Source organism: Bufo gargarizans, chromosome 3, assembly GCF_014858855.1.
Source record: "Bufo gargarizans isolate SCDJY-AF-19 chromosome 3, ASM1485885v1, whole genome shotgun sequence".
NCBI lineage: Eukaryota > Metazoa > Chordata > Amphibia > Anura > Bufonidae > Bufo > Bufo gargarizans.
In genome coordinates this window covers 61561020-61633108 of record NC_058082.1, presented here as the reverse complement: position 1 = coordinate 61633108, position 72089 = coordinate 61561020, and the positions used below count along the sequence as shown (strand labels likewise).

At 43.8% G+C, this 72089-nt stretch overlaps 1 protein-coding gene across 1 annotated transcript; it reads right to left on the bottom strand.

Moving 5' to 3' along the window:
* Positions 1–32337: 32337 nt before the first annotated feature.
* On the bottom strand, positions 32338–47913 carry LOC122931372 (glycoprotein-N-acetylgalactosamine 3-beta-galactosyltransferase 1-like). The gene is made up of 2 exons (XM_044285443.1): positions 47263–47913; positions 32338–32547 (listed from the first exon to the last, which is right to left on the bottom strand). Exons 1-2 carry the CDS (start codon positions 47908–47910, stop codon positions 32338–32340), a joined length of 858 nt encoding a protein of 285 aa, XP_044141378.1. The 5' UTR covers positions 47911–47913.
* Positions 47914–72089: the final 24176 nt, after the last annotated feature.

Here is a 72089-nt window from a genome sequence, read left to right as displayed (position 1 = left end):
AACAGCGAACGTCACCAGCACAGATGTGAACAAGTAATACACACCTCAGCTGCTGCAGAACATTATAATAGTGACAAGGGAACTACAAGTCTCATCATCACCAGATTATTATTGGAAATTAGGGAGCAACACAGGGAGAGGTGAAAGTGGAGAGAACTACAATTTCCAGCATGTCCAGGCTGTTATGATCAGATACAAGCAGACATTACACAGAGTATTAGGCCGGGTTCACATCACCGTTTAGTTTTCAGTTCTTCTGATCCGTCAGATAAACAGAGAAATAAAGAAAAAAATATTATCCTGTATTTCAAGCATCAGTTCTGCACATTTGGCATCCGTTTATGCCATATCTGTCGGAGATCCGTTATTTTAGACAGAAAAAAGTCCTGCATGCAAAACGGAAAACTAAACTGTGATGAGAATCCAGCCTAAGAAAAGAGAACTACAACTCTCAGCATGTCCAGATTATAGGACATCATCTAGTTGTACCAGGTAAGAGCTTTAAAAAGAAATAACTATAACCCCCAGTATGGCCAGACTTATTATGGGGCATCAGTATACATTTAAAAGAGGGGGTATAGGAGGAGAGAACTACAACTCCCAGCATTACCAGCCTGTACTAGGGCATACGTTTAAATTACATTGAGAAACATATAATACGACAAAACTACAACTCCCAGCTTTTCTAGGATGTTATGGGTTATCCCAGAACACCACTAACCTCTCCTCCAGGCACCACACAGAAGCTCCGCCCCCTCACAGTGATATGCCACAGGTCTTTCACCAGTCCTCTGCACTGGTCACATGATGATGACATCACCAAAGGTCCTTTAGACTTCTGCTGCTCTGCTATTTATTGGCTTCCTGCACTGGTCACATGGTTGATGACATCACCATAGGTCCTTTAGATTTCTGCTGCTCTGCTATTCATTGGCTTCCTGCACTGGTCACATGGTTGATGACATCACCAAAGGTCCTTCTCCACCTCTTACTTTCTCAGGTAGCCATACAAGTGTATTTAGTGGGCGGGGCCTATCCTCCACTGCGAGCCCCCTTCCCCCAGGGGCCCCATAGCAGCTGCGTGGTCTGCCTCTATTGGAGGTACGCCACTGGGGATCTGTGAATGACACTGGTATGGGGGATCTGTGGATGACACTGGTATGGGGGATCTGTGGATGACACTGGTATGGGGGATCTGTGGATGACACTGGTATGGGGGATCTGTGGATGACACTGGTATGGGGGATCTGTGGATGACACTGCTATGGGGGATCTGTGGATGACACTGCTATGGGGGATCTGTGGATGACACTGCTATGGGGGATCTGTGGATGACACTGCTATGGGGGATCTGTGGATGACACTGCTATGGGGATCTGTGGATGATACTGGAATGGGGGATCTGTGGATGACACTTATTGGGGATCTGTGGATGACACTGTTATGGGGATCTGTGGATGACACTGTTATGGGGATCTGTGGATGACACTTATGGGGGATCTGTGGATGACACTTATGGGGGATCTGTGGATGACACTTATGGGGGATCTGTGGATGACACTTATGGGGGATCTGTGGATCACACTGTTATGGGAGATCTGTGAATGATTCACTGTTATGGGTGGATATGTGGTGACACTGTTAAGGGGGATCTGTGGATGACACACTGTTATGGGGGACCTGTATATGACACACTGTTATGGGGTAGTGATGGACGAACATCGTCCGCGACGATTCGCGAACGCAATCAAATGTTCGCGAACCGCCAGTTTGCGGCGGGCCCTATTCACTTTAATGGCAGGCTAACCTGAAATACCTTCAGGTCATATTTGCAGCCACCAAATACTTACTAGAAGTGCACAAATTGTCCCACAACATGGACAGTGACATACCAGAGGGGGATCAATGGCAAAAAATATGTATTTTAAATCAGGGGCCATTTTTATGCGCCTTAAAGGTAAACTCTCAAAAATGTGCCCTGCTGGAGTCTAGAAATTTTTTATTTTAGGCCACGGGAGTACAGGCCCCAAAAATTATTAATTCACCGAACAGAAAACATCAAGCGATTATGTGGCTGGAGGTATATTAGGCGGTCATTGGATATCAATTTTACTGCAGGCCAGTAGAAATACATGTCAAATACATATGTTTAAAAGAACTAGAAATATTAAATTGGATTAAAAACATGGCTAACGAAATCCCCCCTCTTGAATTAACCCCAAATGATAATAGGTGAAATTCGATAACACGTGATTGTCACAGGCGTTGAATTCCTCTGAAGCCCCAACAATTAGGCATTCACCGTACAGAAAAGATCAAGTGATTATGCGGCTGGAGGTATATTAGATGGTCAATGAATATCAAAAACTCACTGAAAAAAATGGCCTAAACGGGTGGAAATGCTCCAAACCCAGACACTGTAGCGTGTCTATAACCGGGGAGCAATTACTCCGCATGCGGTCTGCAGATAACGGCAATCCCCAGCAAAAAATACGTACAACGGAGGATGCCGGGGCGGACCACATACACCACAAGGACATCTTACAGAAAATGATACATTGTGCAGATTAAAAAATATACATACACACAAATCACTGCAAAAAATGCACTAAAATGATACGCAACTAACAATACTAGCTAAGCCAATGTTAAAAGCTGAGAACTTTTGCCAATATCTTCCAGTCAGGAACTTATCGGAGCCCCTCATGCACCACGTTCCGGTGTCTCAGCAAGCATGGGGCCTACCACTAAACTACCAGTGGTGTGTGAACAGGGTCTGAACAGTGCTAGAAACAAACTCACAGCCAGGCTCTCACATGCCTCCATAGTGGTATCACCAATGCATTGTGAGGTAGGATAAAGCTGTGAGCCGCAACCACAACAGACCATGTGACACAGAAGCTACCAGGTGCAAAAGAACGTTACCAACAAAATAAAGTGGCACAAAAAAGATAATGCTTGGACTGGGAGAAAACGTCTGTATGTGGGTAAGTAACTGGCTGAGTAATAGAAAACAGAGGGTGGTTATTAATGGTACACACTTAGATTGGGTCACTGTCACTAGTGGGGTACCTCAGGGGTCAGTATTGGGCCCTATTCTCTTCAATATATTTATTAATGCTCTTGTAGAAGGCTTGCATAGTAAAAGATCAATTTTCGCAGATGGCACTAAACTGTGTAAAGTAATTAACACTGAAGAGGACAGTATACTGCTACAGAGGGATCTGGATAGATTGGAGGCTTGGGCAGAGAAGCTGCAGATAAGGTTTAGCACTGACAAATGTAAGGTTATGCACATGGGAAGGAATAATGCAAGTCACCCATACATACTAAATGGTAAAACACTCGGTTACACTGACATGGAAAAGGACCTAGGAATTTTAGTGAACAGCAAACTAAGCTGTAAGGCCCCTTTCACACGGGCGAGTATTCCACGCGGATGCGATGCGTGAGTTGAACGCATTGCACCCGCACTGAATACCGACCCATTCATTTCTATGGGGCTGTTCACATGAGCGGTGATTTTCACGCATCACTTATGCGTTGCATGAAAATCGCAGCATGTTCTATATTCTGCGTTTTTCACGTAACGCAGGCCCCATAGAAATGAATGGGGTTGCGTGAAAATCTCAAGCATCCGCAAGCAAGTGCGGATGCGGTGCGATTTTCACGCACGGTTGCTAGGAGACGATTGGGATGGAGACCCGATCATTATTATTTTCCCTTATAACCCATGGTAAAAGATCATGTGACGTACCATGTGATGACCGGAGTGACGTCATCAAAGGTCCTTTACCTGAATTTAATGCTCACCACAGGCCCTATTCAACAAAGGAGACAGAAGGAGATGCCGGGCTTCGCGATCGAGTGGACTAAGGTTGGAGGGGTTAGATTATTTTTTATTTTTTTTTTACCCCTCCAGCGCTGTTTTACTATGCATTCTGTATTCAGAATGCTATTATTTTCCCTTATAACCATGTTATAAGGGAAAATTATACAATCTACAGAACACTGATCCCAAACCCAAACTTCTGTGAAGAAGTTCGGGTTTGGGTACCAAACATGCGCAATGTTTGGTACCCAAACCCGAATGTTTTGCACTCGCGCAGAAAAATCGCGGGTGTTCCCGTAACGCACCCGCACATTTTCCTGCAACGCCCGTGTGAAAGAGGCCTAAAAACCAGTGTGGGGCAACTGCTGCCAAGGCCAATAAGATAATGGGTTGCATCAAAAGGGGCATAGATGCCCGTGATGAGACCATAATCCTACCACTTTACAAATCACTAGTCAGACCACACATGGAGTACTGTGTACATTTCTGGGCTCCTGTGAACAAGGCAGACATAGCAGAGCTGGAGAAGGTTCAGAGGAGGGCAACTAAAGTAATAACTGGAATGGGGGGACTACAGTACCCTAAAAAATTATCAACATTAGGGTTATTCACTTTATAAAAAAGATGACTGAGGGGAGATCTAATTACTATGTATAAATATATCAGGGGTCAGTACAGAGATCTCTCCCATCATCTATTTATCCCTAGGACTGTGGCGAGGGGACATCCTCTACGTCTGGAAGAAAGAAGTTTTGTACACAAACATAGAAAAGGATTCTTTACGGTAAGAGCAGTGAGACTATGGAACACCTCCTCGTCTCATTCCCTCTCTGTTGGTGTCCCGCAAGGCTCTGTCCTAGGACCCCTGCTCTTCTCTATCTACACTTTTGGCCTGGGACAGCTCATAAAGTCCCATGGCTTTCAGTATCACTCCTACTCTGATGACACACAAATCTACCTCTCTGGTCCAGACATCACCACCTTACTATCAAGGATCCCACAATGTCTATCTTCTATATCATCCTTCTTCGCCTCTCGCTTTCCTAAACTTAACATGGATAAGACCGAATTCATAATCTTTCCCCCATCTTGGTCAACCCCCCCCAACAGACCTATTTATCATGATCAATGGCTGCACACTCTCCCCAGTCAACAAAGCCCGCTGCCTTGGAGTGACCTTGGATTCTGCCCTTTCCTTCCGACCCCACATCCAAGCCCTTTCCACCACCTGCCGCCTCCAACTCAAAAACATCTCCTGCATCCGTGCTTTCCTTAACTTTGAATATGTGAAAATACTTGTACATGCCCTCATTATCTCCTGCCTAGAGTACTGCAACATTTTCCTCTGTGGCCTTCCATCTAGCACTCTCGCACCCCTCCAATATATCCTCAACTTTGCTGCCCGACTAATCCACCTCTCACCCTATTACTCCTATGCCTCTCCCCTCTGCCAATCCCTTCACTGGCTCCCCAGTGCCCAACAAATTAAGGTCCGGTCATTCTGGTGACTTCAAAGGATTCAAATTCTAATGAATTTGAATCCTTTTGTTCTAATTATCTGCAGCCCGGCTGGAGATAATTAAGCATAATAGAGAGAGAAGAGACACCTCCGCTCCCTTTATTATGTGCATTCCGGCATCGCAATTACCATTGCGATGTCCGGAATGCCGAGAGCTACAGACGGGAGATCAAAGGATCTCCCGCCTGTCAGCAAGTGCACGCGGCGCGCGTGCAGGGATGCGCGGGCAGGCGCGGTGACGTCATCTCACCGCGCCGGCCCACGTGTCCTTCACAGTGGTGCGCGCTCGCGCGCTGCTGTGTGGGCGGCACGGAGTGCAGGCGGCTGGACATATAAGTCCGGCGGGCCCGACACTAAGGAGAAGAGCCGTGCCGCCCCATCGTGAGAAGGAGCATACCACCCCTAGACGAACGAGCATAACCCCTGGACAAACCAGCACCCCCTTATTTCCCTTCCACGATCCCACCAACGTTTGTATCCCCTTGTTAACCCTCCCAGTCCCTGCCTACCCATATTATCCCAAATCCTACTACCCCTGCACCCTAGTCCCTGCCCTGATCCTACCACCCCTAATTACCCTCGATTTCCTGCCCTGATCCTACCACCCCTGATTCCCTGTTTAACCCCTTCCTTGCCAGTACTCCAGATCCCCTGCTGGTATAACCCTTTTCATACCCCTGAGTCCCTAGATATATCCCTTTGTGTTTGTGGTCTGATTACACCCCGGTTAGACCACCGTTAACCCTTGTCGTGCCCCCTAGGGATAGAATATAGTCAGGTGGGGTGGACTGTTACTATTACTTGTATGTGTGAATTGTCTAGTTAGTTTATGGGTGGAACTGGGAACGTGTAGTGTAGTTTAGGATTGTATATTTAGTGCTGTGTTGTCAGTATTGCGTGCGTAGTGTATTGTAATAAATACCGTAATATTTGTACTCTTTGTGTGTAGACGGCTCTTCCTATTTATGAATATTAATTATCGATATTCGCATAATATTGGTGATGGTGATTAATATTCCCCCTTTACATTGGCGAGCCAGGCCCACTGCGTGGATTTTGCGTTTATTTTTGGTCTTAAGGTTGAGGGTCGCTAGTACTGTGAATTAGCGGGCAGGAGAGACGCGGTCAGCGGAGTGTCTGAGCGTCTAGGACCCGATAATTGGACAGGAGAAGCGATACTTCCCTTAGAGTATCAGAAATAGAACAAAATCTTTTGCAGAGAATCTATAATTATTCTGTGTACTAATATTTTTGTATTTGCTTTACACGGTCACCGTCGCTGGGGTGTGAAGAAGGATACGTCACGGAAAGAGATCCATCTCTGTTGGAGGTACATAAAAGTACGGCTGGTCGGGAAGAAGCGTTCCGGAAGAAAAGGACTTCTTTCAAGCAGCTGCAAGGGACGGGAAAGTACAGCACCAACAAGAAGATGGAGGCTCAGAAAAATGTGAGTATGAAATTCTCCACACTCCAACACTTAGCCAAAAACAGCACTTTTAATCTTATTGTTCCTACTACATACAAATCCGCTGAGCTGCTGTGGTCCACTTTACTGGACCAGGTGTACGCTCATGACCGGGTTTGTATTAGTAGGAGTGTCTTTAACAAGACCACCAAACGCCTCCAAATGCTAGCCAAATTGGTTCTTTCCTATGAGGATACCATTTGGAAGGCGGAACACACAGAGACACTTGCCAGCACAAGAAAGGCAGGGGAGGTGGCGGACAAAGCAAACTTCCACTGCAATTGTTGTGTTGATAACTTTAGAAGAATTCACTCACTAGAGGCTCAATTACAAGAAGAAGCCCAGTGTACAGTCGAGAGGGGCAGAGAAATCTGTGTGTTAGAGTCGAGACTCTCTGATAAGGACAGTCTCTACTCTGACATGGACAGAGAGCTAATCCGGCTGTACACTGAGATTAATCACTATAGGAACAATACGGTATCTACGGATGCCCTGATTGTTCAGATGAGGGAGGACCTGGCTGCAAAGACGCAAACCATTGCAGACTTGCAGCAGGCAATCTCCAATTTGTCCAGGCCTAGTACCAACGGTATGGTGCCCACGAAACAAGTTTGTGTTTCGGGTACGGCACAGGGGAGACAGCGGCGACAGCGCCAAGATCTTCGACGGATAATACATCCGCAGTGGTAGACACTAGGGGACATGTGGAGCGGTCTCTACGATTCACCCCGTCACCCGGGGAGAATAGGAGTAGCAACCGTTACCAGGAACAGGACAACGGTTGGGGAGAGGAAAGTGGAGGGGTATATTCCGCTTCCAATCCGCCAACACGTCCGGAGAAACAGGAAGAATTGTATCCTAACCATTCCAGTATGGAAAGGATAAACTTCCTGTTACGGATCTGCAAGAAGATCCCAAAATATGATCCCCATGTAGATCCGTTCGCTTCATGCGATATTTTCGAAGGTCACTGTAACAAATATTCAGTGGCTCCGGAATATCGCATGGAGCCGTTCAGATTATGGTTACCAACACACCTTAATCAAAGGTATGAGGTAACGGGGTTGATGCAACCCACGAATGGCCAGTTTCATGATAAGGAGGAACGTCTCTCCATACTCACGAGACTGGCCACAGGTCATTGGGATGTCACTCCAGAGGTCCTGTCAAAGTTCAAGCCTACTATACATGATGAACCCTTATCATTGTGTAGTCGGTTTGAAGCGATGTACAGGAGGGTTACCAAAGATCAGGGTATTGGGATTCCACAAGGCATGGTGCGCATGTTTGTGGAAAAATTCCCATATCTTGATACTGCAATCCGGCTGAGTGCAGCTAGGGAGCCATCCCTCACAGACGCAGCCATGATTATTGAGCAGTGTAGACAAGACATACTGCTCAGTAAGAAGTCTGTGAATGTGAGGGAGCGTGTGCCTGTATACGATAGGTCGCAAGACGAACGGGTACAACACACGAGGTATGCATCCACTGTTCGCCCCACGGCCCCACCGTTGGAAAGGGCAGGAAACTTTAGTTGTTTCCTGTGCTTACAAGAGGGGCACATAAAAAGAAATTGTCCACAGTGGTTAAAGATTAACCGGACAAATTCGGAGAAAAATGGCAATAATAACGGTTTCAGGATGAAACCTAATTTTGCCAGGCCTGTGGGGGAACAGGTTGATATGAATCTGGGACATTCATCAGGTCAAGCACCAAAATGCTTGGCGGTCATGAATGTCCCAGGGGGCGTGGAATCAAGAGATTCCACACCTAAGGATCAGGAACAGAGCGCAAGAGTGGCAGTATGTACCACACAAATACCTACTGGGAGTCTGGTGGATATCGACGGAGGGTTAGGGGTCCCTGAAGAATTGGCACCAGTATGTCCAATCATACTGGATCCTTCAGGGAAACCCCATATAAAAGCCACGATAAAAGATAAAGAAACGGAAATCATGCTTGATACTGGGGCGGAAATTTCCATTACGAATATCAAACATGATCTACTCCCCAACAGCCCTCAGTGTGTGGTGATCGGATTTGATCACCAACAAGGGGGGGTGAAGGCCCACAGAATTGATGAGGTAATCGTTCAGATTACCAGGTGCACTACCCTCAGGATACCCATGTGGTATTACCCCGGTTCTGATAACATTATCGGAACCGATGTAATGACACAAAATGGGTGGATCCTGGATCTGGCAAATTGCATTGTGTGGAAGGGTCCCAGACGAGCCAAGGTGTTTGTCATTCAACGCCAGTGTCTGGGACCACCTTTGCCAGCAGTAGATAACTCTACTGATGTGCTGGAACACAAGTGGCCTGAGGTCTCACACAATCCAGACCTTGAGCCTATTGTGTACAAGCACCCTGATCTGTGGGCCCAAAGTAAGAATGACTGTGGCAGATTGATTGGCGTTTTGGTAGACATACAGGGTCCTGACCCTCCACCTCAACGCCAATATCGATTTCCACCAGAGGCCACCCATTCAATTATGGACACAATCCTTGAATTGAAGACTAGGGGTGTGGTCATTGAGGGCAACTCAAAGTGCAACAATGCCCTCTGGCCAGTTAAGAAACAGGACACGAACGCATGGAGGCTGACCATAGACCTCTGTGTCCTTAACAAATACACCCCAATGTCAGCACCAGTGGTGGCCCAAACTCCCGACATCATGGCCAGAATAAGTGGCAAAAGCCGCGTATTCTCGACCATCGATGTTGCCAACGGGTTCTTCTCCATCGAACTCATGGAGTCGTGTCGGTACAAATTTGCTTTCACGGTGGGGGACAAACAGTACATGTTTGCTGTACTGCCCCAGGGGTTCCATAGCAGCCCCACGTATTTCCATCAGGCATTGGCGGCTGTGCTGAGTGTATTCTCACGGCCGGAATGCCTCCTACAATACGTGGATGACTTGCTTTTGCATACAGAAACCATGGAGGAACACTTGGTTCTGTTGAAAGAGCTGCTGGGACTCCTGGCAAAGTCAGGACTCAAACTGAGTCCCCATAAGGCAAATTTGGCTAAAGCGGAGGTAACTTTCCTTGGGGTCCAAATTTCCTGTAGAACCAAAGGAATCATGACGGCCCGTGTGGAAGCCATGGTAAAGTTACCCAAGCCTGGCACCCTTCAGGATTTGAGAAAATTCCTGGGGGTTGCCAACTTCATGAGGGAGTTCATAGAGGATTTTGCGGCCAAAGCGAAACCTCTCTACGAACTCCTTCGAGGAGAGGAACCCTCAATCAAAGGGTGGTCTGATGCGCAGGAGGAGGCCTTTTCAACCCTGAAAAGGGACCTCTCCTCGGCGCCTGTGTTGGCCACTCCACATTCAGATGGGGAAATGGCCATACAGGTGCATGCAGGGATCGAGTGTATCTCAGCGGTCCTTGTACAGAAAGTAGGTTACGAGACCAGACCGCTGGGATATTTCTCCAGGCTGCTTTCGCCCGTCGAACGAGGGTTCGATGAATGCGCCAAGCAATTGGCAGCCATACACTATGCTGTTAAGACCACAGAGCATATTGTTGGCTTCCGGCCCCTCACTTTGCAGACTCCACATTCACCGTTGACCCTTTTGCTCCGTGATACTCTCCCTGGAGTCTCCCAACAGAGATTCGGGAGATGGATCATGGATCTCAGCGGCCGGAATCTGCAGGTGGACCACAAGGCCAAGTATGTTCTGTCCCAGTTGCTGAACCTGACTGGAACTGAACATGACTGTGGCCAACCGGTAATGGACGACTCTCCACAGATGTTCAGGACTGACAAGCATCCAGATGACAGAGTCATCTTTGTTGATGGCTCTCGGTTCTATCTGGATGGGGAATATGTCACAGGTTTTGCTGTGCTGGATGAGACCACTGGTACCCAGAGTCTTGTCCGGTTACCAGGTCACATGTCAGCACAGCGGGCAGAGCTGGAGGCTGTTAAAGAGGCTCTGCTTCTTCACCCTCCAGGGAAACGAACTATATATAGCGACAGCTCATATGTAGTTTGCTCCCTCACATTACACCTGGACGTTTGGAAGAGAAGAGGATTTGTGGACAGCCAAAACAAACCTCTGGCTCATGTGTCAGTCCTGAAGGAGCTGTGGGAGTGGGGTATGGCACACGTGGCGGAAGCAGCCATCATAAAAATCCCAGCGCATCAAAAAGGGGATGAACCTTTGACAGCAGGTAACAACCAGGCAGACGAACTGGCAAAACTAGCAGCAGTGTCTGGGACCTTTAGGGAACCAGGCACTGAGCCACTGCCCGCATACCGGATTGCAGCGCATACCCATCTGAGTGACAGCCCGGCGTCATTCGAGGAGGAACAAGCTAAGGATCCTCTTCTAATGACACACATCCAAGTACCACAGCATCCCTGGTCCTTACAACAGGGGATCCTGTGTTACGACACCGGTACACAGTCGCTTTCTCTCCCGGTGGTTCCACAGCATCTGCAAGCAGAGCTGACATGGTTGAACCACCAAATGTTTGAACATCTTGGCCGGAATAAGCTCTTGCCTCTCCTGAGAGACAAATTGTACTGGCCCGGAATGTCCAACACAGTAGAGGAGGTTACGCAACAGTGCCTGGTGTGTGCTCAGGTTAACCCAAGGGCGTCTGCCTTGAAGCCAGTGTTACAGCAGGTTCCTCCTGCTGATGGTCCATGGTCCGCTATCCAAATTGATTTCATCGGACCTTTGCCAACTGGGAGTCGTAACTGTCGTTACGCCCTGGTGGTAGTGGATGTCTTCTCGAAGTGGGTAGAAGCCATCCCTACGGTCAATGATTCGGCCTCCACCACTGCCCGTGTTCTCTGGGAACAAGTTCTGTCACGATGGGGGATCCCCAGATTGATAGAATCCGACAGAGGGACCCATTTCACGGGTAAGGTCATGAAAGCGCTTTGTGGTCTCCTAGACATGAAGCAACGGTTTCATGTCCCTTATCACCCTCAGTCAGCGGGCATCGTGGAGCGGATGAACCGGACCATCAAAACCCGGCTTTCCAAGGCACTGCTGGAGAAAGGTTCCTTTTATTTTCAATGGGGCCAGAATGTGCTGTCTGCATCCGCATTTGCGGATCTGCACTTCCGTTCTGCCAAAAAATAGAACATGTCCTATTCTTGTCCGCAATTGCATTTTCTATGAGAGTGCCGGCGAAGTGCGGTCCGTAAAATGGGGAACGCACATTGCCGGTGTCCGTGTTTTGCGCATCCACAATTTGCGGATCCGCAAAACACATACGGACTTGTGAATGGACCCTAAGCAGGAATATAAATTAGAGAATAGTGAACCAGTTCGGAACAAACTGAGTTTGGTATGAACTGCAAAGGAAAAAGGGGGTCAGTCAGCACATCCTAAAGCGCAGGAGCACGTTGCTATGGCTGAGAACAAGACTGTTAAACTAAACATACAATGCAACAGCTCACTGCAAACCAAATAAAGTACAAAATTGCGTCACAATTGCAAATGCTATACTAATAAGTTAGAGATGCTTGGCAAATCATTTTGTACAAAAATTTTTGAGCCCGTCTGCCGCACGTCAAGGCGAAGTGTTAGGAACCCGTCTAACTAGAGATCTCCTTGATGTGCGGCAGACGGGCTCAAATAATTTTGTGTGGCTGGACTTAACACTGTAATTAAGACCGGTGTTTTAGATGTCGGTCTAAATAAGTCCCTGCGCTGGTGGTGGATCACAGAAGTATGTAGAGCATAACCACGACTTTTTCTAAATATAAGACAGCTTCCTTGCTGTCTCACATTTGAACAATTTTTTATGCCTAAACTCGAAAATGAATAAGAATGGCCTGTCGGTTGTCCCCTTCCCCGCCATACCACGCCCCCTTTTTTTAGACCTGCCGTGATCAGGGAAGAAGTCGCAGATTCTGCCGCAACAGAAAAGTAGTGTATATCTGTTCGTAAATGGAATGGAAAAAATCTTTCACAATGTCAATCCACTGTTCATTCTGTACTGAACACCATGAAGCATATTGCAAACTTATATATAGATGGTACTACACACCATACAGACTATCTAAGATTTATGATAACACATTTAACATATGCTGGAGAGGTTGCAACCAGATAGGAAATCTCACCCATATACAGTGGTGCAAAAAAGTAGGATAGTAGGTAATAAGGGATGTTTGCCACTTAAAGGGGTTGTCCGAGATCAGAGCTGAACCTGGACATACCCATAATCTCACCAAGGCAGCCCCCCTGATGTTAGCATCGGAGCATCTCATGCTGGATCGCACAGGGCAAGGGCGCTTTTATTTACAATGACACACTGCCGGGCAGAGGCTTCCGCCCAGCAGTGTGTTAGGTGATGTCACCAGCTCTGATGGGCAGAAGCCTCTGCCTGGCAGCCCCATGGAGAGCCCTGTACATCACCAGAACTCCATAAAATGCCTTTGCCCTGCGCGATTTAGCGCAGGGCAAAGGAGATAATCAGAGCATGAACTGCTCCGATACTCAAGTCAGGGGGGCTGCCTGGGTGAAAATGGGGATATGACCGGGTTCAACTCTGAACCCGGACAACCCCTTTAAAGGGTGTGGATGTCCTTAAAGCTGTCACCATTGCAGGGGAGGCTAAAACATTCAGGACCTCAGATTTGGACTGATTAACCTTGAAATTGAAGAGGTGTCTATATTGGGTAAATTACTCTAGTAGGTGCGGGAAGGCCTCGACAGAGTTTGTGACCATGATGAGCAAGTCATCAGCAAAGGCTGCATTAGTGTAACTAGACTTATTGTCCGCCACCTGAATACCTAGAGTATGGGAATGGTCTCTGACGGCCTGTAGCAGAGTCTCCATATTAAGAATAAAGAGTGGGTGAAAGGGGGCACCCCTTTCTTTTGCCATTCCTGATTGGGAAAGAGGGGCACAAAGTCTCATTGACTATCTTTGGCACTTGGGTCGTTAAATAAAGTAATGAATGCCTGAAGGAATCTTTCTGGTATACCAAAACGCAACATCGCCTTCTGCAGGAAATCCCAATTGAAGGCCTTCTCTGCATCTATTCCCAGGAGCATTAGTGGTTGATTTGTCTTTTTGGCTAATTGGATAGCTATGATAAGCCTACAGGAGTTGTGATTCCCTTCTTTACCTGGGACAAAGCCTGCCTGATCAGGGTATATGAGTTTAGGGAGAAAATTGCTAAGCCTCTTGGCCAGTAGTTTTGCCTGGATTTTCACATCAACATTTAGGAGTGAGATGGGTCTGTAGCTCCCTCAGTGTTGTGGGTCCTTCCTCTCTTTAGGAAGAATAGTAACTATTGCTTCTAGGGATTGTGTCACGCTTCGGTGTGGGAGGGAAACCCACACCGAACATAGGAGGGAAAGGGGTGAGGGGAAAAGGCCTGGTAACTAGGGAAAGGATCAGGTCACCTCCTAGAGAAACCCTAATCAAAGTCCTGACTGACTGCAAGTATAAACTGACCCCAGAGGTGAGTTCATATACAGGAACCTAAAGTCCTAAGTCACCTTGTAGGACCCTGGTACTAACGTCAAGACAAGAGACAACCTGTTCCTTTAAACGGTAGGACGAACAGGAGTCTCCCTCAAGCCTAAACACAAATGGCAGGGAAAAGAACAACACAAGAAAATCCCAACAATAAACAACAGGGGAAGGAGACACTTAACTTCAAATGGCTATGGAAGCACAGGAACTCCGCTGAGATCCAAACACCAGCAATCCACAACAAGACTGAAGCTCTAAACCGCACAGCATGGTGAGAGAAGCCACAATAAATATGGAAGGTTAAATGACCACATAAGCAACACCTAAAGCCAAAATTGGTATTTAAAACAGTTATATAATGGTTCCTATTGTTAGTATTGTGTTTAGAACTGTATACTGAACTAGATATATATTTGTTTACTTGCAGTTCCACCAATTGCAAACCACAAAGTTCACAAATTCAATTACAACAATACCAGATCATACTCAACCAATCTGAAAATAGTCACTGCTAACTGCATACTGCAAGTAGAACTATTAGTTAGACCTCAGATATACCTCTCAGAGAGATCATAAAATGCTTAAATAACTTAAAGTGAGAGTACAGATACTCAAGAGAGAAATATATCCACCATTTTATGTTGAATGACAAGAGGTGGCAGTGTTATATATGAAGAACAGTTGAAGTTAATAAAAAAATTATTTCAAGCATTTGGTGTGCTCTTTAAACCTACTGTTTCCATAGAACAGCGCTAGAGGAATTACAGAGTAATAGAGTAATAGACAGTAATAGACATTACAGAGTAATAGACAGTCTGGTTAGACTAAAAGTCAGAGATATAAAAATTATTCTAATGCCACAGCGCAAAAGACACTTCATAGTGCTGAGCCTGCCACAGTGGGGAACCAGAAAAGAGGGATCTACACCAGTCGGTAAGCTGTGGTAACAGAATAGTCAAAAACTTATTACAATATCCCACAGGAAAGCCTTCCGGACCAGGACTCTTCCTCAATGGCATTAATTTAATAATCTTCCCAACCTCCTTTTCAGTAAATCGGTCTGAGTAGGGTCTCTGTGTCTTCTATGGATAAGCAGGGTGATTGTAGTTTGCGCAGGAAGTCCTTTATAGCTGAACAAGAGCCCGGCCTGGATAGCTCCCCAGACTCCTTGAGGTTATACAGGTATTGGTAGAATTCCTGGAATTCTGCAGCTATATCTTTTGTCTTTGAGACATCATGGGCATAAAAGCGGTATTTGAAATATTGGTATGCTTTTGCATGGCACACGCATAGTCCTTCAGCTCCCGTCAGAGCTGCAGCAACTCCACATGAGCATTTAAAGCTTTTGTCCGTTTAGGAAGAGATTCTATAGCTGCTATCTGAGAAAGCAGAGAGTGGAGTAGTTTTGTTTTTCCTTTTTGATCCTACTTCCGAGAGCAATGAGCTCGCCCCTCATAACTGCCTTATGGGCTTCCCACACTGTTGTGTCTACAGGGGCATTTTCCTGGAAGAACAGCCGCAATCTCTTTTGGAGAGACGTGAAATGGGCTTCTCTGTCCAGCAGTGTTTCATTTAGTCGCCACATCCATTGTCTGGATGGTAGATTAGCAAAGTTTACTGAGGCCGAGACAGGAGCATGATCAGACACGGTGATAGGTTCAATAGTGACATATTGAAGCATTTCTATGTGCTTGTCAGATATAAAAACATAATCTAATCTCTGAAAAGAGTTGTGTGGTATGGAAAATAAAGTATAGTACCAGGAGGTCTGGTTAAGCAGCCGCCAAGCATCCACTAAGCAGGAATCAGAAAGTGTTTTATTAATGCGCCCCAGGGAGGCTTGTAAGTGTACTGAGGTGCCTTCAGATGTATTCAGAGTAGAGTACAATGCCACATTAAGGTCTCCTCCTACCAACCTGACCCCTTCAGCAAATTGATCAAGGGATTTCAAGGTGCCCTTAAGCCATTGTTGTTGTCCTCTATTAGGACCATACAGGCTGGCTAGGGTTACTGTATCTCCTCCTATTTTCCCCTTCACGAAAATATAACGACCTTCGGGGTCTGCCTGGGTGAGCATATGTGTAAAAGGTACAGTACGTGGTTGGTTACTGCGATCCCCACCCTGTGAGATGCCTTTACTATGATACCATGACTGAAAGTGAGAGCGTGGCAGTGAAGGCACACGTCCTTCTTTAAAGTGTGTCTCCTGGAGGAAACAGATGTCAGCTCGTGCCTTCTTGAACAGGACAAAATTGAACAAGACTCTTCATTTGAGTGTGCAGATATTATGATGTACATTATCAGCATAAGAAGAGTTCCCTGCATCAAGAGATGGTCATAGATTGCCCATCTCCAGGAGGGGGGAGAACTAGATATTAATGTACGTCCTAACATGTAGCAACACAACCTGTAGATATAAAGGACATTTCAAGCAGACAATGGCACCCATCGTATCACCACGTCATGGTGTCAATGATGTATTATACTCCATAAGGTGAGACCTCAGGCAGGGGCATGGGTGAGCCAAACATAAGAACAGTAAAACATTAGCAAAGAAAAAATCTTTGAGGAAGTAAAGCAGGCAGCTGGGGCCAAATGTGAGTTCCAAACCTAGTGTCCCATTTTGAAAGTGTGTCCAGTTGGCAATCATCAGCATGGAGGTAGAGCCCATCAAAGTCCTCAGGTGGGGACTCTCCCTTCCCTCCTATGTGGGTATAAGCGTTAAGCCCACCCATGTAATTCCCTACATATGGAATAAACTGTGCAATACTTAGCTATCCAGTGTCCTGAGGAGCATTGCAGTTTCTAGATGAAGCAACACTAGAGAAAGAAATACCACAACTCAGCCGCACCTCCAGAAAATATAAGACATGATTTTATTAAGACATATAAATTAAAAACATGGAAAAGTAGGACAAACCCCACAAATGGGAACTAATAAAGTGCATCAGTGCATCAATAAAGTAACCAGTCACAATGGCACAACAAAATGACAGAAGAATATCTGCAGCACCTAAATGAAATACTAATCATGGAGCACATGGAATGGATAAAACCCATCAGTGAGGAAAGCCGCAGAGATCCTGATGCGTATCGCTAGTCCAAATGCTAGCTTCCTCAGAGGTCAACGTGGGTCCAGATGACCATTACATCATTCATATTTAATGTTTTATTTATTTATTGCACTATATTACAGGTTGTTCTGGGGTTATTTATTAATTAGTTTGTATCCCTGATATTCTGTCTACATAATCATGGAGTTATTTTGAACCTTTTTCTTTCTACTTTTTCTGTATCAAATCATAAGATATGTATGACTCCTCACTAATAATTATTTTTGTTTTTATTATTTTTCTTTATATAATCATGGAATTATCTATTTTCAACCTTTTCTCTTTCTACTTTTTTTGGTCACATCATAATCGTGGAATTATCATAATACTAATTATTTATGCATTATTCATTTAAGTGTGGATCTATTTTGATCCACATTCCACAGCTCTGATGCTCGTTTGCCTTTATTATGTATAATTAGGTTGTTTGCTTTTATTATAATAATATTGTATGTATAATCATGTAACTGATTCAGATTAACCAAATATTTATAATATTACCTCTTGACTCGATCTTATAATGTTTGCCCTTTGCCCTTTGTATGTCTGTACTTGCCCCTTATTTGTTTGTGTTCCATTTGGTATCACGGCGCAGGCTGACGTCCAGCTGTAGTGCCGCGCTGGGCTGCGTTTCTGGTCTTTGGAAAGCATCGCGGCGTCGGCTTCCGGTTTGGGCGCCATCTTGCGCACGTGCATTTGCCGTTACAACACGCCGGCCTGCACCGGCATTTTGCATTCGCGCGTGACCATGCACCGGGGAGGATCTGGGTGATGTACACAGGCCGTTGTCCGCCCCCTGGCCCCCTCTTTTAGTAGATATTTTTGATTGGTTTTACCACAGGTGTATTTAATTATGATATTAGTACATTGAATATGAATGATGTAATGGTCATCTGGACCCACATTGACCTCTGAGGAAGCTAGCATTTGGACTAGCGATACGCGTCCGGATCTCTGCGGCTTTCCTCACTGATGTGTTTTATCCATTCCATGTGCTACCACTGTGCTCCATGATAGTATTTCATTTAGGTGCTGCAGATATTCTACTGTCATTTTGTTGTGGCATTGTGACTGATTGGTTACTTCATTGATGCACTGATGCACTTTATTAGTTCCTATTTGTGGGGTTTGTCCTACTTTTCCATGTTTTTTTATTTATATGTCTCAATAATGTCTTCTATTTTCTGGAGGTGCGGCTGAGTTGTGGTATTTATTTCTCTAGTGTTGCTTATACCAGTCTTGCACTCCATCTTGTATTGTAAGGTGTGCCCCCCATTGTTTAGTTTTGTAGCAGTTTCTAGATGATTTAAAAGTCCACAAAACCACATCCCTCAGCGGCTCACCCTCCTTGGGTTTCGGCCTGAGGGACCTATGAATACGCTTAACTGTGATCTCCGAGGCCTGCTCCGGAGGTCAGCAAATATGGCGCCTGCTGCAGCAGGTAAACTCCCGTGAGGTATGGCCTCTGGGACACCACGTATCTAAATATTCTTACACCTGCTGCGATTCTCTTGATCCTCGATCAGGGCGAAGGCCACATTAAGAGAGTCCATCTGAGCTATGCAGTTGTCTCCTAGTGCTCGACTGTAAGATAGGATGGCGGCCTGATTATTCTTAAAGACCTACACCCTGTGCCCAATATGCTTTATATCACTCTTGATTTCAGCCATCTGCTGCATAACTGGGGCAAGTGCTTGAGTTAAGGCTTGCTATAGGAAATGGCGGGAGACTGGAGCTGGGTTATTGGAGTGTAGCTGGACTGGCCTCCAGGAGTTGTCAGCTTCACAGCCTGTAAGCTCCACAGCATGTTCATCCAGCACCATCTTGCTGTTCCCGGCGGGGAGCACCGTGGCATTCTTGTGGAGGTATTTTTCCATGTCTGAGGGACCCCGATCATGCTTAATCTGGTCCGCTTTATCTTTGGCTTTGTCTTTGCCAATTTTGACCATGGTTTGGTCAGGGAAGCTTCAAAATAGACTGGTCCACAGGATAGTGTTGTCTTTTTTATACCCATAGGACTCGAGTGTGCAAAGTAACTGGCCTTGGAGGATAATCAGCATTGAGACCATCATTGATCCTGGTCAAGTATCCGATGCCTTTGGCTGTGAAACAACCCCATATCATCAGGCTTCCCAACGGACTTGACAGTTCCTTAAAATTTCTCCATCTGCTAGCCCCCTTTTCCCTTGTTTCTTCCAGACCCATATGCACCCATCAGAGCCCAGTCTATTGACTTTTTCCGCATCACTCCAAATTACCTGTTTCCAATCTTCTACTGTCTACTGTTCATACATTTTAGCAAACTTGAGCTAAAGCTTCTTATGATGATATTGAAGTTGAGGTTTTTTCATCTTTTTTGGGGCCACCATTCTAGACTTTTGTAATGTGCGTTGAACGGTGCTTGTATGTACTCCTGTCATGGCACTCACATGAGGCAGTTTTCAATAGTGATATCTTGGCCAAGAAAATTGCAATAGCTGGATGATGCTGTTTCTCTTTTTTTGGCTGCTCCTTGATTCTAACCAGTGACCTTTCCCTTGGGAATCAACCTAATAACACACTGAGCTATTAGGAAATGTGAGAACAGGTTGCTATTTGTAGTGTACAAGAAGAAAAAGATTGTTCCACACCAGGAGCAAAACAGTACCAATACAATTACATGAGAAGAATCTGCATAACTAATCATATGCTAAATAGTTTCAATAGTGATATCTTGGCCAAGAAAATTGCAATAGCTGGATGATGCTGTTTCTCTTTTTTTGGCTGCTCCTTGATTCTAACCAGTGACCTTTCCCTTGGGAATCAACCTAATAACACACTGAGCTATTAGGAAATGTGAGAACAGGTTGCTATTTGTAGTGTACAAGAAGAAAAAGATTGTTCCACACCAGGAGCAAAACAGTACCAATACAATTACATGAGAAGAATCTGCATAACTAATCATATGCTAAATAGTTGCAAGTCCAATTTATGTATGAGATAGCCAAGATGATTGTCTATAAAATGATGGTAGTCTTACGTTCTAAGCTGTAGTGGACGATGAGATATGGAGCCTGAAAGTCAAAAGGTTCCAAACATTGTTACCCTATTGCTCGTCAGTGTACTCTGACCTCAGTGTTTTCTCCTGTACTTCGTTCTTTTATATGGGTGCCTAGAAAAGACTGTCTCCTAGAACCATCTGAAGAGTTTGGGTCATGAATAGTAGACAAATAAACCTTTGTGTTGGTGAATCGACTTCCTTCTCCTACGTCGTCCTGATTTTAGTTTTCTTCTCTCTATATCATTATTGGTTTGTCAAATATCGCTCTTACCACTATTGTAATCTTCCACGTCTTTGTATAATTTTGATCCATTGGTTCCCTCCAGTTCTTATTTTCTATCCTCCTTCTGGGTGTCTGCAAATCTTAACCAATCATCAGACCCCTCAAGGAAGTCTAAAATCCAGATAATTTACTTTTGGTCTTCTCCAAATCACCATGTAGAAACTCCATATTCAAAAGTATTTAATCATATGCATATTTATTTGAAATCTATATGCATTTCTAATAAAACAATTCATTATTCTGGAATAAATTAGGGCCCAAGTGTAAAGACATGCCCTTTGGCACACCCTTTGTGCTTTATTCCCTCAAAGTACTGTAGATAAATGCAACTTTAGAGAAATCTGCTTTGTCAATTCTGTTTCAGACCTCTTATTTAATATATTGCAGAATGCAGCTTCCTTTTTAAGTCTCCAGAATCCTACTGGCACCTTGCTCCATTTGTTAAAGCTGCTTTTAATCAGAGCCAAATGTATTTGCTCTACTGCTCTAAGTTGTCTTAATCCTAGGATTTTACATGCATGGAAGAAACAACACTGACACCAGGCAGGGTCAAAGTAGTTCTCGTTTATTACAGGAAGTTAACCAGTATATATGTACATCAGAGGGGGCATCCACCCTGAGGCTCGTGGCATTGTTTATGTATTCTAGCCAATGGAACAAAGAAAGAGATAACACTTCTGCGCATTGGGCACTATTTTACAGCCTTTGGTATGTGAACTATGTAAACATCTAGGTACCAGCGCCATATTGTATTGTCTTCTGTCACGATGCAGAGTTTCGGGAAGCGGGGACGTCCGGGACGCGCTAGCGCCATCAACGCGCCTGGCGTCGCCCGTTCCCGTGGCAACTCCAATAGGGCTGAGCGTCGAGCTGATCACTCGGCGCTCGGCTGCATCGGATCTCAGGTGTCATGTGACGTTGGCCACGTCACATGACTCCCCCAGCACCCTATTTAAACAGTCAATCTGCTGGCCACAGATTCCCTGTTATTTAGGTCCTTCCTGTGAGATACTTACCTGGTTTGTTGTTCCTGCTTGGCTTCCGATTTCCCGTCCGTCTCATCCTTTGGTCTTGGCGCTCCCTCCTGGTTTTCCTGACGATTCTCTGCCTGCTCCTCCGGTACCTTTCTACTCTCTTGGTTATTGACGCGGCTTGTTTGACTTTCCTGTTACTTGTGTTGTTTATCTTCCCTGCACTATCCTAGCGAAGGGTTTGTCGACCAGTTGTCCCTGGTCACTAGGACTTGCGAGGCAAGTAGGCAGGGACAGGGGTGCGGGTGGAGTTTAGCGGTCACTACCCCAACCCCTGTATGTGTCACCGAATAACAGGCCCAAATTACCACTGTTATCATGAATCCTTTGGTTACCCTGATGGAGCATGTTTCTAATTTGACTCAGATGGTTCAGGAATTGGGGGAGAAACTCAATTTCAATGAGTCAGGACAGAGTGCCTTCCCTCCGCATTTATCTAGTCATCATATGGAGCCTCAGCTTAAGCTTCCTGAACCGTTTTCAGGTGACCGTAAAAAGTTTCTTTCTTTCAAAGAGAATTGTAAACTTTATTTCAGATTACACCCCTGGTCATATGGTTCTGAGAGCCAGCGTGTGGGCATAGTTATTTCGCCTCCAGGGAGATTCCCAGGATTGGGCTTTTTCCTTGCCTTCTGATGCTGGTTGTCTCAGCTCTGTCGAGAGATTCTTCCAGGCCCTGGGAACCTTGTATGATGAACCTGACAGGACCATGGTAGCTGAGACCGCTCTTAAGGCTTTTATACAGGGAGACCAACCTGCCAAAGAGTATTGTACCCAGTTCAGGAGATGGTGTGTTCCTTCTGGCTGGAATGAACCAGCCCAGGTCAGGTTTGTCTGAAAATATTAAAGGGATTCTATCACCTCGTTTTCAATTAGAGAGCTGCGGACATGGCTAGATCGCCACTAGCATGTCCGCAATATACCTCTAGCATGTGTGCTTTTATTTCGTTTCAAAAATGATTTTAGAGATACGTAAATGAGCCTTGTAAGATGCCCAAGGGGCTGTACAAACCTTCCTGGTGCCCAGCCATGCCCCCCTGTGAAGGAGCCCAGCACCGCCTATGTCCTCCGAATCTCCTCCTTTCGTCACAGATAGATTGCCGTAATCTCGCGATGCGCATTGCCGGTATAACGTTCCTTCCCTTTGATGGCATCAGCCTCAGGGAAGGAAATGCGCATCACGAGATTACGTCAATCTGTGACGAAAGGAGGAGATTCGGAGGACATAGACGGTGCTGGGCTCATTCACAGGGGGACAGCCCCTTGAGTACATATCCCCAAAATCATTTTTTAAACAAAATAAAAGCACACAGCCCTATAGGACCGGTATATTGCGGACATGCTAGCAGCGGTCTAGCCGTGCATGTCCGCAGCTCTAAAACCGAAAACAAGGTGACAGAATCCCTTTAAAGACTTATTAGTGAACTACTAGAGACATTAGAGGAGACCATGACACTCGCTTTTCGACTTGACAGACGTGCTAGGGAGAGACGGCAGAAACGTTTGCGCTTTTCCCAGGAGGGGCTTCAGTCAGAAGTCTGTCCTGTGAGTAGAGCCGATTTCTCTTCTGAGGAACCCATGCAGGTTGGAATGACTCAGAGATCAGCGTCGCCGACAAGGGGCTTGTTTCTATTGTGGCAAGTCAGGCCATTGGATTAACCAATGCTCCAAGAAACCTTCTTCTGGTAAATCTACCAAGATGGGGAAGCTTAAGAACCAGGTATTTCCTCATATGGTCAAGAATAAGTTTCTAGTAAATATTACTGTCTCCATGGGTATTAACAAATGTTCTGGTAATGCGTTCATTGACTCAGGTTCTGCTGTCAACTTTATTGATATGAGATTAAAGTTGAGTATTCCAATTTTGACACTACCCACTCCCATCCACATCATGGATATTGACTCCACTGCCCTGGTGGGTGGTACTGTGAAGTATTCTACACCTGTGATAATTGACTGTGGGGGTGTGTCACTCTGAAATATGCTCTCTGTTGGTTCTAGAAAACTTACTAGTAGAGGTAGTACTGGGAATACCTTGGCTCCAGTTGCATAACCCCTTTATTGACTGGACCAAGGGGGAACTGGTGAAATAGGGGGTTGAATGCGACTCGTGCTTGTCTGTTGTGCAAGTGGGGGGTCTAAGCAGAATCCAATACTTTGCCTTTACTCTTAAAGGAATATATGGATGGATGGATGTACCGCTGCTACGGATCACAAAAATCTGATTTTTTTTTTTAGTCTGCTAAGAGGTTGAATCCCCGCCAAGCCAGATGGGCATTGTTTTTTACACGCCTTAATTTCTCCATCACTTTCAGGCCAGTATATGTACTTATCGATTTTTGTAGTTGTTACATGGACCTCTCCTCATGCCAACTATGAGTGGATATGTCATCTACAGGTACGTCCATTACTGAGACTTTTGCATACATGTGATTGAGATGTGGATATCATTCTTCAGAAGTCAAGATGGCCCCCATTTCCTCTGGCTCTCGGACAACGCGTTATTTACTCAAGTTGGGAATAAAGCACAAAGGATTTGCCTATCTGAAAAGACCCTCCTCCCTGATGTGTCATATATGACATATGCTGTACTGATGTTAAAGAGGACCTTTCACCACTCCTGATATTCCTGTTTTAATAGCTTCATGCATTCCCCATGTAATAACAATTCTGGAGCATCTATTCTTACGACTATGATGTGCCATTCCTGTATTATTTCTGCTAGAAGTTATGAATGAATTGCTACCAGTCTGCAGTAAGGGTACAAAGGGAAGGTAACAAGTTGGGGGAGTGTGCAGTGGCCAGGACTGGGTTGTTAATGTTCTGTATTTGTTGTGACGCGAATTGCAGCATGCGCAGGGTACTACCCCAGGGTCCTTCCAAAGTGTTATAACGCACATCCCAGATTAGGAATTAAATTTCTGCACTTTCCTGTAACTTCTGCTGTATGGGGACAGAATAGCTGAGGAGGAATTGCTTCTCCTAGGTCGCTGGACTTATCTCTCAGATGGTTTCTCAGGGGATGCTTTCTTCCTGGAACTCTGGAGGTTGTAGTTAGTTTTCTGCTTCTTCATCCAGCTGAGGCTGAAGGTGCTCAGACTGGGAATATGACTAAGTCTTTGCTATCTTCCCTATACAGGGGGTAACTAAATCAGGATCTAACAGTTTCTTTTCCGTCCCTTGCTGCAGGAAGATGGAATAGTCCACCTCTTGTCAGCAGGGGGGCAGAATAGAACAGGATTGTTCCACTCTGAACTGACATAACATTAAAACTATCTCTACCAATGATGCTGCCACCTACTGTTAACCAGGTAAATTACTTGAACAATTAAATTTAACATAGGTTTATGCACATTTGTGGAGGACATAAGCAAAATCACATCAGATGACAGTGTGAAGGCTCCTAGAAGATATCAGGGTTAGCACTCCAGTTCTTAACTCAAACTCACCTCGTTATCTTGAGACGAAAGCCATTGAAAAGCAATTGAAGGTGTTTGCTTAGATTAGATAACACAACTCAGAAATCTCAGAAAACAGGAGTGTGTTAACTCTACTCCATCCGTACCAAGGTGCCATGTTAGATCACTCCAAAGATGACATACATACAGTAGATAGGCGCTCTAGGCAAAATATAACAGGAGATAATTCTCTAAACAAGCTTTATCAATGGGACCAATATTAAACCTTCATCCATGATGTTCCATTCATGTATATGTTCCATCCAGACTACATACTAGGATGAATAAAAAATGACAGCAATCCAAGAATCACAGTTTCAGACTAGTGATGAGCGTCAGGGGTCATATTCGAATTTGCGATATTTCGCGAATATTCATCGAATATTCACAAATTCGAATATTCGTTATATTCTATGATTTTTTTTACTCGAAGAATCGGCAAGGTAATGATCGTGTAATATGCAAATTTTTGTAATACTAATTTTCTGAGAATTTTTCAACTTAGAACTATTAGACAAAGAAGATTATAGCACTATATTGGCTAAATTGCTCTAACTTCGTTTTTTCGAATATTCGTAATATTCTAAAGCAAGAATATATAGCAATATAGCGAATATTCGCAAAAAAACTAATATAGAGCAATTTAGCTATTATAGTGCTATAATCTTCTTTGTCTAATAGTTATAAAATAAAAATAAAGATTATAGCACTATATTAGCTAAATTGCTTTATGTTTGTTTTTTCGAATATTCGCTATATTGCTATAACTTAGTTTTTTCAAATATTCGTAATATTCTAAAACAAGAATATATAGCAATATAGCGAATATTCGCAAAAAAACGAATATAGAGCAATTTAGCTAATAGTGCTATAATCTTTTTTTTTTATAGTTGTAATTTTTTTCCAATCTGAACTTCAGATGAGAAAAAAATTACAACTATTAGACAAAGAAGATTATAGCACTATATTAGCTAAATTGCTCTATATTCATTTTTTTTTTCCAGAATATTCGCTATATTGCTATATATTCTTGTTTTAGAATATTACGAATATTCAAAAAAATGAAGTTATGGCAATATAGTGAATATTCGAAAAAGGAATATAGAGCAATTTAGCTAATATAGTGCTATAAATCTTCTTTGTCTAATAAATAAAATAAAAAATATTTTGCAATGTTCTCGATACCTCTCTCCCAGCCTCATGTGTACTAACATCATCGTCCTGTACACTTCAGGTCCGGGGCCAGTTGTGGTTGCTCCTATGTTTTTCCAGGGTAATTTTTCAGGTACCGTCTAGTCATTATTACTTCGGTGTGCCTCTAGTTTCGCACAAAGACCCACTCCATCCACCGACAAAGTAGGCCGCCCCATAGTTTTCCTGGGCAATAGTCAGTTGTGCAACAATTACAACTTGGCCATATGTAATTATAATAAATGTCGAGCTCTGCACATTTGCTCTGGTTGCTTTAGAGCCCACCCCATCACAACATGCCCTCAGCATTCCTCCAGGACCTCCTGACTAGTCAGAGTCAACGTACATCTCCTGGCAACTCTCCTACACAACCATCCCAATCCCCGTTTTGTTCAGTTTCTCACAGTAGGGTTTTCAGAGTGTTTTCATACGGGTCTGGTCGCACTTCCCCAGTCCACCTGGGAGGGTCCCAATCTCCTCTCAGCAGCCAAGGATCCCGACTCGGTAGGAGACCTCATACAAATCAGAGCTGGAGAAGGGATTCTTCACCGGGCCTTTTTCCACTGTTCCCTTTGATTCTTGGAGGGTCAGCCCTATCGGCATTGTGGCAAAAAAGTTCTCAAATAAAATAAAAAAAACGTCTCATTTATGACCTTTCTGCGTCTCATGGTTCTGACATCCCGAGTTTAAATTCTCTGATCCCCTCCAAAGAGTTCTCCATGAGGTACTCCTCAGTGGATGAAGCCATACAACTCATTCTCCAGGTAGGCAGAGGGGCTTGGCTATCAAAGGCGGATATCGCAGACGCGTTCAAATTGCTCCCCATTCACCCGCAGCTCTGGAGGTGGTATGGCATTAAATGGCAAAATCTTTATTATTTTGCTAGCCATCTGACCTTTGGATCCAAGAGCAGCCCCTGGCTGTTTGACCAATTTGCGCAGGCTCTGCATTGGATTCTAGTCAACTGCTGCGATTGCCCGCTGGTCATCCATTACCTGGATGATTTCCTGTTGGTTGAATCCCCAGGCAACAGACCCAGCAAGCTCAGGTCCCTTCTCCGGGTCTTCTCTGAGCTCAATGTTCCCGTCGCCTCTTCAAAAGGTAGAAGGCCCTTCGACGGCAATTACCTTTCTAGGGATAGTGTTGGACTCTGTTAAAATGCAAGCTAGGCTTCCGGAAGAGAAGCTTGCCAAAATCCTGGAAGAGATCTCCAAGGCAGCAGGCTCCAGGCGTTTCACTAAAGTTGAGTTACAATCTTTGCTGGGTATGTTGAACTTTGCTACTAGGATCTTGCCGCAGGGCAGAGCTTTCACCTCCCGGTTGCTACAGCTGCTTCCATCAGCCCCCGAGCAGGATAGTCCCATCTGCCTGGACAGCCAAGCGATTGTGGATTTAGCAATGTGGGACACGTTCCTCGCCAGCTGGAACGGTGTCTCCATGTTTGTTCCGCTATGGGGTCCCACATCAGCCACGATCTTCACGGACGCCGCGGCCTCTGCAGTTTACGCAGCAATCAACGGGAATCAGTGGTTCGCTGGTCCCTGGCCCCCAGAGGTGTCTTCTGCGCAGCAGGCTTTAAAATCTTCCCCTTTACTAGAGGTGTACCCCATTGTAGCGGCAGCTCAAGTTTGGGGCAGTCAATGGGCCAATTCATCTGTAGTTTTTGTCACGGATAATCAGGCAGTGGTAGACATAAAATCGCCAAAGGCAGATCAAAATCTCCATTCATCATGTCATTTGTCCGTAGGTTGGTCTGGCTTTCCCCCCGTCACAATTTTCATGTCAGTTGCAGGCATATCCAGGGTAAACAAAATATCGCCTCAGATACCTTGTCACGATTTCATTTTCATGATTTTTTCCAGGCAATGCCGGAGACGGACCAAGTGGATCTATCCCCTCCTGCTTTCCAAACTGATTTTGGATTAAAATAGTTCATCGATTCAGCAAAAAGTCTGGTGAGAAATTCTTTATCGGCCAACACGTCCAGGAACTATAGAACAGGCTGGAATGTGTTCCACAAGTTCACGCTTCTTCATCCAAGACATGATACTGGCAAGACTGCATACATCATGGCTTTCTTGGCATACTGCCATTTGGAGCTCAAACTGTCCTACAACTCCATAAAGCTATACCTGGCTGGGGTACAGCATTTCCTTTCATTAGAAGATCCGGACTGCAGGTCGATTTTCCTGTCACAGCCGATAAAAGCCACCCTCAGGGGCATTCAAAAAAGTAGCAGGGGTCCAAGCTCTCTCAGACAGCCGGTGTCAGGAGAGCTCTTCAGGAAGTTATCCACCTGCCTAGATGGTAATCCTTTTGGGCTCCTTGCTAGTACCGTGGTCAAAGCGGCCATGTACCTCAGCTTTTATGGTTTCTTGTGGCCACGGGAATTCACCAGCTCCTCTGCTAAAGCCAAAGGCTTAACTAGGGGCCAGCTGGTCCGGCAGGGCGACCAGTTCATCCTGTACCTCGCTTCATCCAAGACATCCCAAGTCGGTCCACCAGTGGGGGATCAGGTACTTCCCCACTTTCAACGAATGGTGCCCGGTCCAAGTCCTCCAGCAGCTCCTGGCGGTGTTTGGCGATTCGGCCCGAGACAGCCCGTTGCTTCCCTTCAAAGTCAGATCCATCACGTCATCCCAGTTCATTTCGCACATCCGTTCCCTAGTGGCGGGTTTAGGTCATGATCCAAAAACCATTTCGGGGCATTCCTTCCACATTGGGGCTGCATCCGCAGCATCAAAGCATAATGTCCCAGCTCACATCATCCAAAAAAATGGGTCGCTGGCACTCTGCATGCTACAGGCGGTACATTCCGAATCCACACCGAGAGATATCCAAGGCCTTCTGTAGTCTGCATGTACAATAAACTCCTTTTTCTAGACTACCTGGCTTGTCCTTTGCCCCCTTATAGGCCTACCTGCGTTCATGGCTAAGGGCACACCACCAGCCAGTAAGTCCGGGTATGAGGAAGTAAACAGGGCAGGCCTGTCCCCCTCTTCTACACAAGGTCTTCGCATCCGCAGCCGTGACCACAAGTAGTTAAGGCTGACATGTCAGCCTGCACTTGTGGGAGGGGCGGAGGTGCCTTTAAATAGCCAGGGCACACATCCCTCCTTGCCTGTGAGCTATCTGTGCCCCTCCCATCCTCCCTCATTTTTCTACTTCCACCAGGGTATGCCCCCTTATAGGCCTACCAGCGTTCATGGCTAAGGGCACACCACCAGCCATTAAGGTCTTCGCATCCGCAGCCGTGACCACAAATATATAATAAAAAATAAATAAAAAATTAAAGAATATATATATATATATATATATATATATATATATATATATATACACACACACACACCATTTTTTTGTCTTATTCTCAACATATTTATCCAGTTGTGAACGGATCTCCACTAGACCCCATTATAGTTAATAGGGTGGGTGGCTGTTCAGGTATTGTCCGGCAATGCCTGATCCAGAGAGTTCCGGCTGCTAGTCAGAGATTCTAATGAGAAAGACATTAACAAGGTAGTGTACCAAGAGTGCCATTTCCACTGTGCCAGCCTTCATACCTCACCATCTGGGAAAAGGATTTGCACTGTGTACAGATTATTGTTGGATGTACTACATACTCATATTTTGCACTCAAGTAAAAAGAGTCATTTATTTTTCTATCTCTTACCTGGTTTCCTGACTCCTACCACACCCTAAGCTGGCCATTGCATTACTACACCATCTGCCAGACACTTATACAAGCACCAACATCAAGCACACCCCAAACTACCATCAGGCAGGAGCCCCAACTACAGGGTGTACCCCAAAGGAAAGCCCCAACTACACTGTGTACCCTCCTCTCACTGCACCAGCCCTAGGGAGCAATGGCCTGAGGGAAACCACTATGCCACAGGCAGGGGCTCAATAGGAACTAATGTGCGTCAGACTCTCGTCATTAATGAGGACAGAGGTTGCCGCACACTGCATCCGGCTCCCCTGATCCTTGCGCAGGGCAAAGGCATTTTATGGAGGTTCGGTGACGTACCGGGCTCTCCATAGGGACTGCTAGGTGGAGGCTTCTGCCCAGCAGTGAGCCGGTGACGTCACCGGCACTAATGGGCGGGCTTTAGCGTTGCCCTAGACCAGTGATGGCTAACCTTGGCATTCCAGCTGTGGTAAAACTACAACACCCAAGATGCCCCCCTTGCTTGGCTGCTGGGAGTCGTAGGTTCACCACAGCTGGAGTGCCAAGGGTAGCCATCACTGCCCTAGACTGTAAAACAGCTAGGGTGCCCAGCAGTGTGTTATTATAAATAAAAAAAGCCCTTGCCCTGTGCGATACAGCTCCAAAGCTCATATCAGGGGGCTGCCTGGGTGAAATTGTGAGTGTCTGGGTTCAGCTCTCCATAACTTCGGCACATCCAGTGCCAGTTCTAAATGAAACAATGTAACAAACTCCCAGCGGATGCTTCATATAGTCAATTCATATAATCATTTTATTGTCATGGAGTATACATCCATAGAGTGGCTGACGAAGGCTGGACGTGAGCTATACAAAGCATCCGCTGGGAGTTTGTTACATTGTGTCTCCTTCCCGGGCCGACGCATAGTGAATCGGGTGCTGACCATCCTTTTACATACTTCTAAATGAAAGACCGCAGTCTTATATTTAGACCTTTTCCTATGTCTAAAACAGATGTTGAAAATGGTGACCGAGACGGGCCTACTAACCGTTGCTCTGCTATATGTGCCTGAATTATGCCTAATTTAGGTGTATCTCAGCTTAATAAATGTGTATGTATGACTTGTCAGGATTGGTGGGGGTTCCACAGTTGGCATCCTCACCGATCAGGTGTTTTGGCCCACAGTGGAGGAAACTAACAGTGTATAGAACAGGAGCAGAAGACTCTAGACTCTGTAGTTTCTGGCACTGGCATACTAAAGTTCATCTTCTGTTCACTTACAGTAAATGGCAGTTGTGCTGCAGTACCGGGGCACGGCCACTACACAGTGTGCAGAGCTGTCTGCCTCCATCTATACTTTCCAGCTCCATAGAAGCCTGAAACAGCTAAATCGGTGGGTGTTCCGGGTGTAGGATCCACACCTATCTCATATTGTCATCAACATCTCAAGGCCAGAGAACAAATTTGTGTCCATCTTTTGTTCTCAGACTCCCAGCCTGTATAGACATTAGTACACAAACTGTAAATAAAATAGTATTAGTTATTAAATTCGTAATTATATTAGTGTTAATCGAAAACATTCTTGTCGCAAATTTTTATTGCGAATATTGGCACTTTAAGAATTCATGAATATCTAGAATATAGTGCTGTATCTTCGTAATCGCGAATATTCTAGATTTTTTTTCATCAGTACCCATGATCCCTCACTGCTTCTAGCTTGTGGGCCAATGAGAAAGCTACAATATGTTTGACTTTAGGAGTAGTGTTGATCGCAAATTTTCGTATCGTGAATTTTTATCGCAAATTTTTCGTTTGACAATTTTCGCAATCAAGAAAATAATGACTGAAGATCACAAATTCTCGAATATATGACGAATATTCGCCCAAATATTTACGCTTATCACTGATTACTATTAGTACAAATTAGTGTTATTCTAAAGTCTATTGCACATACAGCAAATATTGTATAACTTATCTCAAAACAATCTCTCTAAAAATATTTGACAACCGGCTTTTTAATGCCATATACAGTAATGTTAAAACTAAATTATGAGTGCAATTTACTAGTGCAGATTTGTTACACTGACACTTAATATTATATGTTTAGAAATTATTTGTGCAAAATGAATCGGAACAGGAATTGAGGAAATACTTTACCAAAGCAATGTATATCATAAAAATAATTTCAAGTCTGTTCACAGAGATAAATGCAGTAGGAGGCATTCCAAGAGGAAAACTGGAAGTGCTCCACATATTGTCATTGTTAGTCTTCATACATATTATTTTGTAGTCGTCGCCAGTGGTTCTACTGTTTCAGAAACATTTGCACTGGAATTTTGTCGTCTGAGGAATATTTCTGGCAATGGGGGTTGGAAACGATACTGATATCCATATGCTCTCAGATTGTAGGTCAAATACTCTAAGGTGTGCATGAGCTCAGCATCAACATAGTGATAAGATATGGCCAGGTCGGAACAGCATTGAGGACCCTGGGAAGAATAATAAAGAAAGTTATAATAAGAAATGAAGCATATTCAGAAAAAAAACATTGAAAGAGTTGGGGAACTAAGAAGATACTGTGGTAAAATAAAAAAAACTTCAGCAGGTACATAAAATTTTTATATAAAACTTGGATTTAGTGTTGAGTGAATCAAAGCATTTCAAGTAGAATTTGATCAGAAGTTTGATTTGCCACGAATTCGAATTTCCTCGCTTTTTTTGTGGCAACGAATCAAATTTTTCTAAAATGGTCAGTCCGCAGTGATGTCCACAACCCTATAAAAGCCTCAGACAGCGCGGTCTCCACCATTTCACTGTGAGCTGAGCTTAGGGAGGGACAGGATAAGTGCTTATGCGCTATGGACAGTGTTGCAGAAAACAGTTTAAAAAAGAATACTGGTAGAGGCAGAGTGCAGGGGCAGTGCAGAGACAGGACAGGGAGATCATAGGGAGAGTTTTTGAAGACTGTAAAGAGAGCATAAGGAGATAGCAGGGACACTGCAGGTTGAGTGTAATCACCGCATGCATCTTGTTCAACTGCTGTCACATTCTTAGTTAATCTGTTATTTTGTACATAAAGTTACTGTGCGTCAGACTCATTATTAAAGGGCAGTCTAATATATTAGTAGATATATAGTCAGGGATTCAGTAGTTGTGGCCCAGTGTATAATTACTCAGAGGTGTACTTAATTATTACTATTGAACTGAGTGTGCCTTATTGTAGTTCTTTCAAAACATAACTTTTATTTCATCTAATTTTTAGAATATTGTGACACTATATTAAAACAATGCTGTTGAGGCACTGCTTTATTGGAAGGGTGTCAGGTATATCTGGCAGCTCTAGTCCCATTGGTCAAGCGGCAGTTTGTCAGAGGGGTCACTTTAGACACTTTGTTTCTGCGGATTGCTCGGCCTAGGTTCTTTCCCTAAATTAGCTAGTCAGAGAGAGCTGGGAGAACCCTACTGGTCGGGCAATTTTGAGGAAGGACTATTTGTCAGGGCTTAACCGCTATAAAGCTGAGGTTCCAGCGGCTGTGGGTCGCCCTTCTAAGGGAGGGTGCCCGGAATACAGCCTGTTAGGGTTCTCCCAGCTCTCTCTGACTAGCTAATTTAGGGTAAGAACTGCCGCCTGACCAATGGGACTAGAGCTGCCAGATATACCCGACACCCTTCCAATAAAGCAGTGCATCAACAGCATTGTTTTAATATAGTGTCACAATATTCAAAAAATTAGATGAAATAAAAGTTATGTTTTAAAATAACTACAATAAGGCACACTCAGTTCAATAGTGATAATTACAGTCTAATATATTGCTGCATTTATCTTGTTGAACTGCTACCACATTCTTATTTCATCTATTTATTACATAGACTTACTGTGCATCAGACTCAGTATTAAAGGGTGGTCTAACATATCGCCACGTGCATCTTGTTTAACTGCTGCCACATTCATATTACATTACTGATACAGTTACTGTACACTCTGGCCAATAGACAGTTGCCTGGGCCCTCCAAAGGAATGGGCAGTGGCAAAATGTTGTTGTAACCGGCAAATGTAGCAGCAGAGGAAGGGGGATTGGTAGCAGCCACAGCAACAGGCCACTGTCACCCAGCGGTTGTGTTTTCACCAAAAATCCAGCTATACTGGAATGGATGACTCACTCTTCAACTTTATCTCAGGTGACAACAGATACACACAGCCAGGAATCGGCGGGTTCTCCTGACACCATGTTTAGTTGGCATGACCCAGGAACTGCTGTAGCTGGCCAGCTAAGACCTGTCCTAGGTTGCTAGTGTAGCCTTATATGTGTATACAGCTAAACCTGCTAATAACCTTAATACAGTTCCTATGTTTATGTGTTAAAGACAAAAGCAGAGTTATTTACTATATCTTTAACCTCTTCAGGACACAGGGCGTACAGGTGCACCCTTATGTCCTGTTACTTAAGGACACAGGGTGTACCTGTACGCCATGTGTATTTCCGATCAGGCCCCGGAAGCTGTATGAGTAATACACTGTATTACTCATACAGCCAATGCATTCCAATACAGAAGTATTGGAATGCATTGTAAAGGATTAGACACCTAAAAGTTCAAGTCCCAAAGTGGGACAAAAAATTCAGTGAAAAAAGTTGAAAAAATAAAGTTTTCCCCCCAAAAAATTAAAAGTTTCAAGTAAAAATAAACAAAAACGTCATTTTCCCCAAATAGTTAAAAAAAATTGGTAAAAAATAGGGGGGAAAAAAAGTATACATATTAGGTATCGCCGCGTTCGTATCAATCGGCTCTATAAACATATCATATGACCTAACCCCTCAGATGAACACCGTAAAAAAAAAAAACTGTGCTAAATAAACAATTTGTCACCTTACATCACAAAAAGTACAACAGCAAGCGATCAAAAAGGTGTTTGCCCACCAAAATAGTACCAATCTGTCACCTCATCCCGCAAAAAATGAGCCCCTACCTGAGACAATCGCCCAAAAAATAAAAAAAACTATGGCTCAGAATATGGAGACACTAAAACATCTTTTTTTTTGCTTTTAAAAAAGCTGTTATTGGGTAAAACTTACATAAATAAAAAAAAGAAGTATACATATTAGGTATCGCCACGTCTGTATCGACTGGCTCTATAAAAATATCACATGACCTAACCCCTCAGATGAACACCATAAAAAAAAAAATAAACTGTGCTAAATAAAACAATTTTTTTTCACCTTACATCACAAAAAGTGTAATAGCAAGCGATCAAAAAGTCATATGCACCCCAAAAAAGTGCCAGTCATCTCATCCCGCAAAAAATGAGACCCTACTTAAAATAATCGCCCAAGAACTGAAAAAATTATGGCTCTCAGACTATGGAAACACTAAAACATGATTTTTTTGCTTCAAAAATGAAATCATTGTGTAAAACTTACAGAAATAATAAAATAAAAGTATAAATATTAGGTATCGCCGCATCCGTGACAACCTGGGATTCAAAAATACCACATGATCTAACCTGTCAGATGAATTTTGTAAATAACAAAAAATAAAAACGGTGCAAAAACAGCTATTTCTTGTTATCTTGCCTCACAAAAAGTGTAATATAGAGCAACCAAAAATCATATGTACCGTAAACTAGTACCAAAAAAACTTCCACCCTATCCCGTAGTTTCTAAAATGGGGGCACTTTTTTGGAGTTTCTAGTCTAGGGGTGCATCCGGGGGGCTTTAAATGGGACATGGTGTAAAAAAAAAAAATAAATAAATAAAAAAATCTGCCTTCCAATAACCGTATGGCATTCCTTTCCTTCTGTGCCCTGCCGTGTGATTTTTTTTTACTTCATTTTACCAGGGTCATGAAGTACAATTGATGACGAAAAAACAATCTCAGAATGGCCTGGATAAGTCAAAGCGTTTTAAAGTTATCACCACTTAAAGTGACACTGGTCAGATTTGCAAAAAATGGCCTGGTCCTTAAGGTGAAATAAGGCTGTGTCCTTAAGGAGTTAATGTTTTGGATGTCATATAACTGTTATATTTTGTGTTCACAGAAGCAGAAAAGGACAATATGCTTTTAAGATTCATTTTGTAAGGTAAGCTCAGCGACACAGCAGAAAAAGAAAGCATAGTGTTAATCTGTTGTTGCTGGGCAAAAGTCTAGACCAATCACAGCCAGCTTCTCACACAGCAAGAGTTTTCACAAATCACAGCCAGCCTCACACACAGCCTGCCTGGGAATTTCCCAGCTCCTGCTGCTAGAATCATTATTCACCAGAGACAGGAGCTGAAGAGACATTCACTCCACTGAGAGTCCATTTTTTTGGGAACAAGAGGCCAAAACAGGTATTTAAAACAGTTATATAATGTTCCTGATGTTAGTATTGTGTTTCGAACTGTATACTGAACTAGATATATATGTGTTTACTTACAGTTTCACCAACTGCAAATTAAAAATTGCCAAATTCAAATTGCAAGCATACAATTGCAAGCATTTAAATGCCATATTGCAATCCAAATTGTATACAACCATACCAGATCATACTCAACCAATCTGCAAATAGTCACTGCTAACTGCATACTGCAAGTGGAACTATTAGTTAGACCTCAAGATATACCTCTCAGAGAGATCATAAAGAGCTTAAATAACTTGAAGTGACAGTACAGATACTCGAGAGAGAAATATATCCACCATTTTATGCTGAATGACAAGATTGAGCAGTTGAACCACCATTTTAATCATACTATCACGATCGGCGTGACCATCACATACGTGACACAGAGGGAGGGAAAGAGGAAGGCCCTGCCCAAGTGAGAGGGAAGGTGGTGACCCCTGACTCACCTTGCGGCTGGCACCTGGCTGCCCTGACGTCCCTAGACAGGTTCCTCACCCGTACGCCGATCACGTGCCTAAAACCCTGGCTTTCCCTAAGATGAGCCCTAGATAGTGAACAGGGCGGTGGGAACACTAGTCCGCACCACTAGCTCTAAAGGAAAACACCAAGGGGAGGACAGACAATACAGACTCAACATATAATCCCAGGTGGGCGACAACAGGAGACAACAAAAAGCCCAACAGGGATCTGGAGGGTAGCACTCTGGAACAACAACCAGGATTCACAGCTCCAGTGGGTCAGTATAGAAGTCCAGGCAGGAAGCTCTATAACTGGCAACTAGAGAAGTGTGAGAGGAGAATATAAGGAGGTTGGGAGTGGCAGACAAGAAACAGCTGAGGAGGAGAAGCTACGGATCCCTGAGTGAGACAAAAAGGATTGCAAGGCAAACACAGAAAACAATCACTAAGAAACAACGTGATCTTTAGACATAGAGCGCGCAGCCACCCGCTGCGACTTCCTGACCCCGGGTATAACGGAGTCAGACATGGCTCTTGACACCCTCGTGACACATACAGCCATTTTGTGATACATTGTTAAACAAGTGTTTTGAACATGGACTATCTGCTGCGGAGGTGGCAGTGTTGTATATGAAAAAAAAGTTGAAGTTAATAAAGCAGTTATTTCAAGCATTTGGTGTGCTCTTTAAACCTACTGTTTCCATAGAACTCCACTAGAAGAATTGCAGAGCAACAGACAGTCTAGTTGGACTAAAAAAGTTAGAGATATCAAAATTCTTCTAATGCCACAGAGCAAAAGGCACTTCATAGTGCTGTGCCTGCTACAGTGAAACTATTACCCTCAGAGGGCGAAGCGATAGTGCTCCTCAACTTGCACAGAAAAGAGCGCATTAGAGCAGTGGAGGGCCAGCATATACAGTCGTGCGGAAACTGTTCACTGAGTAAGCAAGCAAAGACACCTCAGCTGAGCTACCACAGAGGCCATAGAATGTGTGCATTAGTCAAACTGCAGCCGACCCTTAAAGTGGCAGAATGGCAAAGGCAAGAAAGTCAGAGAAAGAGCGCCAACCCTCCCGCGATCCCTAGAGAGAGAAAGATACACATTGTGGGAGGCCAAAGTCCAGAGCTAGAATGCCCCCAGTGCTATCCATGAAAAGGCCACGTACTGCAGCCAGCTAGTTTCCCACCACTAGGCCCAAAGCCTGCAAGCAGCATATCGAAGCCAGTGCATCGCAAGTCATCACAGAGCATCGCAAGTCAGCACAGAGCATCGCAAGTCAGCACAGAGCATCGCAAGTCAGCACAGAGCATCGCAAGTCAGCGCAAGCATTGCAATACATCAAGAAAAGACACATCTCCTTTAAGACTGACATTTGTTCCTGCTTTTCAGAATAAGGTCAGAACTTTCCTTTTATTACGGATGTAGTAGAGTTAACACTCATGATTTATGAGACGTGTTATCTAAACTAAGTAAGTTAAGCAAACACCTTCAATGGCTTTTGTCTTAAGATAACGCGATGAGTTAATAAATTTGATTTAAAGGGCTTCGGTCACCTCACTAAACCCCACATAATGTTATTAGTCATTTTGGTTCAGTAGATCATGAATCAAACTTACTTTTATAATATGTAAATCACCTGTCTACCAGCAAGTAGGGCGGCTACTTGCTGGTAGCAGCAGCATCCTCCTATCATATAGACGCCCCCTCCGCATGTTGATTGACAGGGCCAGCGAATGCGATCGTCCTTTGGCTGGCCCTGTCTACTACCAAGATCTCGCGCCTGCGCCGTAACGGTATTCAGTTGGCGCTGGCGCATTGAGAGGAGGACGCTCGCTCAGCCGCTCCATCCTCAGTGCGCCTATGACGTCACATCTACACCAGGCGCACTGAGGATGGAGCGGCCGAGCGAGCGGCCTCCTCTCAGTACGCCTGCGCCAACTGAATATCGTTACGGCGCAGGCGCGAGATCTTGGTAGCAGACAGGGCCAGCCAGAGGACGATTGCATTCGCTGGCCCTGTCAATGAACATGCGGAGGGGGTGTCTATATGATAGGAGGATGCGGCTGCTACCAGCAAGTAGCCGCCCTACTTGCTGGTAGACAGGTGATTTACATATTATAAAAGTATGTTTTATTCATGATCTACTGAACCAAAATGACTAATAACATTATGTATTCATATATCGCTGTATAGGGATTATAAGAAGCCAAAAAAAATAATATATAAAAATAAAATAAAAAAGAGTTTAGTGGGGTGACAGAAGCCCTTTAAAAGCTTGAGTGCTAACCCTGCTACATCTGTACTTATCACTGCACATAGGTTTTGGCGTAATGAGACATTTTCCGTGTTCAGGAATAAAAGACATTAAAGTAAAACAAAAGACTGTAGTTTATGGACTCTAAAGTATTTAAAGTGAAAGTCATTTATTGCCTACATTTATCGCTGTGACATTTAAAGTGAAAGTCATTTATTTCTGCATTTGTCAATATTGCATTTAAAGTGAGAGGCATCTTATTATTCGTATTGATTGTTATAGTATTTAAAGTAAAATGTCTGAGCCTAGTATTACCATGCCACCATTAGAGGATGCGAAGATAGATAGAGTAGAAGTTGAAGAGCAAGGGAACCTGTCTGAGGTAGAAGAGTCTGATGCAGCATTAGTCTTGCCTCAAACAAATATAGCCCAAGCAGATGAACTAAGACGTTTATCACATGCCAGAAAACCGACCTCACAGATGCTGGAAAATTTGGAGCAAGAAGCAGCATCAAAAGAGAAAAGATTTGCCCGAATGTATGAGAGGTGGAAATTATACATTAAAGACATTTGCAGAAAGCTATAGCAAGAAAGTATAAGAAGGAACTTGAGTGATATGGTAGAGACTGAATCAGAGCTAATAGCAGCATATGTCAACCTGCGGTCATCTACAACACCTTCCCAGGAGTAAGGAACATGGACACATGTACTGCAGTCACTAAAGATTTAGTAAAGCTCATGAGAGAACTTTCATCTGCAGCTATTTATGATGAAGTTAAAGTAAGAATTAGAATGAACAAGCTTTTTATGAGGCTATGCTAAATACTTAGGTGGAACCACAATCTCAAGTGGGACTTCCTTTACTAGCAGAAGTGCCAGCCACATATCAGAGTCCTCAAGTACTCCAAAAGAAAGAAATTGGTTGAACAACTTGCTGTCAAGAGAGCTGAAATAGAGATGGAAGCTGCCATTGAGGCGCAACATCAACAGATGAAAAATCTGGAAAGGCAGAAAGAAGTTAAGATCATAGAAGCCAGAATCTGAGTATACGAAGAGGATATGAATCAGAGTAGTCATAGCTTCAAACCTGTACTAAGTGAAGAGGCAGAAAAGATAAAGAAATAATTTAGAACTAAGTGAGAAAATAGAACCGGAAGATTATATCCCTAGATGTCACGGCAATGCTCAGGAGAGTGTTACAACCATTGTCCCAGCAAGACAACAGAGAACAGTCCTAGCTAGACTTCCCATTCTGGAACCTACTGTATTTTCAGGAGACGTACTGAAGTTCATAGAGTGGAAAGCAAGTTTTGAAATAATCATTGAGCATCATTGCTTCAGTCCAGTTGACAAGTTATTCTACCTTCAGAAAAATGTTGGTGGGGAAGCAAAGGAAGTTCTTGAAGGTAACTTCTATAGAAGAGACGAAGAAACCTACAAGAAAGCTTGGGAAAAATTGAATGCAAGATATGGTCATCCTTTCTTAGTACAAAGAGGCTTTAGAGAGAAACTGAATAACTGGCCTAAAATAGGTTCTAAAGAACACTTCAGACTCCATAAGTATGGTGACTTCCTGTAAGCATGCAGCAATACCATCCCACATGTTCAAGGACTGGAAGTACTGAACAACTATCTAAAACACAGGATGCCAACTGAGCTACCTGAAGAAGTGGCTTCTAGATGGAATCGCTATGTGACTGAACAGTTAGATCTAGGCAAGAACTTTTTTTTTAAGTTTTAAAGAGTTCTCTGAGTTCGTAAATAAGGAAGCATGGATAGCATGTAATCCAGTAACATAATCTTACGTCTTAAAATCCTTAGAAGAAAGGCCAGCAAAAGAGATAAGATGCACAAGAGGAACTAGCTTTGCAACCAACGCAGCAGCTAAAGGTCCAGATACCTACAAGAGCAAGTTCAAAGTCACTACTGGGATCAGTAGAGAGACAGAACCGACAAATCTTCAGACTAACTTCAAATGTATGTTCTGTGGAGAGAACCACTCCATAAACAAGTGCCAACAATTGAACGAGAAGTCCCCAGATGAAAAGAATAGGTTTATACTTGATATCCAACTGTGTTTTGGATGTCTAAGAAAAGGCCATGTTACTAAGGAGTGTAAGAAAAAGGGCCACATGCAGCATTTGCAAAGGACACCATCCTACACCACTACATGAGGAACGTCCAAAGAAAGATAAATCCTCAATACCTAAAGATACTGAGGGAGAAAATAAAGTATTGGTATTCTCTTACAGAGTGAGGGAGGGAGAAAGCAACGGCACATCAAAGGTTGTACCAGTGTGCATTTCAAATCCTAAAAGGAGGAACAAGGAGGTATACACCTATGCGCTACTGGATGCCCAGAGTGATGTCACCTTCATTGATCAAGAAATCTGCAAGAAATTACAAGTGGCTACAGAACCAGTGAAGCTCAAACTCACCACAATGACGGGGAGACACAAATTAGTGAACAGTCAAAGGGTCAAAGGACTGAAAGTTAAAGGAACTTCATTCAAACTTCACATTAGATCTACCTCCAGCTCATACAAAAGACGATATACCTTCTGGGGATTTACTCTGGTAGACAGGCTAGCTGACGCAGTACAGAGGCAACCACAAAGTTTTTAACTTAAACAGTTCAGTATTTTATTCACACATAAGGAAAAACTAAAAAGTAACGGTTTGCAGTCTTGGTGTTCGTTCACACCATAAAAAGTCCACAGAACAAATGCCTTCACCTGGTCATAGCAGGCTTTAGGGCCTGTTTCCCAGCAGGCGTCTCTCAGCCCTTTAGCACGGCGCAAGTTCTCAGTTCCCAAACACAGAGACTGACAGAACACTGTAAGAGAGGAGTAATCCACACCAAGCTGAGACTGCTGGCCGGGTTTGATATAGGCCAGTAAAGACCTGGCCTGGAACGTGGGGAGTAGCCACCCACCTAGCACTTTGGCTACTCCCAGTAAGAGCCGGCCCGGATCGGCTTTACAGCCATACTAACAGTAAACAGTGTCAATCAGCACTAGCTGCTGCTGATCCTTGAAATTACCGGCTCTAACCTCACTGAGGCCAGGAACCTCGGTGACACATACCTTCCGTCAATGACGGCCCCTTGCGCCTTATTACAACCTCTAGATTGAGATTGCATACCTACCTGTGAAACAGTCAATAAATTGGAGCACCTATATGTCATATTACATGAAATGTCCCCGCTGAAGGAGTTTGGTGTTGGACTGTTGATAGGTCATGATTGTCCCGAAGCCTTGGTACCACGAAAGGTAATCACAGGAGGAAAGGGTGAACCCTACACTGTTCAAACACAGAAGATTGCAAACTCAAGACAGGTGACGGGATTGTGTCATCAAATATCTGTCCAAGAGTTACCAACTGTAAGTCCAGCGAAAGTAATCAAGTTCCTTGAATCCAACTTTGCAGACATAAGTTCTAAAGAAAAAAAAAGTGTATCCCGAGAAGACAAAGTTCGTACACTCTAGAAGAAAGTATTCAGCATAAATCAACAAGGTCATTTTGAAATGCCCTTACCTTTTAGAGAATGACCTCGTCTGCCTAATAACAGAAATTTTGCCCTGGCAAGATTGAAATGTTTGAAGAAACTGATGGGAAGAGATCCCAAACTCAAGAATGATTATTTGAAATTCATGGAAGGCATCCTTGAAGAAGGACACACAGAGAAAGTTAATAACCGACCTAAAGAAAAAGTGTGTTTACCACTCAAAGAAACCAGATAAGATTAGATTAGTATTTGATTGCTCAGCAAAGTACGATGGTTTTGTATTGAATTATCATCTACCAGATCTTACAAACACTCTGCCTGGAGTACTCTGTAGATTCAGAAAGTATTCCGAGCGGTCATGTATGATGTTGAAAAGATGTTCCACCAGTTTCATGTGAAGAATAAAGATAGAGACTTCCTGAGGTTCCTATAGTGGGAGGACGGAGATACAGATTCAGAGCCAGCAGAATGAAAGTACACTTGTTTGGCGCAGCATCGTCTCCATTTTGCGCTAATTATGGTATGAAGTACCTAGCCAATCAGAATGAAAAGGATTGCCCATCAGCAGCAAATTTTCTGAATAAAAACTTTTATGTAGATGATGGTCTCATAAGTCTAGTGTCCACAGAATCTGGAATCAAACTAGTGAAAGAAAGCCAAGAGTTATGTGCAAGAGGAAACCTGCGCCTTCACAAATTTATCTCAAACAGAGAGGTACTGGAATCCATCAGTGACTCTGAACGTTCATCAACAATGAAGAATGTAGATGTCAATTATGATCCTCTTCCAGTCCAGAATGTACTTGGATTGGGATGGAATGTAGAGAATGACAAGTTTTTCTTTGAAGTATCTATTGAAGACAAAGTTGCAACTAGACGTACCATTCTTTAAGCAGTGGCTTCTATATATAATCCATTGGGATTCTTGGCCCCAGTAATCCTCTAAGCAAGAGAAATACTACATGAATTATGCAGACAAAAGTTGGGATGGGACGAGCCCATATCTGAAAATTTGAGGCCAAGGTGGGAGAGTTGGATAAGAGACTTGCAAAACTTGAGAGAAGTTCGGATACCCAGATGTTTTGGATCTCATGATTTCGGAAAGTACAAGAAAATAGAACTTCATCACTTTTCAGATGCCAGTAGTTATGGTTAGTGCTCCTACATCAGAGTGATAGGAGAAGAAAAGATACACTGTGCCCTGTTTTTTGGGAAGGCCAGAGTTGCACATACCAGTATTCAGACAACACCAAGACTTGAACTGACAGCAGCTGTTGTTTCAGCATCAGTAAGCAAGTTTCTGAAAGAAGAATTTGAGTTAAAAAAGGATGAAGACAGACTAGTAAGAAGAGTGTTGTTGCAAATAAGAGACCCAAAACTTGACAAAAATGGAAAACGTCTCACTACTCCACTCAGGTTGGAACGTCCTATACAGAAGTCAGTTGTTCTACTTGAGTGATAAAAGACACTTGAGAGTTGAGAACCTGATGTAAAATTCCCTAAATTCATGTTCAAGTCCTACCACCAAGAACATAGAGTGTAGCTGGCCAGCTAAGACCTGCCCTAGGTTGCTAATATGGCTTATATGTGTATACAGCTAGACCTGCCAATAACCTTAATACAGTTCCTATGTTTTTAAGTTAAAGACAAAAGCAGAGTTATTTACTGTGACTTCATGTTTTTGGATGTCATGTAACAGTTATATATTGTGTTCACAAAAGCAGAAAAGATAATATGGCTTTAAGATTCATTATATGAATGTAAGGTAAGCTCAATCACACAGCAGGTACAAACAGAAAACAGAGTTAAACTGTTGTTACTGAGCAGGAGTCTTGACCAATCATAGCCAATCTTACACTCAGCCTGTCTGGTAAATCCCCTAGCTGGAATCATTATTCACCAGAGAGAGTAGCTGAACAGACACACAGTTGAAGTCAGAGTTTAGTTTTATGGGAACAAGAGGCCAAAATAGGTATTTAGAATAGTTATATAATGTTCCTATTGTTAGTATTGTGATTAGAACTGTATATTGAACCAGTTATGCGTTTACTTACAGTTCCACCAAATTGCGACCAAATTGCAAATTGCAATCTGCAAAGTGCTCAAACAATTATATAGAACAAACTGCTCAAAGCAATTGTATAGAGCAAACTGCAAACCAAGTAGAGCAAGTAGAACTATTGGTTAAACCTCAGATATACCTCTCAGAGTGATCATAAAGTGCTTAAATAGCTTAAAGTGAGAATACAGAAACTGAAGAGAGAAATATATTCACCATTTTATGTTGAATGACAAGATTTAACAGTTGAACCACCATCTTATTCATAGCACCATTTTGTGATTCTTTATTCAACACGTGTTTTGTACATGGACTATCTGCTGCGGAGGCGGTAGTGTTATACAGTCAGGTCCATAAATATTGGGACATTGACACACTTCTAAGATTTTTGGCTCCATACACCACCACAATGGATTTGAAATGAAACAAACAAGATGTGCTTTAACTGCCGACTGTCAGCTTTAATTTGAGGGTATTTACATCCAAATCAGGTGAACGGTGTAGGAATTAAAACAGTTTGCATATGTGCCTCCCACTTGTTACGGGACCAAAAGTAATGGGACAATTGGCTTCTTAAGTGTTCCATGTCCAGGTGTCTGTTATTCCCTGATTATCCCAATTACAATGAGCATATAAAAAGGTCCAGATTTCATTTCAAGTGTGCTATTTGCATTTGGAATCTGTTGCTGTCAACTCTCAAGATGAGATTCAGAGCTGTCACCATCAGTGAAGCAAGCCTTCATTAGGCTGAAAAAAACAAAAAAAACTATTTGAGAGATAGCAAAAACAACTGTTTGGAACATTCTTAAAAAGAAGGAACGCACCGGTGAGCTCAGCAACACCAAAAGACTCGAAAGACCACGGAAAACAACTGTGGTGGATGACCGAAGAAATCTTTCCCTGGTGAGGAAAACATCCTTCACAACAGTTAGCCAGATCAAGAACACTCTCCAGGAGGTAGGTGTATGTGTGTCAAAGTCAACAATCAAGGGAAGACTTCACCAGAGTGAATACAGAGGGTTCACCACAAGATGCAAACTATTGATGAGCCTCAAAAACAGGAAGGCCAGATTAGAGTTTGCCAAACAACATCTAAAAAAGCCTTCACAGTTCTGGAACATCCTATGGACAGATGAGACCAAGATCAACTTGTACCAGAGTGATGGGAAGAGAAGGGAAGAGTATGGAGAAGGAAAGAAACTGCTCATGATCCTAATCATAACACATCATCAGTAAAGCATGGTGGTGGTAGTGTCATGGGGTGGTTATGTATGGCTGCCAATGGAACTGGTTCTCCTGTACTTATTGATGATGCGACTGCTGACAGAATTCTGAAGTGTTTCGGGCAATATTATCTGCTCATATTCAGCCAAAGAACTCATTGGACGGCGCTTCTCAGTGCAGATGGACAATGACCCAAAGCATACTGCAAAAGAGTTTTTTAAGGGAAAGAAGTGGAATGTTATGCAATGGCCAAGTCAATGACCTGACCTGAATCCAATTGAGCATGCATTTCACTTGCTGAAGACAAAACGGAAGGGAAAATGCCCCAAGAACAAGCAGGAACTGAAGACAGTTGCAGTAGAGGCCTGGCAGACCATCACCAGGGATGAAACCCAGCGTTTGGTGATGTCTATGAGTTCCAGACTTCAGGCTGTAATTGACTGCAAAGGATTTGCAACCAAGTATTAAGAAGTGAAAGTTTGATTTATGATTATTATGTCCCATTACTTTTGGTCCCTTAACAAGCGGGAGGCACATATGCAAACTGTTGTAATTCCTATACCGTTCACCTGATCTGGATGTAAATACACTCAAATTAAAGCTGACGGTCTGAAGTTAAAGCACATCTTGTTCGTTTCATTTCAAATCCATTGTGGTGGTGTATAGAGGCAAAAAAAATTTAATTGTGTTGATGTCCCAATATTTATGGACCTGACTGTATATGAAGAAAAGTTGAAGTTAATAAAGCAGTTATTTCAAGCATTTGGTGTGCTTGGGCTGTTAAATTTTGGATTGTGCAACAAACTGAGCATTGCTGTTACAGGCCATAGGCAATGGAGCTGGCAGTGGCTTAGCCATCTGTTATCGGAGGAGATGACCAGAAATCTGGAGAGCCTTGGATTTCTTTTGAGACAAATAAACATCCATTTGTATTTTCTACTTAATTAGCTGTTATGCAAGTCAATAATAAATTTGTTACAACCATAAGCTTTCATGCATGTCACTCAACTAAATTTTAAATGGAGGTAGAAATATGACACACACACAAGGTATTTTACCTCTGTACATGTACTGTATTTTTATCACAGTTTTTTATATTTTAAGTTAAAAAAATATAAGAAATGGCCCAAGAGTTGAAGTCCCACCATTTTCCATATGCACATTATGCAACTTCAATACATTTCCTGTGTAAAATACTAGATGCCTCAATATCTTATAATCTTTTCCTGATTTTACAACCAGCAATTTGCTTGTATTTGTTGCCTTTCCTTTATAGATGAACCCTAAACATGTGGATTTGAAAGAGGCATGTAGCTCAGACTTACCTCTATGACAGGATAAAAACAGTATTCATAATAAGAACCTTCTCTGACATGTTCAGACATGTGAAATTCAGGTGTAAATGGATGAAAGGTCTCTCTTTTTTCACTGTCCCTTGTATCAGCAGATATCACTCCCATCCTCTCCATACAATCACCCAATTCCAAATCTTCAACAGAAGATTTGTGAGTACACATCCCTGTTCTGAACCCGTCTATAAAGCGTTTCAAGGATTCCTTGCTAAGTACATAACCAGCTCCACCACTCATATAACCTTGCTTGAGAAAGGGTTTAAACCTCTTGCCAAAGTATATTGGCTGGTCTGGAGTATAGCTGGATAGCATCCACCGTAGATTGTCTACCACAACATAGGTGTCATCATCTGCCTTTAGGAACCAGTCAGCTTCATGAAAGTGATGTTTATGTATATATTGGAAAGCTTGTATAGTCTTCCAGTAGAGTTGATCTCTGCCTTCTTTAGCGTCTAGTCCAATAGTTGGGAAGGTTTCACTTGCAGTTGAACTCATGAATAAAATTTTATTGCAGTGGCGAGTCCATGTGTTCTTTACGTGAATGGTTCTAGACTCCAAGTGAGCTGGTGATGTCATCACCCAACACAATACTCGGATCTTGCGTGAAAGATCTTCACTCATGTTACTGTCTGCAACATCAAAATACACAATTGGCAAATATAAAAATCATCACAATCATTTTCTTTTCCAATTTCTAAAGGTACATTAGCCAATAGTTCCCGTTAATCCAATTCAGACATTTCTTAAAGCATTTACTACAGTACACATGACTATGCAGCGATTCATAGTGTTTAGTTTCAAGGCTTGGCTTAAAGGGGTTTTCCAGGAATGAAGAAAATAAACATACTTAAATATTACTTCATATAACTATATTCTCAAATACTTTTCACTATTTATAATGGCTTGTTTTGTCTGGGGAGCAATCAGGGGAAACAAAATGACCGATGTCCCATTAGTTCACATAAAACCTGTCCTGATCACACATGAGGACAAGTTACTTTACAACACTGAGGTAAAGAGCTGCCTCATCCTTCTCCTCCTCCTCTCTACTTGTTAGGGATTATGATCCTGAATACAGATAAGAACTTTATATGAATCTCTGGGGAATTTAGTTCATGAGGAGACATGAAGTATAGAGAGGACGGAAAGGACAGGCTGTGGTAATGTGTTGCTGTGGTAAGGGAGACTGCATACAAGTGTTGCTGCTCATTAGCCACACCTCACCCTCCTCTCATGTCTCCTCATCATCTCCATTGCCACACAGATTCACCTGTATTCAGGATCATGATTCCTAACAAGCAGAGCAGAGAGGAAGATGAGGCAGCTCTTTGGCTTATTGTGGTGAAGTAACTTGTCCTCCTGTGTGATTAGTACAGGTTATGTGTGTACTTATAGGACGGTGGCCATTTTATTTCTCCTAATGATTGCTCCCTAGACAGAACAAGCCATTCTAAGTAATACAAGGTATTTGTGAGTATGTTATGAAGTAATATTTAAGTATTATCATCTTTTTAAAATTCCTGGAGAACCCCTTTAAGATGGATGGGGACAAAATTTTAGGCTTCCACCTTCCCCATTGTAAAACTCAAAGGGAGTCTGTCATTAGCTTTACAACCCAGCATAGAGCCATATAGGCTTAGCACACCTGAATCCTACTAAATAGAGTTGAGCGGACACCTGGATGTTCGGGTTCGACTGAACTTCACAAAAAAAGTTAGAGTTTGGGACCCGAACTTGACCCAGAACCCGAATCCCATTGAAGTCAATAGGGACCCGAACTTTAGAGTACTAAAATGGCTCTAAAAAGTCATGGAAAGGGCTAGAGGGCTGCAAAAAGTCAGCAAAATGTGGTTAAGAGCATGGCAAGTGCTCTGCAAACAAATGTTGATAGGGAAATGACTTAAAAGAACATAAAATACGTAAAAATAATAATCTTGATCTAGGAGGTGGAGGCCCACATGGAATAGGAGGTTGAGGAGGCGGTAGACGTGGTGGTGTAGGTGGAAGCGGCGGAGGAAGTAGCCAACCCTGTTTTTTTTTTTTATTTATAAATTTTTTTGTCGCTTAAAATTGGGGTACACCCCAAAACATTGGGAAATATAAAAAAATAAAACAATGATAAAGTGCGCTGGAGTATAACAATGGCTGGGTGAGTAGAGATGGCCTTGCGGTAGCCCGGAGGTAGTTTCGCGGTCGTTTGGCCGAACATGCAAACATATGGAGATATTCGCGCCCGCCATATTCTTTTTAAGTTTTGTTTGGTTGTTAACCCTTGCTTTGCTACCGGAAAAAACAGATTGAAATGGAAAGTGCCAAAAAAAGCTGTTTTGGCACCGTTTTTTTTTTGTACCGTGTTAATCTTGGGGGTTGGGTCATAGGGTATTTTTATAGAGGAGATTCTTACGGACGCGGCGATACCTAATAAGTCAACTTTTTTTACAATTATTTAGGTTTTAGACTATATTATCATTTTTGATACCAATTTTTTTTGGGGTGTCTCTAAAGTCTAAGAGTGATTTTATTTTATTTTTTGCAGATTATCTTATTTGGGGGCTCATTTTTTGCGGGATGAGAGGAAGGTTTTATTGGCACTATTTTGGGGGCTGTGACTTTTTGATCGCTTTTATTTTAAATCGATCGATTTTAATTATTTTAGTTTTTACAATTTTTGGGGGTGTCTCAAGTCTGAGAACCATCGCTTTTTTATCCGATTGTCAGTGACTACATTGGGATAAAAATTTAGTACTCCATGGAAGTGTGGTACTCCCTGAAGCAACCAATAATGCAGAGGCCCGGATGATCGGGGCACGTGTCACATTGAGTAGTGGTGTCCTTCAGAATCCCCCTCCTGTGACACACTCTGCACCTATTTTGGGTTCATCCCTTCTTTCCAGTATGGGGGACCACACCTGGAAAGTGTTGGCCAGGGACGATCTGGGCGCCTCCAGTTCCCGAGGTACTCTGGCCTGCTCTTTCCCGGTAGGAAAAGATCAGGGCCGTGAGGACTGCCACATAGAACTGAAGGAATGTCCCTGTGTTGCCAGCGCTCCAGGACAGCACAAAAGAGTTGTACATGGCAACCTGCATCAAGTAGTAGTATAAAAGTTATCCATGTTAAGGTGGTAACCCTTATCTAGCAGTGGGTGCAAAAGGTCCCACACAAGTTTCCCGCTAACACCCAGAGTGGGGGGACATTCTGGGGGTTGAATACGGGAATCTCGTCCCTCGTACACAAGAAACTTGTAAGTGTACCCTGAGGTACTCTCACTAAGTTTGTACAGCTTCACGCCATACCTCGCCCGCTTTGAGGGAACATACTGGCGGAAAATGAGTCTCCCCTTAAACGCAATGAGAGACTCATCAACCGCGACTAGACTGTAGGGACTCATCAACTCCCTTCCAGGTACATAGCCCTGCACAAATTTTGCCCCAAAAGGGATTGATGACCGGCCTGATTTTGTACAGGAGGAGGGGGGGGGGGGGGACATGCTGCATTATCTGAATAATGCAGGCATTTCCGGATGGCCTCAAACCAGGAGCGTGTCATGGCCGTACTGGAAAGTGGGGTCTGGTAGAGGACGTCCCCACTCCAGTAATGCCTGACACTAGGTTTCTTGACTAGGCCCATATGCAGCACGAGGCCCCAAAATGTCCTCATCTCGGCTGCACTGACCGGCGTCCAGCCACCGGGCCTAGCCAAAAAGGAGCCCGGGTGTTGAGCAACGAACTGTTGGGCATACAGGTTAGTCTGCGCCACCATTAGATTTACCAGTTGGTCACTGAAAAAAAAAAATGACTAAAAAAAGTCAGTCATTCAGTGAAGCTCACTGTGGAAATCTGGATTCCTGGTTGGCCTACAAAATCAGAAATCACGGGCTCAAATCGCTCTGCTCGTACTAGGGTGGGCCACAGGGTCCCCAACATGGCGGTCCCCTTGCTCCGCCGCCTTGGGGGCTCATTATCATCGCTAGATGATGACGCGGATGACAACAGGAAAGTGAGGTCATCCTCGTCCTCACTGGGACTCTCAGACTCGGAGGCAAGCTGGGCGTATGCCTCCTCGGCCAAGAACATCCGGCGGGCCATAGGGGAGTGTGTGACTGCGTGTGTATGTGCATGTGGGTGTAAATCTTTATTTGGTGTGCGTGAGTGTGGAGCACGGGTGTTCACGTACTCACCCTAAACCTAACAGACAAAAAAAAAAAAAAAAAAAGACTAACTAAAAAAAAAAAAAATGGGGGAAAAAAAAATGGGAAAAAAAATAAATAAATCAAAACCGCTGATCAACCGTCCGAAGTTGATCAGCGGTGGGGTGTGCGATGCACTAACAGTTGCCGGACGCTAAGAGTGCCGGCCACAGTCAGCGTACGCAAACAGCAGCACCCCTGGAGGGTCTAGGGTCACACAGCTGTGCTGTGGACCCCAGACACGCTACTTAGGGTGATGCAAGAAAACTTTTTTTTTACCACTAACTTTCTCTTTATTTTCCCTGCCTAGCACAACATTTCCCTATACTTTCCCTAATTACCTGCTGATAAAGATGGGGGTGCTGGGGCACAGATCAGGTGATGCTCCACATGCGCAGGCAGCGTTCCTCTCTCCTCGGGCTCAGGACACAAAAGGAGCAGGGGAGGAGCGCTGCTATCATTTGTATCTCCCGCCCTCCTACCAATCAGAGGCGATCCTGAGAGGTGATGTCACAGTCACCTCTCAGGATCGCAGGATGGTGATTGGTGGGGTAAAATCACACCACAGATCACCATCCTGTTCCGGGTTATGGGGTCCTCAGAGACCTGCGGTTTTCTGCGATCGCCGGCATGTGGGGGTGTCACTGGACCCCCCCGGCGCATCTAGCCAAGGTGCCTGCTCAATACATCTTTATGTATATATATATATTTTTTTTTTTTAAGAGTTTTATTAAACAATTCGTAATCATACATAGAAACTGGAATGGCAGAGAGGTGACAGATCTCTACCCTTCCAATACATTTCTGAACTAAATCCAGGTCTGTACAATACATATTTCAGGTCATTATTTCAAGTAGACAATTCAACAGGAAGACTAGTATTGATGAACATAGGTGCATGGCCAAATCCTTGGTCATATATATAAGACGCAAGTCCTTCTACATATAAAGAGCCTGCAAGAAAGACAGTCTGAGATGCATATCTGTTACTCCCTATAACTGATCACCTTCAAAGAAGTAAAACTTGGAGGTACAGTTTAGTTCTAGATCAAAAAGGTACCCATCCGAGAAACTCATCCGAGACAGGTCAAGAAATGGGCTCCATGGTATGGAGTGGACCTTCTGCTTGTCCACTGAACTTTAGGTTATAAGAGAATCGGTCAAACGAAATGGACTGACTAGTACCCTCTATAGGAGATCCACCTGTTCCAGGTTTTCAGAAATTTGGGGTGAGATCTCATTTCCCAGGAGGATAATTCTTCTAGACAATATATTTGGTCAATTTTTAAGTGCCATTGTTCCATAGATGGGACTTCCACTGATAACCACAAAATGGGGATCAGTAATTTGACAGCGCACACTAGCTGTTTAAAAAGTGCCATATTGGGTGGGGATGGTTCTTTAGGAAAGAGGTTCAAAAGAGCAACCTCTGGTGATGGGGCAATGTTGGAGTTACAGATTTTATTGCAAGTATTGAAAATTTTGATCCACCAGGAAGCCAAAATCGGACAAGACCACCAGATGTGGATGTATGTACCTTTATTCTTTGAGCATCTCCAGCATATGTCAGAAGCTGAGGCTGAATATAAGCATGTCTTGTCCGGGGTTTTATACCAGCGTGTGATGATTTTGTAGTTATTTTCTTGAATTTTGACACATCTTGAGGCTTTGTGTGGGGAGTTATAGATAGTATTGATGTCTTCAGGAGAGAAGCGTTTGTCTAGATCTTTTCCCCATAATCTAATGAAGGCTGGTGTTAGCGCGACAGGGGGAGTCCTCAATCTATTGTACCATTGGGATATCAGTTTGTGTGGGGGAGAGTTTAAAGAAATTAGGTGCTCAAACCATGTTATAGGGCGTAATAAGTCTTGTAGTTGAATAAGTTGCAGCATATATGCCCTTAGAAAGTGGAGGCCATTAAAGCTGGACCAAGAGGTGTTAAAGAGATCGTTCATTGCCTTGACAGAAATCAGTTTTCCATCTGTGTATAAGTCTATTACTTTCGCCTTAGTCTGAATAATTTCAGTAGGTAGACTATTTTGTAGGGCTTGAGGAGCCAGATGAAGTATATCCTTTGTATTGAGAGTAGGGGATGGGAAAGGTGACTGAAGGGGGGAGGACTGTAGGGCATTCCATGCTTGTAGTGTAGCTTTCATTACTGGAGATATATTTGGATGGATAGGTGGTAATGACGATCGTCCTAGTAGCGCTGTTCTAAAGGGAATCCCAAGTAGGGCTTCTTCCATTGGAACCCACGAATTCTGTTTGGGGGTGATTATCCAATCTATTACCCTAGTGAGTAAAACCGCTCTGCCATACAATTCTGGATCAGGTAAGGAAATTCCCCCTCTCTCCCTCGGGAACGATAGAAGATTGTATGATAACCTAGCTTTTTTCTTGTTCCAGATAAAAGCACGGAACATGGTCCTAAGTTTAGAATAGTATGAGGAGGGGACTGGAATTGGTAAAGTCTGTTGGAGGTATGTGAGTTTAGGGATAATAAGAGAAAGTAATATGTTCTTCCTCCCAAACCATGAGAGTATGGGGACATCCAGGGAATTTAAGTTTTCGAACAGTTTTATTTTGGAGAGGGGCATAGTTAAAGTTGAAAAGCTGGTTTGGATCCATGGACATTTTAACCCCCAGAAACGTTAAAAAGGGTGCAGACCAATTGAAAGGAGAATTTGCTTCTAGATGATCTTTTACAGATTTTTTAAGTCCCGTGGAAATTATAAGAGATTTGTTGTGATTAACCTTAAAATTGGAGACCGATCCATAAGTTTCCAAATGTCCATATATCTTAGGAAGAGCTATTTCAGGATTGCTGATTATTAATACCAAATCATCCGCAAAGGCGGCAATTTTGTGTTCTTGGTCCCCTAGAGATATTCCCTGGATGTCACCATCTAGCCTAATGGTCTGTAAAAGAGGTTCTAAGGTGAGGAGGTTGCCTTGTTCTGAGAGTAAGGGGAGGGCTAATTTATTTAGGTATGTAGATATGGTTGACAACAGTGTAATATTGTTTGGGGTAGAATGTTGTGGGTTTAGATCATAGAGAGATTCATAATAGTCTCTAAATAAGGAGGCTATTTTACTAGTTTCAAAGGTTAAGGCTCCATTAGGGGTTTTTAGTTTATGTATGAAGTTCTGCATTCTTCTGCTTTTGAGTCTGGACATCATAAAGCGAGAGGTTTTGTTTCCATGAGCAAATATTTTGAATTGGGAGTGTAGATAATACTTGGCAGAATTAGTGTTTAAGAGATTTTTGAGAGAGGTTCTGCATGCTGAAAGCTCCTGCAAATGGGTCTCCAACAGGGAGATTTTGTGAGCTCTTTCTAGGAGGCTAATTTTCTCATGGAGAGAATCCATCAGTTTTCTGTCTTTTTTGAGGTGAGATCCAAGACTAATACAGTGTCCCCGTATGTAAGCTTTGTGAGCGTCCCAGACTGTTTGTGGAGAAACTTCAGGGGTGCAGTTATTATCAAAGTATTCTCTTAACATATGTTTCAGTTTATCTATGTTATCAGATGAGTTGATGAGTTGTTCATTGAACCTCCACTGGCTATTATGTTTATGGTTAAAAGGCGGTTTCATGTGGAGGAATATTGGGGCATGGTCAGACAGGATTATGGATCCTATTTCAGTTCTGGAACACAGCTGGAGATGCTCCTTTGAAACAAATAAATAGTCCAATCGCTGGTAAGATTTGTGCATAGGAGAATAAAAGGTGTAGTCTTTGGAGTCCGGATTCATGGTACGCCAAGCATCAACCAGATGGGCTTTGGAAAGGGTATTTAGTAAAGATCGGATACCTTTTTGTGATTGGGCCTGATTTTTGGGATGAAGAATCGATAAGGGGATTTAAGACTAAGTTCCAGTCACCTCCTACTACCGTGACACAGCCTCTGAAAGCTTCTAATTTTAGAAGGGTTGACTTTAACCAAGAGATTTGGTGGTCATTTGGGGCGTATAAGTTCGCAAAGGTATAGAGGTGTTGACCAATTTTACCCTTAATCATCAAAAACCTTCCCTCTGGGTCACATAATTGATCATCAAGGGTAAAGGGGATTTTATTTTGGAAACCTATACTAAACACCCCTAGAATTTGATGTAGGGGAGCCACAATGAAACCAAGTAGGGTAAAAAGAAAGGTTTGGGAAATGCTGTATTTTAAAATGTGTCTCCTGTAGAAAGATGATATTTGCTTTGTTTTTCTTCAACACTCCAAAATCTGACAGCGTTTAGAAGGTGAATTACATCCCTTGACATTATAGGATGCAATACTAATAGCCATCTTGGGGATATAGAGGAGAAACAAAGCACTGTATTAAAATAACGTAAGAGTGTGTGCAGTAAAAAATGTATTAAAAGACTTATCATCTAAACAAATTTGTTGTATGAAGCCATCCTGTTCCTGGCGAAGAAGTGACCTGTCTCGGATGAGCTCTCTCTTGAATATGCAAGGACCTGGAGAGAAAATCTAAAATACAGAAAAATTTGAACAATGAAAAAACAAATATAACCGTAACAAAAAGGTCCCGTGGGACCTGGTCTATTGGGGGAAAAGGCATTTGCCAATTATGGATCCGGCTCTTTGTTCCAGTTGTCATAGGTGCTATAGGGTTAATAAACGTAAGATACAGGGCATGTAAGATTCGGACCGGTTAAATAAGATATAGGGAAGTTGGACAGGAGTCTTGATAGAGTTTCCTATTCAGATGATTTATATGAGACTCGAGGTTGTTAAGGGTGAGTTATAGCTCCTAGTCGTTATATATCTGCTGTATCTCTTATATTGTTAAGCTTATACATAGGGATGTTGCTTACATGACGAAGCCTAGAAGTTCTATATTCGTGAAGTATATCTAAATCGCTATATAAATCGTATAGATTCTAGGAACTGGTAGCCTTCTCTAAGAGCTGCTGGAGCCGAATTATACGTATTATTAGGAATATCTTATAATGAGCATCGATGAGACTCATGAGGCCGTATCCTATAAAGTATAGATATGGGCTAGGAGAGCTATAAATGACTGATTGTCTGTCTCCTAGGACCAGAAGAGCCGTGTGTCCAATAAGATATAGTGTCAGAAGTTTATTATTTTAATCGCATTTCAGCTTTAATGGTAATGCGATTTTTGGATTGCGCTGCGAATGTTTCTTACTAGATCATGCGATTATATATAGTAGAGCATGGGGGATAAATGTCGCAGCAATACGCAAAGTACTTCGACTATACCTAGCCATGTGCTAAATACTATCGGGTGATCTCAGTTATTCCTATTGGTTGTACATTAGATAATGTGGGAATAAATAAACCACGAACCGGGCTTTATTTTGTCTGGAAACGTATCTCTATGGTACACGCAAAGTCTGCCAAACAACAACCTCCAAACAGCTTCTACAATAATACTGACTATAATATTCAAAGGCTAACGGTTATTGTGGCGTTGGACAGGTACAGAAACCTTGCGAATAAAAGCGTTATATTCGCCAATAGTCTCGGTCTTAATAGATAAGTGTTAGGATACGAGACTAGGGGTATAGCGATAAGAAGAGCCTAGATACATAAATATAGGAGAAGTGAGAGGATGTTATAAAGAAAAGATGGGAAAATTATACTCATCACTTATGAAAGTAATGTAGAGGGGTAACACTTCTACCCTCTAGAAAACGTCCGTAGGAATACGCCTTGGGGTGAGAGACTGAGTCTTCTTCTTGTCTCTTTGTCTCTGTGCCTTAGGAGTGTTCTTCAGTTCAAATGGCACTATTCTGGGGAGACTCGGCAGCGAAGATATATCTTGCACAGCGTCCCTAGTCTGCTATCGGCAAGGGTGAGATATCCAGAAGCTCGAAAACAGGGCCTAAGTCCAGGTAAGTCTTGATGTTGATCCTCTTGCCTTGGTAAGAGAAGGAAAGCCCAAATGGGAATTGCCAGCGGTAGAGAATTTTATGATTCCTGAGCCAGTCCGTGAGGGGTTTGAGGCTTCTTTTTTGGAGGGTTATAGGGGCCAAGTCCTGGTAGATGTTGATCGAGACACCCTTGTACTTTGCACCTTGCGGAAGTCTTGCTTTCGCTATTATATCTTCTTTATCTTGAAAGTGAAGAAAACAACATATAATGTCTCTAGGAGGTTCGTTACCTTTGGGTCTCGGACGTAAAGCCCGATGCGCTCTTTCTATTATAATCGAGGCCGATCGTTCTGGGCCTAGAAGCCCTTCGCAGATCTCCTTTATCACTTCTGAGGGTTCTTGGGGGGAGTCGATTTCTGGAACCCCTCTGAAACGCAGGTCGTTTCTTCTTCCCCGGTTTTCCTGGTCTTCCAGGGCGTTAAATGCTTCATTGAGCCGTAGTTGGCACCTTTGTAGGCTAACGGCAGTCGCTTCTTGGAAGTCCAGGATCACTGCCTGGTTGTTCTCCAGGGTCTCGACTCTGCCTCCCACGTGTTTTATATCTTGTCTGAGGGACGACATTTCGCTCACGAGCGGCTCCATTGCCCTCTGTAATGCCGAATCTAGGTATTTCCTTGATATCGGGAGGTGCTTGCGATGTCTAAGGTCTTCAACATCACTGCTGTCTGCCTGGAGATCTGGTTCGCTGTCTTCAGTCTCCTTGTTAGGCTCCGGCGCCATCTTAGTTTCCCGGGCTGCACATATTGCCGCGGCTTTTTTAATGAATTTGTCCATGTCCCCGCAGTTTGATGGTTGTTTGTGGGAGAGGGACGAATCCCCCGTCTTTTGTTGGCCGATTTTGCCCATATTTTGTGCTCAGCAGCTATCGTTTGCTATGAAAAGGCCGGGATCCAGCAGCAGAGCTCAAGCGCACACGTCCATTCAGGTCTGGCACTAGCTCCGCCCCCCCATCTTTATGTATATTCTAATGGATTGTCCTTCCGTTTACAATGTTATAATATACTTTCTATGTTAGAAAGTATATTATAGTGCATTTGTATTGTGCGGCAGTTGTGTGCAGTTCTGCTGTGATACCGCAGGTATAAAGAGGGACAAGCGTTATTGGAACAAATAATTTCTACTGGTGTGATATACCAGTCGCCCCCCAAAAAATTAAAAAATAAAAAAAATAAAAAATGATTGAAGGAGGGGTGTTATATACCAATATACTTTCTTTATAGTGCATTTGGATACTGTATAGTGCATTTGCGCATGCGCGTACGTGAAAATTATATTGCCGATATTTCGCATTGAAAAATTTTATGAATGAAGATCGCAAATTCGAATAATACATCTGGTATGTCACTGTCCATGTTGTGGGAATATTTGTGCACGTCTAGTAATTATTTCTTGGCTGCAAATATGAGCTGAAGGTTATTCAGGTTCACCTGCCATTAAAATGAATGGGACCCCCCGCGAACTTGCGGTTCGCGAACATTTGATCACGTTCATGCAATCGCGTCTGCGAACCGTCCTGGCAGGTGTTCGTCCATCACTATGGGTGAGGCCGTCATACATGTCTATTCTGCATGTGGGATCCATGCCTGGTTCATTTTAATGAACGTGAGTTTATCCACATTGGCTGTGGACAAGCGGCTGCGCTTGTCTGTGATGACGCCCCCTGCCGTGCTAAACACACGTTCAGACAATACACTGGCTGCAGGGCAGGCCAGCACCTCAAAGGCGTAAAGGGCAAGCTCAGGTCATGTGCCCAATTTTGAGACCCAGAAGTTGAGGGGGGCAGACCCGTCAGTCAGTACGTGTAGGCGTGTGCACACATATTGCTCCACAATGTTGCTGAAATGCTGCCTCCTGCTAAGACGTTCCATATCAGCTGGTGGTGCTGGTTGTTGTGGCGTGCTGACAAAGCTTTTCCACATTTCGGCCATGCAAACCTTGCCTTCTGAGGGAGCTGCATTGGCGACCTCTTCCTCCTCCTCTGCGCCCCCGCTGTCAGGTGGAAATGCAATCAGCAGCGCGTCTACCAGCGTGCGCTAGTACTCTCGCATCTTTCGATCATGCTCCAGTGACAGAAGTAAGGACGGTACGTTGTCCTTGTAACGGGGATCCAGCAGCGTGGCCACCCAGTAATCAGCACAAGTTAGAATGTGGCCAACTCGGCAGTCATTGCGGAGACACTGCAGCATGTAATTGCTCATGTGTGCCAGGCTGCCCAGAGGCAACGACAAGCTGTCCTCTGTGGGAGGTGTATGGTCTGGGTCCTCTGTATCCCCCCAGCCATGCACCAGTGATGCCCATGAGCTGGTTTGGGTGCCACCCTGCTGTGAACACTGTTCCTCCTCCTCCTCCTCCTCCTCCTCCATCTCCTCCTCTTTATCCCCCACCTCGTCATCCTCTAGAACTGTGCCCTGGCTGGACAATTGTGTATGTTGGTGCAGGAACCCACCCTCGGAGCCACTTATGAATGACTGGCCTAAAACCCATGTAAATGATCCCTCTTCCTCCTCCTCCTGTGCCACATCCTCTTCCATCATCGCCCGAAGCGATTTTTCAAGGAGGCATAGAAGTGGCATAGTAACTCTTAGAACGCCATCATCGGCACTGGCCATGTTGGTGGAGTACTCGAAACAGTGCAACAAAGCACCTAGGTCTTGCATGCAGGCCCACTCATTGATGGTAAAGTGGTGCTGTTCCACTGAGCGACCTTCCCGCTCCCATATGAGGCGGTGAGTGGGAAGGCCGAAGTTACGCTGCAGCACTGACAGGCGAGCAGCAGCAGGGTGAGAACGCCGAAAGCGCACACAGACAGGCCCGCACTTCCTGCAGCAGCTCGTACATATTGGGGTAATTTTTCAGGAATTTCTGCACCACCAAATTCAGCACATGTACCAGGCAAGGGAATGTGCATCAAATCCGCTAGGCCCAGAGCTGCTACGAGATTTCGCCTATTATCACACACTCCCAGGCCGGGCTTGAGGCTCACTGGCACCGACCACTCATCGGTCTGTTGTTCCATGCCCATCAACAGCTCCTGCGCGTTTTAAAACTGCCTGCTGTCGTTTACCCCTGGCTGTGCTGAAGTTGGTGGTGAAGGCGTTACATTGACCAGATGAGGAGGCGGTAGAGAATGAGGAAGCGGAGTAGGAGGAGGAAGCAACAGGAGGCAAAGCAAAACACCCTGCAATCCTTGTGGTGGAAGGACATGCGCCAAACTGCTATCCGCATCAGGGCCAGCTGCCACTGCATTTACCCAGTGTGCTGTTAGGGAGATATAACGTCTCTGACCATGCTTACTGGTCCACGTATCCGTAGTTAGATGGACCTTGCCACAGATGGCGTTGCACAGTGCCCAGCTGATTTTGTCCCCCACTTGGTTGTGCAGGGAAGAGATGGCTCGCCTGGAAAAGTAGTGGCGGCTGGGCACAACGTACTGTGGGACAGCCACCGCCATCAAATTCTTAAAACTGTCCGTGTCCACCAGATGGAATTACAGCATTTCAAAGGCCAGGAATTTTGAAGTGCTGGCATTCAGGGTCAGGGATCACGGGTGGGTAGATGGGTACTTCCATTTTCACTCCAGTGTTTGGGAGATAGGACAGCTGAACGCTTCCATGGGACATTGTGGAGATGCTTGGTGACCCTCTGTTTGCTGGGTAGCAGGTGCCACTGTCACTCCAGAGGGGGATGAAGAGGCCGAGACTTCAGCAGCAGAGGAAGCAGGAGGAGCCAGAGTCCTTTCTTGGTTTTTGAGGTGTCCTACTCCACTGCAGCTCGTGCTTTGCACTTAGATGCCTGGTCATGCAGGTTGTGTTCAGGTTTATAACGTCTATGCCTCGCTTCAGGGTCTGATTGCACAGCGTGAAACCACTCGTGTCTTGTCATCAGTACATTGTCTGAAGAACTGCCACGCCAGGGAACTCCTTGGAGTTGGCTTTGGTGTGCTCAGTCACTTGGTGTGATGGGCAGTAGCAGGCGTACTGTCTAGGGGACGGCCGCTCTGCTTTTGCACCCTGCTTACTCTTTTGCTGTGCTGGTGTCTCTGTGCAACCACCACCCCTTCCTCCGAACTACACAGGTCACTTCGCATGACCTTGATTCCATGTGGGGTCGAGGACCTCATCACCCTCCACATCATCTTCAACCCAGTCTTCACCCCTGTCCTCCTTGTCTGTCTGCACACTGCATAAAGCCACAGCAGTTGGCACCTGTGTTTCATCATTATCCGAGACATGCTGCGGTGGTCCTCCCATGTACTCATCCTGAAACATAAGTGGTTGGGTATCGGTGCACTCAATCTCTTCCACTTCTGGGGCAAGGCTATGTGGATGGCCCTGGGAAAACCCTGCTAGCAGAGTCATCAAAAAGCAGAAGAGACCGCTGCATGTCCTGGGGCTCAGAATGCTTTGATGATTTGCAAGGGGGTGAGGTGAAAGACTGATGGCAATGGGCTGCAGGTGCCAACTCTGATCTTTCAGCAGGGGACTGGGTGGGAGACAATGTGAAGGAACTGGAGGCACTGTCAGCCACCCAATCTACTATCCCCTGTACTTGTTCTGGCCTCACCATTTGTAGAGCCGTCTACCAAATAATGCTGAAGGTTCTGTCGCCTACTCGCACCTGAGGAAGGTGTTTTACTTGTGCGTGTAGCTGGCACAGATCGACCACGTCCTCTCTGCAATCAGGAGCTCCACCAACACCAGCAGCACCATGACCAGGGCCACGTCCTTTATTTGACGCTTCCCCATTCTTTGCGTTCACCAACCAACCTAACAGATGTTTTATGTCAGGCGACAATGTAACCGCCAATAGTCAATAATTAAGTTCACTGACAGTAAGGCTGTGCCGGTGTCATAAAGAGGTGTGACAGGTGAATTTAATACAATTACTTCACAGTAACAAAAAATTTGAATTTGTCAACCAACAATGTAACAGCAGTATTGACTGGTTTTATTGGACTTGTCAGAATCGCGGCGCAGGCCACAAATGTACAAATCTAACACAAAAAGGGTGTTTCTTTTCAAAGAAAAATATAACAGCAGTATTTAACGGTTGCATTCGACTGTCAGAAATGCAGTGCAGGCCACAGATGTACGATGTAGCTCAAAAAGGGTGTTTTTTTCATAACAGCAGCAGTTAACGGTTGTACTGGACTGTCAAAAATGAAGCGCAGGGCGCAAATAGTACTATCTGGCACAAAAAGTTTTTTCTTTCCAAATAAATATATAACAGCAGTATCTAACGGTCAGGGCCGGGCCGACACAGAGGCTGGGGAGGCTCCAGCCTCAGGGCGCAGGCCAGCTTTCCAGCCTCTGGGTGACAGGCATTGGGTGGATGATGATTAATAACAAACATACATATCTAAATGGCAGGGAGGGGAGCTTGACTTGAGTCATCTACTGATCAGTGATCATCAGAGCATTAGAGCTGCAGGAATAAATAACATCTAAATGTCTGGTGGGGTAGATGGGGGGGGGGGGGGTCGAGATATTTCTCTCACCCAGCATGGGTATATGTAAAAATACACCCCAAAACACATTGCCCTACTTCTCCTGACTACGGCAATACCACATGTGTGCCACTTTTTTGCAGCCTAGGTGGGCAAAGGGGCCCAAATTCTAAAGAGCACCTTTAGGATTTCACAGGGCATTTTTTGCACATTTGGATTTCAAACTACTTATCACGCATTAGGGCCCCTAAATGCCAGGGCAGTATAAATACCCCACAAGTGACCCCATTTTGGAAAGAAGACACCCCAAGGTATTTCGTGATGGGCATAGTGAGTTCATGGAAGTTTTTAGTTTTTGTCACAAGTTAGTGGAATATGAGACTTTGTAAGAAAAAAAACGAAATCATTTTCCGCTAACTTGTGACAAAAAAATAAAAACTTCTATGAACTAACTATGCCCATGAGCGGATACCTTAGGGCAGGCATGCTCAACCTGCGGCCCTCCAGCTGTTGCAAAACTACAACTCCCAGCATGCCCGAACAGCCTACAGCTATCAGTCTACCACAGGGCATTGTAGGAGTTAGTAGTTTTACAACAGCTGGAGGGCCGCAGGTTGAACATGCCTGCCTTAGGGTGTCTACTTTCCAAAATGTGGTCATTTGTGCGGTTTTTCTACTGTCTGGGCATTGTAGAACCTCAGGAAACCTGACAGGTGCCCCTTAAGTCAGAGCTGCTTCAAAATGCGGAAATTCACATTTTTGTACCATAGTTTGTAAACGCTATAACTTTTGCGCAAACCAATATACACTTATTGCATTTTTTTTTATCAAAGACATGTAAAACAATAAATTTAGAGAAAAATTTATATAGAAATGTAGTTTTATTTGAAAAATGTTACATCTGAAAGTGAAATTTTTTAAAATTTTTTTGCAAAAAACAGTACATTTTCAATTAATAACAAAAAAAGTTAAAATGTCAGCAGCAATGACATGCCACCAAAGAAAGCTCTATAAGTGAGAAGAAAAGGAGGTAAAATTAATTTGGGTGGCAAGTTGTATGACCGAGCACTAAACCGTGAAAGTAGTGTAGTGCAGAATTGTAAAAAGTGGTCTGGTCATTAAGGGGGTTTAAGCTAGGGGAGCTGAGGTGGTTAAACTAGTGTTTTAGGGGTCAGTGGCAATTTTATAAAAACACAGCATAATTTACTGTAGGAATCACATTTTTTAACTTTAAAAATGCTAAGAAAAATATAAAATACCAGCCAAAATGCCTTTAACCTCTTCCCACATCAACCATTTTTAAATTATTCAGTTTTTAAATCCTGCCTTCCAAGAGCTGTAACATATTCCATATGATATTTTGGGAAACTGGAATTTTTTTTTATAATGTGGTAGAACTGAAAAAAAAAATTTAAGTTCAGTCACTGTTTGGGACAGTACAATTACAGCGATACCATATTTATAAAGTTTTTATTGGTTTTAATAGTTCAAAAGAATCACCACCAAAATCCCTTGCATCTTACCTCTGGACCCAGGCATGCGCCATACAATACCTACTGTGGGCAGCAGTCTTGATGAATGGATTGCACATGCGCCACTTACCCGTGCACAATTGGAGGGCTGTAAGAGGCAGAGCTAGATCTGCTGAAACAGCAGGATTGCTGCCCACAGGATTTTAGAGTGATTTCAGGAGCAGTGATGGTCAGTTCGCAGTGTTCATCGGGGGCCTTCATCTGGCTTTTCTCGGAACTGCCTGCTCCCGGTGACTGCATTTGATTTTAGACCGGCTCCCGCACCAGGCAAAGGTAAGGGCTTAATTGTGCATTGCCGGACAGGGTGAGTCTACCTTACTAAAGATGGCAGCCCGCATGTGTTTGCTGGCGAACACTGCGAACTGACCATCACTGTTCAGGAGAATACAGGGCTAGCTTACAGTTACACCGGGGAGAAGTTATCGACGGGTAACTCATGGGCACTTGCAATCTCATTTGCATATGCCTTCAAGGTATGTTTTTGGAGCATCACAGCATAAAAAAAAAAAATGCAAAAACTGTACCATTTTTAAATTGTGTTTATTATCTACATTGCCAATTGAGCAGTATAATAGAACAAAAGTTGATGACAGACTCCCTTTAAAGAGTCAACATCCATTGTACATGTACAGTGGATGTTGGGCAGGGGTTAAATAAGAACATAACGCTTCATATTACTGGCATTTTTACATGTATTTAAAATTCTATAAAACAGAGTGGGAAGAAAGCCGTAGGGTGGTTTCTAGTGTTGAACGAGGTGGACTTCGATCCGAATTTCAGGAAAAAGAGTGTCCACTGGACCGAGGAAAGAGCCGGCGCCGGTCCAGTGGACACTCTTCTGCCTGAGGAAGGGCATCCTATTTGCCCAAAATGTCGCTTTGTGTACCACCATGTCCGGCCAATAAAAATCAATTAAGCATCATAAAAAACTGGAGTGCTGTCTGAATTGTTTGACACGAATTGAGCTCCAGGAGGTGGAGCCAGGAGCAAACCCCTGACGAGCACCCACACCAGCCAGAACAGAGAGTGCTGTTATCAACTAGCATATGTCTACAGGATTATTAAATCTGTACCATAGTTTAAATAGTAGTCTATAAAAATATAAGGGTATACAGTACGAAGAGGTATATGTCCAAACAACTGCATCAAAAACTGCCACAAAAGCAAAAAAAAAAAAGTGAAACCACGAGGATACATCCACATGTGGAACAAACACTGCAGAAAACCACAGTGCTGTACAGTGGCAGAAAAATGGTTGAGAATGCAGAGAATATATATATATATATATATATATATATATATATATATATATATATATATATATATATATATATATATATATATATATATATATATATAATGGTCCAGACCTCCAGGGTCCTGCTTCCCCCTATATAATGGTCCAGACCTCCAGGGTCCTGTTCCCCCCTTCTTAAATATAATGGTCAAGACCTCCAGGGTCCTGATTACCCCCCCCCCCCTTCTCCTTAAATATAATGGTCCAGACCTCCAGGATCCTGCTTCCCCCTACTCCCAATATATATTGGTCCAGACCTCCAGGGTCCTGCTCCCTCCTCCTCCCTATATAATGGTCCAGACCTCCAGGGTCCTGCCCCCCCCCCTAAATAGAATGGTCCAGACCTCCAGTGTCCTCTTCCCCCCTATATAATGGTCCAGACCTCCAGGATCCTGCTCCCCTCTTCTCCTTATATATATTGGTCCAGACCTCCAGGGTCCTGCTCCCCCTCCTCCTCAGATATAATGGTCCAGACCTTGGGGATCCCACTCCCCCCTCCTCCCCAGACATAATGGTCCAGACCTCCAGTGTCCTTTCCCCACCTATATGATGGTCCAGACCAGACCTCCAGGGTCCTGCTCCCCCCTTCTCCTTAAATGTACTGGTCCAGACCTCCAGGGTCCTGCTCCCCCTCCTCCCCAGATATAATGGTCCAGGACTCCAGAGTAAGTTTTACCAGTCCCAGAGCCAGCCAGCCCTCACCTCACAGCCACTTGAACGTCTACGCGCCCACACTCCAGCAGCGCTGCAAGGCCCAGCAGCACGCAGCTTCGCTGTACGCTCCGCCTCCTCCACTTCCGGACAGTTGGACTGCCGCCCAGACTGGGAGCGGGACCACTCGATCTCATTGCAGGTATGCCTCTCTGCCTCCGGACGTGCCCTATCGCACTGCCCACAGCCTGCAGGCCCTGCAGATAGCGCTTTCTCTGTCTGTCCTGGAGGGGCCTGCGACCCCTGTAGCTACGCCACATGAATTTAAAAAAAATTATAATCCTTAGCCATGGCACGGGCCCCCAGTGGTGTTGGGCCCCATAGCCATTGCTATGGCTGCCATGGTGATCCCTACGCCCATGCCTCTGTGCCCCCTCCATAATAATTAAGCCCTCTGTGCCCCCTCCATAGTAATTAAGCCCTCTGTGCCCCCTCTGTATTAAAAAAAAAAAAACTTTAAAAAAAACACAGTAACTTCTCACCTTGTCCTGTTCCTGAAGCTCACATACCTCTCTTCCCTGCAGGCTCAGATCGCTCTGCAGCACTGTGTGGGCGGAGCTTATGCATATTTTCGGGATGCAGGCTCACACAAGACGGCAGCGCGATCTGTGCCTGCAGGCTGAATGGTGGAGCGGGGAGAAGTCTTCCTGCTTCACCATTCTTTGCGCGTCAGCCTGAAGGAGGGGAGGAGTGCTGGGAGCTGAGCGGTGAGTGACAGGAACCAGCGCCCTGCGCTCCAGCAATGAGCACTTCCATCTGTATTGATGGAAGCACTTATTGCTTCCGGTACCCCCCTGAGAGCCAGCACCCGGGACGGATAGCCCCCCACACCCCCCCTTAGTACACCACTGGTTCTGATCCTCTGTGGCTTTTCTGCTCCTGAAAATCCACAGTGGACTTGTCACGTTTGGCTGTACAATTAAATAATCACTATAATTTCAACAAACGTTACAAAAATCAATATGACGGGTGAATATACAAAACTTTGTAATATTGCTTATCAGAGAAAATGACTTTCTCCCTCTAGCAACTCATTCTTCCTCCCCTCTCCATAGACGTCTATGTATGGAATAGGTCTCTCTTTTTAAATAAGTTCATTTTTTTGTCTCTGATTTTCTCATTACAGTCCACTCTCCCTCCCCTCTACATAGTTGTCTAGGAGGTTCATATAATCTGATCCTTCAGTTAGCTGACAGCCATCTTGTTACTCAGGACAGACCTATCAGAGGATGTTATTCTAGGAAGAGGGTTGGGAAAAAAAATAAAAAATTAATTATAGAGTTTCTTATATTCACCTGCACAATTGATGTATGCAAAGTTTTTTGAAATGATTGTAACCATTCACAAATGTATTTACATTGTTCCATATGATGACACATGGCCTAGGAGCTAAGTCCTATTCAACTGCGATACCAAGCACAGGCACTGTAGAATGTATGGAGCTGTACATGGTTAAATGCGGGAAGGCAGCGGGACTCAAAAGAGCACCGATGCCTTCTCAAACAGTTAATCATCAGGGGTTCTCGGTGTCTAACCCCCACTGATCACATACTGATGACCTATCCTCTGGGTAGGTTATCAGTTAAAAAGTCTTGTTAATTCCCTTTAAAAACTTTCAGAAGATAGTAAAGCTTTACAATGAATGCAAAAATACTGCACCTTGAGTTGAGAATGTATCGATATTCCATTTCCCGGAGGTTTTAAAGGACTTTTTCAAATAACGATTAATCGGCACTTTTTGTCCAGCCCAAAATGAGGTTAGAAAAATCACCATAACAAAACCAAAACTGAATGGCAGCCATGAAACCTGTCCACCAAAAAATATCATGGTCCCACTCTGCAAGAAAGATATACAGTTTTAAAACCTCCTCACTACAGGTACAATGCAATAGAAACTACAAAAAAAAAAAAAAAAAAAACCTTGTGCGATATATAATGGACAAGAAATCCCAATCCACTTTTGTTTATAGAGTGAACTGCTCATATTTAACAATGCATATATAAGCCTCTCTAGGGCGAGACTTAAAATGGCTGGTCCCAGTTTCTGACTCTCACTGCAGAACAGGAAGGAAAACTCATGACACAGTAACATAGTTTATAAGGCTGCAAAAAAAGACATCCATCCATCCAGTTCAGCCTATTATCCTGCAAAGTTGATCCAGATGAAGGCAAAAAAAAATTAAAAAATAAAATTAAAAAAAAATATGAGGAGAGGTAGAAGCCAATTTTCCCCACTTTAGGGGAAAAAAATTCCTTCCCCGAGGCAATCAGAATAACTCCCTGGATAACCGACCCCTCTCTAGTAACTATAGCCTGTAATATTATTGCGCTCCAGAAATACATTCAGGCCCCTCTTGAACTCTTTTTGTGAACTCACCATCACCACCTCCTCAGGTAGAGAGTTCCATAGTCTCACTGCTCTTACCGTAAACAATAATTTTCTATGTTTGTGTACAAACCTTCTTTCCTCCAGACGCAGAGGATGTCCCCTCGTCACAGTCACTGTCCTGGGGATAAATAGATGATGGGAGAGATCTCTGTACTGACTCCCGATATATTTATACATATTAATTAGATCTCCCCTCAGTCGTCTTTATTCTAAAGTCAATAACCCCAATTTTGATAATCTTTCAGGGTACTGTAGTCCACCCATTCCAGTTATTACTTTAGTTGCCCTCCTCTGAACCCTCTCCAGCTCTATGTCTGCCTTGTTCACAGGAGCCCAGAACTGTACACAGTACTCCATGTGTGGTCTGACTAGTGATTTGTAAAGTGGTAGGACTATGTTCTCATCACAGGCATCTATGCCCATTTTGATGCAAACCATTATCTTTTTGGCATTGGCAGCAGCTGCCTGACACTGGTTTCTATAGCTTAGTTTGCTGTTCACTAAAATTCCATTTCCATGTGAGTGTTGCCCAGTGTTTTGCCATTTAGTATGTACGGGTGACTTGCATTATGTGCATAACCTTACATTTGTCAGTGTTAAACCTCATCTGCCACTTCTCTGCCCAAGCCTCTAATTTATCCACATCCCTCTGTAGCAGTATACTGTCCTCACAGTTTAGTGTCATCTGCAAAAAGTTATATTTTACTGTGCAAGCCTTCTACAAGACCATTAATGAATATATAGAAAATAGGGCCAAATACTGACCCCTGTGGTACCCCACTAGTGACAGTGACCCAATCTGAGTATGTACCATTAATAACCACCCTCTGTACTGAGCCAGTTACTTACCCACATACAGACGTTTTCTCCCAGTCCGAGCATTCCCATTCTATATACTAACCTTTTATGTGGTACAGTGTCAAATGCTTTGGAGAAGTCTAGTTTACTTAGTTTCTGGACCATTTTTGAATATTGGCACCACATTTGCCATGCACCAATCCTGTGGAACACTCCCTGTCAGTATAGATTCCTTAAATATCAGAAATAAGGGTCTGGCTCTGACGTTACTTAATTATCTTAGGATACGGGTGTGTATAGAAACATAGAATGTGTCGGCAGATAAGAACCATTTGGCCCATCTAGTCTGCCCAATATACTGAATATTATGAATAGCCCCTGGCCCTATCTTATATGAAGGATGGCCTTATGCCTATCCCATGCATGCTTAAACTCCTTCACTGTATTTGCAGCTACCACTTCTGCAGGAAGGCTATTCCATGCATCCACTACTCTCTCAGTAAAGTAATACTTCCTGATATTACTTTTAAACCATTTAAAACTATGTCCGCTTGTAGCAGTTTTTCTTCTTTTAAATATTCTCTCCTCTTTTACCTTGTTGATTCCCTTTATGTATTTAAAAGTTTCTATCATATCCCCTCTGTCATCTTTCTTCCAAGCTATACATGTTAAGGTCCTTTAATCTTTCCTGGTAAGTTTTATCCTGCAATCCTTGTACCAGTTTAGTAGCTCTTCTCTGAACTCTCTCCAAAGTATCAATATCCTTCTGGAGATATGGTCCCACCACGATTGCCGGCACTTCCGGATCCAGGTGACATCCTGCCCGACGAGGCGAATCCCTATGCGCTCCACAGGCCTCCTTTTACGCTTTGGAACGCATACTGCGTTCCACCGACTCCAACTGCAGCCACATCCGGCGTTGCACGAGGTGGAACGCATATTGCGTTCCACAGACTCCAATTACAACCACTTCCGGTCGCGGCCTGCCCCGTCCCGGATACAGGTCTGGTGGAACGCATGTTGCGTTCCACTGACTCCACTTCCGGTCGCACGGCAGGCGACTGAGAAACAAGCATAAAGATAGCTCCTTGCAATCTTTTATTGTCACAGACACTTAGCACTATCCTCACCATTGAGGATTTCTTTCATTATACTAAAAGGCTGTTTTCTCTGTTTTTTATAAATAAAAAAAATAAAAATAAAAAACAAATTATGTCACTCCCTGCAACTCCACCCACTTACTTTTGGCGCCAAAACGGCACACCCACATGTATTTAAAGCCTATGCATCATGTCTATTGTATATAGTGCTCCTGATGAAGGGGGTACTATGACCCCTGAAACGCGTTGAGCCTTATTTTAAACCATTAAAGAGGATTGATTACGTACCCTTGGATTTGTCTGCTGTTTTACCAACCAGGCTGTACACCCAGGTCGTAGACGTCAACCTCTAACAAACCTACACGCGATCCCGGTAATTTTATCTTTATTTTTACCATTATATGTTTTTAACGATTCTAAAGAATTCACTCAATTTTTATGCATTTATATGTGATTGATTTTCAGGTTTTTAAGAGAGTTTACCTAATACTACTGTTAAACGTCATCTTATTCCTGTACCTTTCACCTACCCACCACTGTGCGCTACCTATCAGCCCACAGCACCTTAACTTGGGTGATTTTTTCGATACTAATAACGACTACCTTTACCACCACCCACCTACACCTTGTCATTTGGGAATTTGGCGCTCAACCGCATCTTTTTTTTTTTGATAGTGACCGGTGTGACACTGGGGGTAGGTGACTACCCCTTGTTCCCCACCTATCACTGATTCATCCACAACTTTTACCCAGTGTGCCGTCAGGGAAATGTAGCGTCCCTGGCCAAAAGCACTTGTCCATGTGTCAGTCATTAAGTTGACCATCCCAATAAAAAAAAAAAAAAAAAAAAAAAAAAAACACACACTGCAAAAAAATGCACCAAAATGATACAGAACTGACAATACTAGCTAATTCCTCAGGCTGATGTTAAAAGCTGACAACTTTGCCAATATCTTCCAGTCAGGAAAATATCGAAACCCCTCATGCACTACGTCACGGTGTCTCAGCACGCATGGGGTCCTACCACTCAACTGCCCGTGGTGTGTGAACAGGGTCTGAATCAGTGCTAGAAATCAACTCACAGCCAGACTCTCACATGCCTCCATCAGGGGCGTAGCTATAGGGGTTTCAGAGGTAGCAGTCGCTAACGGGCCCAGAAGCCTGAGGGGGCCTAAAGACCCTTGTGCCACATAAGACACTGGCATTATAGAGAGTGCATACTGGTCAATTTACATCTCTGGCTGGAGGGAAGGGGTTAGGTTAAGAATTTGGCATGAGGGGGTGCCCTTTCACTGTTTGCCTCAAGCAGCAGGAAGGATATGTGCTCCCCTGCCCCTTGCCAACAAGCACTGAGGGACAGGGGCCCAAGCTGAACTCTTGCACCGGGGCCTATGAGCTTTTAGCTACGCCCCTGGCCTCCATAGTGG

What these genes read in the sequence shown, in the direction of transcription:
- LOC122931372 (XM_044285443.1), bottom strand. Translation starts at nt 47,910, where the DNA reads ATGAGTGAAGATCTTTCACGCAAGATCCGAGTATTGTGTTGGGTGATG. An exon ending in GTTTTTATCCTGTCATAGAG is followed by an intron (nt 32,548 to 47,262) that starts GTAAGTCTGAGC and finishes TATTCTTCCCAG; the next exon opens with GGTCCTCAATGCTGTTCCGA.